This window comes from Sabethes cyaneus, chromosome 2 (assembly GCF_943734655.1).
Source record: "Sabethes cyaneus chromosome 2, idSabCyanKW18_F2, whole genome shotgun sequence".
NCBI classification, from domain to species: Eukaryota; Metazoa; Arthropoda; class Insecta; order Diptera; family Culicidae; genus Sabethes; species Sabethes cyaneus.
The window spans coordinates 24,422,779-24,494,867 of record NC_071354.1 but is presented as its reverse complement, the minus strand read 5'-3'; the positions used below and the strand labels follow the sequence as shown (position 1 = coordinate 24,494,867).

The 72,089-nt window shown below is 41.3% G+C and overlaps 3 protein-coding genes across 3 annotated transcripts; 1 reads left to right on the top strand and 2 right to left on the bottom strand.

Annotated features, from left to right (window-relative positions):
- Window positions 1-23,434: 23,434 nt before the first annotated feature.
- On the bottom strand, window positions 23,435-36,404 carry LOC128733974 (peroxisomal ATPase PEX1). Its single transcript, XM_053827904.1, has 10 exons — window positions 36,075-36,404; window positions 35,397-35,624; window positions 35,217-35,331; window positions 33,503-35,144; window positions 33,120-33,442; window positions 32,779-33,063; window positions 32,354-32,712; window positions 32,114-32,293; window positions 23,649-23,752; window positions 23,435-23,588 (listed from the first exon to the last, which is right to left on the bottom strand). Exons 1-10 carry the CDS (start codon window positions 36,165-36,167, stop codon window positions 23,519-23,521), a joined length of 3,399 nt encoding a protein of 1,132 aa, XP_053683879.1. The 5' UTR covers window positions 36,168-36,404; the 3' UTR covers window positions 23,435-23,518.
- Window positions 36,405-40,219: 3,815 nt separating this feature from the next.
- On the top strand, window positions 40,220-43,328 carry LOC128734563 (leucine-zipper-like transcriptional regulator 1 homolog). Its single transcript, XM_053828826.1, has 6 exons — window positions 40,220-40,944; window positions 41,000-41,163; window positions 41,227-41,703; window positions 41,760-41,917; window positions 41,984-42,504; window positions 42,567-43,328. Exons 1-6 carry the CDS (start codon window positions 40,363-40,365, stop codon window positions 42,990-42,992), a joined length of 2,328 nt encoding a protein of 775 aa, XP_053684801.1. The 5' UTR covers window positions 40,220-40,362; the 3' UTR covers window positions 42,993-43,328.
- A 10,424-nt stretch (window positions 43,329-53,752) lies between these two features.
- LOC128734744 (eukaryotic translation initiation factor 2-alpha kinase 1-like) lies at window positions 53,753-57,245 on the bottom strand. Its single transcript, XM_053829079.1, has 3 exons — window positions 57,069-57,245; window positions 56,269-56,999; window positions 53,753-56,209 (listed from the first exon to the last, which is right to left on the bottom strand). Exons 1-3 carry the CDS (start codon window positions 57,142-57,144, stop codon window positions 54,932-54,934), a joined length of 2,085 nt encoding a protein of 694 aa, XP_053685054.1. The 5' UTR covers window positions 57,145-57,245; the 3' UTR covers window positions 53,753-54,931.
- Between the last annotated feature and the right edge of the window lie 14,844 nt (window positions 57,246-72,089).

Here is a 72,089-nt window from a genome sequence, read left to right as displayed (position 1 = left end):
AAGCCGCATATGATACCATCGACCGGAGCTATGGAAAATCATGGACGAGAACAACTTCCCCAGGGCTTCGTCAAGGTGATGGTCTTTCATGCCTGCTGTTCAACATAGCGCTACAAGGTGTTATTAACCGAGCGGTTATCAACACGCGGGATACGATCTTTAACAAATCTAGTCAATTCGTCTGCTTTGCCGATGACCTGGATATTATCCGTAGAACATCTGTGGCGGTGGCTGAACAGTACGCCAGACTAAAGCGCGAAGCAGATAAGATTGGGTTAAAGGTAAATACGTCTAAAACAAAATACATGCTGGCCAGCGGAACCGAGGCCGAACGACGCCGCTTGGGCAGTAGTATATTGATCGACGGCGATGAGTTTGAGGTAGTCGATGAATTTGTCTACCTTGGCTCACTCTTAACGGCGGACAATGATACCAGCCGTGAGATTCGGAGGCTTATTATCAGCGGAAGTCGTGCTTACTATGGGCTTCACAAGCAATTGCACTCGAGCAGTCCCCGTACAAAGTGAGCCCTGTACAAGACGCTTATTAGACCGGTTGTTCTCTACGGGCATGAAACATGGACAATGCTCGAGGAGGACCTGCGAGTGCTTGGAGTTTTCGAACGACGAGTGCTAAGAACGATCTTCGGCGGCGTTCAGGAGAACGGAGTATGGAACGGGAGGATGAACCATGAACTCGCACAGGTCTATGGCGAACCCAGCGGCCAGAAGGTGGCTAAAGCTGGACGGATACGAAGGGTATGGCAAGTTGCAAGAATGCCGGACAACTACCCTGCAAAGATGGTGTTCGCCTCAAATCCGGTAGGAACAAGACGACCAGGAGCGCAGCAAGCAAGATAGTTAGATCAGGTGGAGCGAAATCTGGTGGAGAGTACTCGGTGTCCGAGCAATTGAAGAGCGGTAGCCCTCAACCGAGTTACATGGAGAAACTTTGTTCAACAGGCTTTATTTTAAGACGGCAAGCCACCTAAGTAAGTAAGTACATATTCAACTACATTGCGTCACAATCCTGCAATATTGCGTAATTGCTCGCGAATTGTGTTTTATATTCATTATAAAGTCGCCCGTAGTGCTTCAGTAGTAAGCTAATTATGTTACGGCATATTTGGATGAACCATTAGTAGAAGCCCAGTTAGCACCAACTCGTATATCAATGTACGAAAACTATCGTAAATATCTCCTAACAAACTCGAAATCATAACTAAAGCTGGATAAAGTGGGAACAAGTTGAATTTCTGTCGAATATAATGATAATAACTGACATACATACGATTTTCAGCACAAAATCGTACAGTAGTACGGAGCAACTCGCGCTTAATCGTTTATTATCGTATATAAATACTTATATAGTCGTAACGCTCAAAATTATTCGTAATGCCGTATATCGCCTCCAAAATAGTACGGATATGTCAATTTTGCGCATGAAATACGGTTTATTTAGCAAGTATATCTGTACGTCATGCTGATTTTTACCTTGTTTATACATATGAAAATGCTAGCTGGGAACCTTGTCTTTTGTTGCTTTTTTCAAGGCTTTAACGTTGTTGTATATTACCACACGCAATTTTCTGTTATTTTGTGCTTTTTAATCAAATTTGAATATAAGTCCCACTTACCCCGATAAATGAGGCAAGTGGGACCTATTGCCATGATTTTGAAAATCTTCCTTAGATTCATTGCATGTAAACCGATAGTCCTTTTTTGTAATTAAGCCTTCATAATGATATCACTGAAGAGTTTCTGTGCTGCAAGAATTTTAAAGTAATCAGAGGTGTAGATTACACATTCTAAAAAACCCTAACAATGCTATTTTTAGGTCCCACTTTCCCCGGGAGACCTTATATGACATAATATTTAAAACTGTTTTATTTAAAACAGATTAGTCATTCATTGTATCGCATGGCGTATAGCTAAAATTCCCGAGAATCATGTGTGTCAGATGTAAAATTTTCTCTAAATGCAATTTTTTAGAATCGTCAAAATTTCCAATAAATAGAAGATATAAATATATACTAAAACTGTGCTTGTAAAATTTTTCCAAGCTAACCTGTATGCACTAATTGACTAATTGAATCACGTATGGTACATTTGAGAAAGAATAATTTTGAACTGAGCTAATGCATCGCCAACTTGTCATAACTAGTAGTTCCCTTTTTGCATAAACAATCCGGCAGCAAGGGTAACTCAAGTGAAAATTAAATAACAAATTATTATCGCAACACTTTTCCCCTTTACAAGGAAATAAGTTCAAACTGCTGCAATCCCTCTCGTGCAACGTGAAGAAAAACTCATTGAAAGCCTTAGCACGCGAGGCCGGGGAGGAAATCCCAATGCCAGCCCAACACGGGACGGCACACAATCGAACGCGTAATCACTTCAACGAATATTGAATTGTAAGTGAGAAACAAATGAAGTGCGTAATAATAGAGCATATCTTATCGCAAGCAGTAGGTAACCCTCATGCTGGTGCACATGGAAATCAGCAGCAGTGATGATTAGGAACTAGGAACTGGAGGGGTTCGAAATACGACGGAGGCGCGCTATCTGTTGTTCCGCTTAATTTCCTGGGCAGCAATGTAATCACCTACTGTCGGAAAGTTTCATGCCACTGGTAATCTTGATGTCCGGTGAAAGTACTTAGGCGAATCATATCTTTTATTATACGAGTAAAGAAAAGATTTGTTAAAAATCAATGAAAGCCGAAATTCTTACAGCTGAAAGTATGAAGATTTTAACAAGACCATCATCGTGCCTCATTTGACGATTGTATTGCAAACGCATTCGATATGAATTTTACCGTCTAAATTTATTATTCATAACCCTTCATTGCTTTGATCCTTTTCAGTTGCAATCACGACCGGAAGCACGTCAGAGAAGCTCAAGTTTCCATTCAGCTGTTTTGCTCTGTACGTCGCACCGGTCGGTAGTCGGATGATTTTGGGATCGAAATGTTCCGAAGAAAAATACCATCCATTACGAGGGGGTACACGTTGCTGACCGGAAATAAGAAGATTCCTATCACCCCCGCTGCCGTGATGCTGCGCAGAGTATTCTCCCGAAAATTGGCATAAGCCAACAAAAGCATAAATTCATGGAAAATAATGTCCCTTTTTCCTTCATTATTTTGTCCCGCTTGCGAGAAGAAAGAAAACACCAGCCAGCCAATCCATGAAGACAGTACGGCGTTGCTCGTTTCCACCAGCGGTTCCAGACAGCGAAAAAGAAAACGCTGGACCTCGCCGGATATCGAAGGCCAAAAATTTTTTTTGAGACTCACCCCGCAAACCAAATGGCGCAATGAACATGGCATAACTTGCAAGGCAGGATCGGATTGGTGTCTGCCGACTTAACATAGCACTTTTGCCAGCAGCAGTTCAATCTCGAGCAACTCCACCTCTGAGAACAGCATTTACCGTGGCACGGCCAAGCACGGGTACACAAATCTGATTTATTGAAACCCTTATTTTCTTATCGGTTTCCTTTTTCTTTCTCAAGTCGACAACAAAATGAAATTTTCCGACAGAATCAGAAGTCCCGTTTCTTATGTTATACACACACAGTGCATCCTGCTTCTCTCACTCCTCAGTTCATCTTACCAACCGAGATAAAGACGCTGTGAAACTTTCAGACAATGCCGGCTCCGATTGAATGCGGAGCTGAAAAAGTCAAGTTCAGGCGAAAATGTCGAACTGCCAATGAACAACGGCTAGGCAAAAAAGAAAAGCGTAGAAGAAGAAAAAAATCTGTTGGATAATTAGTTTAAAAAATTGATAAACGTCTGCCAAATGAAGCGCCATTCTTTGCCCGATAGGGGCCAGAAACGCCAGTTAATTTAGAATTCTTTCCCGCAGTGTTGTACTTTGCTGAAAAGGCAGGCGAGCTCCATCAAACCGAATGCTTATTTCTTTGGCGTTTCTTTTATGGGCGAATAGAAAGACTTTTAAAAACTCTCGAGCGTAAATGGCTTCATTATCGCGCTGGTTTTGCTCTCGTCTTCGTTACCACCCCCGGGCATCCTTTGAAGGCGGCAGCGGTTCTGGGGTCGAACACAGTAGCGAAAATTAGATACAAAAGGAGCTTTATTATGACTGCTGGCTGGCGCTGGCTTGTGTCAGTGGATGTGTCAGTGTTTTCCTACAGGCACGAAAAAAAGGAAAATGTTTCGGTTAAAGGTATGTGGTCTTTGCTTGGAGCTTCGCTGCGATCTAATTGAATAGAGGTGGAAGTTTCTTTGTGACCTGGGGGATTTACAGTGAGTCGTTATTAGGATTTTGCTTTTTAATGCCATTGGGTTGATGCAGATTTCTTTTCGGCCTATTAAAATATTTTTTGTTTGCCTCTATCAATGGAGTTTCTTTCGGCTTTGCAGCCTTAAAAATCAGCAAAACGTTGTTTTTCTCTTTCACCAAAGTTTCGAATAATTTCTATTCTTTATTAAGGCTCTAAAATAATCAAAATAATCAAAGAATTTTTTAATTTGTTCTTACATAATTAATATAAAGTTTTGCCGAGAAAGGACCATTTCTTTCACATCACATATACATATTTCTTTATCATCACATACACATATTAGCCTAACAATATTTAAAAGAAAAACAATAGCAAACAAGAATAAATTTTACAATTATTAAACTATTACAAATAATCTTCAAACACACTACAAACTAAAAACTTTAACGAACAAACTAAAAACATTAACGAAAAAACAAAAGGATTGCTGTAATAAAAAGTGTTTACAAGCTATCTTGAGCACAATTTTATCGTTGCGCTCAGTTATGTCTACTGGTAGCTGTCATTTTCGCTGTCATCAATCATCATTTCCCGATGTTTTGTTTTTACTCTTACTCTGCTTTACACTTTTCAAAAATTGCAAAATTTTAATGGCGCGTTGGTTTTATCAACCCATCATATCAAAATCTATACACGGAGAATAGAAATGTAGTTTCAACCATATTTATGGTTGTTTTACGCACAAACAAAAATTTCGTTTTGTTTCAAACTGTAATGTAGGATTGAAATGAAAATATTTATTGTTGCATCAATGTTAACATCAAATTTGAAAATACTTTACTTTTTATTCAAAACTGTTATTTACTTGATTCAAACAGAATCTCATTTGGAAACAACAATATTTTCAGGTTGTTATATAAATATTTTATTGAGGCTTAAAGCAACAATCATTTTGTTTGAAACAAACTGGAGCTTTTTCGCTCCGTGTACCTATAAAAATGGACTTTTGTCTGTCTGTCCGTATGTTCATTATAGAATCGAAAACTACTCAGCCGATCGGCGTGAAAATTTGCATGTAGGGGTTTTTGGGGACAGGGAAGGTTCTTATGATGGTTAGAGACCCCTCCCTCCACTAAGAGAGGGGGCTCCCATACAAACACAAATTTCTACATAATTCGAGAACTAATCAAGCAAATAGAACAAAATTTGACATGTGGGTGTTTTTGGAGAATAGATTTTTTTCTATGGTGAATTGAGACCCTTCCCCTCTTTAGAAGGGGAGTTATGACCCCTTTCCCCTTTAAGACAAATGACCCCTTTCCCCTTTTTACAAATGAAATTTAAATTTCCTCATAACTCGAGAAGTAATCAAGCATATGGAACCAAATTTGGCATGTGAAGGTTTTTGGAGACAAGAATTTTTTCTATGGTGGATTAGAACCCCTCCCCACTACAAACGAAATACAAATATCCTCATAACTAGAGAACTAATCAAGCAAATGGAACCAAATTTGGCATGTGGGGGGTTTTGGAAGCAGGAATTTTTTTATGATGGTTTGAGACCGCTCATCCCTGTGGTAGGGGGATAAGGGCTCTCATACAAATAAAACAGAAATTTTCGTGTAACTCAAAAACTAATCGAACTCGAGAAATTTTAGACTCTTTCATAAAACATTAGTCAATAACAAGACCACCAAAAACTATCAATAGTAACATTAGATGATTCAGGGTGTGAAGGCCACAGGCCGCGAGTGTTGCCGCGACCTGCCGTCGGAAGCGTCGGTCACTGCGGGGGGCAGCCCCCCGTAAAGATCACGTCTGTCTAGGTTTATTTATTTTTCTAGATTTACTGACCTCTATTACTTTCCTTGAGTTGGGTCACCGCTGCGAAATGATACTTTCTATGAAAAGATTTTCCGTAAAATGGTACATCCCGCGTAAGGTTTTTCGCGAAATGGTGTTCTGCGAAACTTTATATTCCGCGTTATGGTCAACCGAGAATTGGTGTTCCGCAAAATGGTATTCGGCGAAATGGTTTGTAATGATGGCGAATATTTAAACGCTATCCGCTTTATTTTATCAGGCTAAGCAATGGGGGGAGTTGTTTTCTACGTTACCGTGAGGAAAATTTGTATTGCAAATTGCATTAAAAACGCGAAATGCAAAAATCTTGTAAACAGTTTGCAAGTAAAATTCCAGCGGCGAGTTGTCAAATATTTATGTCAACTATTGCGAGTGTCAATCCCAATAAATTGACATATGTAATTGACAGCTCGTTGCGGGGATTTTACTTGTAATATGTCTGCAAGTTTCTTGCATTTCGCGTTTTTGATGCAATTTGCAATATATTAAAACGCCCATGAACTCCTCAGAAACTTGCAAAACTCGAGATTGTGACAAAGGTCATCAGAGATTCACGACTTATGTACAACACAGTTTAATTTGTGGCAATAAGAAGTTTGTCGGGTCAACTAGTCTATCTTCTATGTATATAAAAGTGAGCGTATGTTTGTATGTTTGTATGTTTGTATGTTCCACCATAACTCCAGAACACCTTGACTGATCTCCACCAAACGTGGCACACATATTCCTTGATATAAGAGAATCAGCACTGGGGGGTTTACCGAGCGTCGATTACCGAGAAGACAGATTGAAAAGTAAATGGGGGACAACGTGGGAGGAACTGACAAAGGGAGTAGACATATTCAAATGAAAAAAAAACACAAGGTATACAGCCCTACTGGCTGTACGAAAGGGTGACGTAGGACTATATCAGATCATTAGATCAAAGACTAATGTAAACTGCATTTCTGGCATATGTATGTTTATAAGAATTTGAAAGTGCCATTTTTTAAGCGAATGTTTACAAGAGAAGAGCGAAATATTCAGCTTCAATTCTTCTTTCAATGCAATGGTAGCTTTGAAAATACATGCACGGGGGTTCATAAGTACAACACCTGCAACCATTGAGACATAGATATTTCTTTTAAAAATCACTTATGTGCGTCATAAAGGTTGAAATAGTAATAGGCCTTTTTGACAAGCTATCGCCCGCTTGGAGGCGCTGCATAAAAAAGTGATGAAAAGTAAAATTGCTGTCAAACTCCATACATTTTTGAAGAAAGCTAAAATAAAATACAATTTATGATGAATCTGTTCAATTGTCAGGATTTTAAATCGAAATATTAGAAGAAATTTGTTTATCTACGCTAAGGTAAGTGAAAATATTCGAATTAATTAACTTCATAGCAGAAAAATGTTAATGTTTGATTTTATTCCTGATGAAACAAAAGTACATAGAATCAGCTGTAAAGTTTACATATCCTGGATAGAGAATCACCAATTATTTTCAGTCTTCAATGTATTCCAATGTGTTTTTAAATGTTAACGGATTCATTTTCGTAATAAGCATCACCTGCGCCAAGAACCAAACACATAACCTATCACAGTTCGTAGACATAAATACACTTGCGAAGCTCTAATAATCTCCCGAATCAGAAACAATATATATCATATGAAAGGGAATGCTTTCTCTTACCTTTATTATCCATTTTCATCATTCCCACTGTTGTTTATTCAAAAAAATATTACTTTTAAAGTCGAGTGCCATATAGGTGTCAGCAAGCATTTTGGGAATTGCACTTTTTTGTAGTTCCAGTAATCACAACCAGATAGCGAACGGTTGCTCTTAGTTTTGCTCGAATTCGCCTATGAATGACTAGCCCACAGATTATTGTATTAAATATGATTATGCGCCCTACAAACATTTCTGTTAAATAACAGCGAAACAAGCGCTTGTTAACTGGTAATTAGCTGTACAACGGTTGAATAAGCTACTATTCAAGAATAATGTTTCTTGGGTGTAGCTTGACATGTTTTAATTTTCAATTCGTCGCTATGACGGCGCCGCAGTGGAGACACCTACATTAGTTTCGAGTTTGCGTGAGGCAGAATAGCGATTTGTTAAAGAGTGCAAAAGACAGAATATGTCGAAAATAATTTTCACGCATTCAGCTACGGGCAGTTCTGTAGGTGGAAAAGAGGTCGTGTGGTGCCGTCATAGCGAATAATCTTACTTCAACTTGCTTGTGGCCTTTAAAAGGGCTATTGGTTACAAATAACATTAAAGTCAAAGCACGTTAATCACAAATATGACCCATTCGAATATACTTCTCTTTTGACATGAATAAGTCTCGCCGCTAACTTATGGCTAGGCACGTAAGTTAGCGGCGTCGATTCACTGTCTTTTTTCCGAGAAGGTTTTATTAGTTTACTTTCACAGCTTGCCGCTTGTTACATAGCAGAATATATTGTATGAGAGTGCTTATCCTCCTACCACAGGGATGAGGGGACTCAAACCATCATAAAATGAATTCATGCCTTCAAAAAATCCCCACATGCCAAATTTGGTTCCATTTGCTTGATTAATTCTCGAGTTAAGATGAAATTTGTGTTTCATTTGTATAGGAGCCCCCCATGTTAAAAGACGGATGAGTTCCAGTACACCGTAGAAAATATTCCTGCCTAATAAAATATATGCCTTATATGCCAAATTTGGTTCCATTAGCTTGTTTGGTTCTAGAGTTATGAAGAAATTTGTAATTCATTTGTATAGAAGTCCCCCCCCCCCCTCTTAGAAGAGGAAGGGGTCTCAGTGTACCATAGAAAAATTCTTACCTCCGAAAACCCCCACATGCCAAATATGGTTCCTTTTGCTTGATTAGTTCTCGAGTTATGAGGAAATTTGTATATTATTTATATGGAAGCCCCCCCCCCCTCCTAAAGAGGGGAAGGGTCTCAATTCACCATAGAAAAAATACTTGTCTTCTGAAACCCCCACATGTTCCATTGGTTCCATTTGCTTGATTAGTTATAGAGTTATGAGGAAATTTGTATTTCATTTGTATGGGAGCCCCCCCTCTTCGAAGGGGAAGGAGCCTCAGTACACTATAGAAAAAAATACTGCCTAAAAACCCCACATGAGAAATTTGGTTCCATTTGCTTGATTGGTTCACGAGTTTTGTGGAAATTTGTGTTTCATTTGTATGAGAGCCCCCCCTCTCAGGCCCTCCATAAAATTGCTCTCTTACCCCCTGCATTAAATTGCTAGTCATTTTATCTATCCAACGACATATAAATTGTTCAGTTTCGTTCAGTAGTTTAGTAGTTATTACTATTTGAAATCTTTCATTCAAACGATACACTTCTATTTTCGTTTCGTGTTTTTATGATGTACTAGGTGTGGCTAACAACGTACACTAGGTCACTTGCAAAGCATATTAAAAAAAAATTTTTTTGTCACACCGTGTAATTATCATCGCTCAGGCGAGTATACGGCAGTAGTTTAGTTAGTAAAACACCAACCAAAACCGGGTACCAACCGAAAAAGCGAGGATACGAGCCCCACCTGTCATTGAACGACACAACATATGTTTGGCCTATACACCGCAATTTTTCAGCACATCCAATTTATCATTCTTCGCACCAGACACAGAATGTGAAGATCACTTACGTGTTAATATTTTTGAAACGGTAGTACTTTTACAATTGATGCTAGGACAGTAGGGGAAAGTAATGAAAAATTTTTAGAGTGAGAGGAAAGATCGGAAAGGTGAGAGGGAGGGGGGGGGTTATCAGTAGCATCTGAGATTATAACCGGATTCGAAACCACAACACCCGCCATAATCTCAGATTATGGCTTGGCATTTATATCCCTGACCGATTTTCAAGATCAAGACTAAAACACGAGGTTGGTTTACCACTAGCGTGTTTTTTCAAAATAAAAAATATCGTAACGTTAGCTGCATACAGCTAGGCTTATTAATTATGTTTGGCTAGATGTAAAACTTACGTGTTACCGAAAGCTCCCTCAATATCAAGGAAAGCACAAAGTGTCGTCTCTTGGTATTTAATCGATTTCTCAATGAACGTCACTACATAAGGCAATGCAGTTTCTGTAGATTTACTGTGTTGGTATGTATGTTGATAGCCATCCGAGGGAGAGTTCCTTAAAAACTTATTGCAAATATAGTTATCTGTAATTTTCTCCATCAACTTAAGAAGTGTTGATGTTAGATTTATTGATCTGGAAGCCCTATGCATGGTTTTCTCTTTTTTGTCTCCCTTAGATAGGACCACCACCTCTTTTTTGCGCCGAAAAAAACTTGATGAGATCGGGCATTATAAAGTCGCCCATTTTCTGTAAGAAAATGGGTCGAATATCATCCGGACCCGGAGATTTCATTGGTTCAAAAGTGCCCATTTGATCGAAACGAAGCCTTCGTAAACAATCGACGTGCAAACAGAGCTGAGTCGCATGTAACGACCCATTCCAAAGCAGCGAGACCTAATTTCATCGATTTTTCTTAAAACTTTTACACTCTGCATTTAAATTAAAGAGAAAAGGAAACATGGAAATCATGTAAATATTTCCGAACAGCAAATTGTGCTTTACCTCCACTAGAATTTTTAACATTTTTCTTCAGTCATCACTAAGCGCAAGACCCCCCGAAGTACGAGGCTCCGTGCGACCGCACGAGTTTGCCGGGCTAAACGCCGGCTCTGGAAAAGACGAAAGTTTTTCCGGCTAAATTACGTTATTTTCTACCGGCATAATTTATCCTGAAAACGTATCCAATCCAAGTAGAATTAACTATGTATATTTTATTCACGACAGATACGTATTTCGCCTACGACTGAAAACGTTCTTCTTTTCGTTCTTCATTTCTACTAAGATGCTCAACAAAGGAGCTTTATAGCAGAATAGATTCCTAGTTTCAGGTTAGGTTTTGAATTTTATTAGAATATAAAAGGCATGACAAAAGCCATATTGGTACCCGCGTTTTAAGAACATTTTGCTAGTAAAACCACAGACAACCACAGACAACCACTTGGTAAATAAGTATTCTGCTGTTTGAAACAAGAAGGCAAGCAAGACGATTAAGCAAGCATGATACGTGAAAGCGCAGCAGGCAAATGAAGCGGAAAATTATTCGCGATAATTGCGGGTGTGTGTATTGCGCCGAAAAATTGTTCAACTCAAGCGGAAAACCGCGTTCGCTTGAGTGGAAGAAAAACTTTACCAGCGAAACGTGCATCTCTCCGCGGGACTGTTCTGACGCTAAGAAGCTCTACCGGATAAGAACACACAGCAGAAGGGTTAAGCGAAGGAACTTTTCCCGGTGAAAATTTTGCTCGCACAACCACGAGCCTGGCTGGTGGAGCATGATTTACGGTCTACCGTCTCCGTTTCGACACCGAACGCGTTGTTTTATGAACTTAATAAGAGCAGTATCGCGTTCGTGTTTGAATAAATTACTGTTTGCGAAACAATTTGCGACGTCCTTCTGCGCTTTTCCCGAGCGCGAGATTTCTTATTTAGAAGTATGTAGCGCCAAAAGTTTACGCTAACAAAGTGGTTCCTGTTTCTTTTTCGGTTTCCTAATGAATGAAGTTTGTACAGATTCCAGAACCATTAGCTATAGTGGAAATGCTTCCGCCCGTTGGCGGTTGCTGTTTTATTAATTGCAAAGTAGTTTCCCTACAACTTTTTCGCCAACCCGATAAGCAATGTATCCACATTTTTAGCATACATATTTGCTCCATCATATTTTTTCAATAATAAAATGCTCCTATTTTTCATCCGATTTGTCACCTATTGAATTATTTCAGCCGAGTGCAATTATCTCCGCTTCGGAAACAATAATTCCATTATACACCAAATGAATTACCACCGCTTTGGAGCGATGTCATACACCGGCCAACAACCAGCCATTTTTTCGTGGAACATTCACCATGATGGATGGCAAGCATTCCAGCTAACGACTCAACGAAAAACCGATGATAATTGAAATAAAAAAAAACACTCTTCCATCTGTTCTATGCCATTTCAGTTTGCCGTTCGCTGGAAAACAACTGCCCTGCGGAAGCAACTGAATCCCGAGCTCCCGAAAGCGCACTCATGCTGCAAATCGTTGTTTTTCCACCCGAGCATAACCCTACACCACTAGCAGCAGCTGCTGCTGTTAGTATTCAAACGGACCCCCTCTCGGGGCCGGTACAGATTGAGTGCGAAAAGTCAAACGTGGATTTTCGTTGTTTTTTGTCCCCTTATCGTTGGATTTTCCTGCATTCGGTAGTTGTGCCGCGTCGCCATCGACGACTCGGAAGGAAAATATAGAAAAGAGGCGTGAAAATGGTTTCGAAAAATTCGATTTGAGGTAATAAAAGCGTATAAAACAATTTTCCTTCCATGCCACTGTAAGCTGGGACATAAATCGACAGAGCGAGATTTGCGTGGGTGGATAAAAAGTTACACACCGATTGAGACAATATGATTACCAACGGTAGGGCGGCCGTTCGGAAAAAAGCTCGAAGCGCTACGCAATTTTTCCTCTACCGGAAGCGTGAATTTCGGTTGATTCGATTTGTTGAAAATAATCGGAAAATGTTATACACACTTTGGCTGGGGAGTCCCCGTAGGCAGTTTGGAGCGTTTTCCGCATGGCTGTAACAGTGCGGTTGGACCATGTACCTACTACTACCGGCAGCAGTGATGGGGACCTGTTTCGCTCGGACAAAGTACGCCAACCGGAGCCATAATATCCAATCGTCTAGCCCGGGCCGCTCTGTAAAATGCAATCATGAAAAGCTAAATTAATTTTTCATTATTTTCATTATGTGCTTTGCATAAAACGCCTCTTCTGTTAGTTAAGGGCCACCAGCTGTCACCACTACTACTGGTTGGGGACACAAAACAGCAACCGTCATCGGGAGGAAGTGATCAGAAATTCCGTAAAGGTTTCTGACGTCAGTCGACTAAAGTTATGCTAAATTGTTCTCAGTGCCTATTATTGTAAAAAAAACCAAGAGACACAACCGTTCTTATTTTTTCGACAGATACCTGTTTTACCTCCGATTCCAAGGAGCTTAGGCTCTGCGGTTAGCTTAGTCGGTCGACTAATTCACATATCACACTCACACATACAAAATGTGCAAAAAATAAGATCTAAAATTCTTCACCGTCATTTTATGTAAATGGAACTGGTTAAATCAACTAGCGTTCAAAATTTAAAATATTTAAAATCCTGCATTTATTCCGTGATTTCCGTTTACTGAAACGGCTTAGAGTTTTTCTCTATTGAAGGCTAATCGGGTTTTGAAGGTGCCGTTCCTAAATCGCCACAAAAATCCAACACAGTAACAATGACAAAGGATTCACCATGGACGTCCCTCTGGTTTGTTTGTAGACTATCGGTCTAAGATTTATTGACTTTACATGACCATGCGTAGCACCATTCCAGCATAGCCTCCGCCATCAATACGCCTGGAGATCACCACACCAGACGCTCACAAATCAACAAATCGATCACGTTTTGATAGATGGTCGATGCTTTTCAGACCTTATCGACGTCAGAACCTATATACGGTACGGTACTGGTGGTTGGTATGGAATATTCTCACGCGAATGAAGCAACCAGATGTCGCCGAAACCTACGCGTTATCGGTCGAAACCACGCTGCTGGAAGAGGGTGTCCTAGCTGGAGACAATTTGAAGTATTGTAGGAATACCGTGTCGGGTTGGGATACCGGGAGTACCGGAACCGGCAATACCGGTACTACCGGTTGATTTTCCAGTACCGAAATACCGGTATTGGCACTAGAGAAAACCGGTACTTTCGGTACTGATCAATTTTGTAATTTTTCTATTTCGTTCATAAAATCGAAGATGACAATCTATATAAGAGGCTTATGTCTGTACCGAAAACCAGGTCTCTGACAGGACGTCATAAGAGGCTTATTGTTAACTAAAAACAGGTCCCTGACAGGACGTCATGCTTTCGTAGCAATGGGTTGTATTCTCAGTCACCTCACTAGTCGACTGCTGGACTGCTCGATTGCCCAACTGGTTGACTAGACTGGACTGGTCGATTAGACTGCTCGATTTTATTGCTCGACTGGACTGCTTAACTGAACTGTTCGACTGAACTGGTCGATTCGACTGCTCTACTCAACTGTTTGATTGGACAGATCGGCTTGACTGCTTGACTGAACAGCTCGATTTAACTGCTCGGGTGGACTACTTTAACAACCTCTCCCAGTCGGGATTCGAACATACGACGACTGGCTTATTAAGCCAGCGTCATACCTCGGAGCCAACTGAGAGTCACATCTTAGAGCTATATCATGTAATATAAGAACTCAAAGAACTAATACAAAGATTAAATATCTTTGCAAATACTGGCCAATGGAATGTATCCACAGTTTTCGGAATTCTGAACAGACATTTATATTTTCCGGATCGTAAGATTCAGGCTGAACTAGTTATAAAATAATTTCCAAAACTGAGCGCTATAATTTGATGAAGCAAGCGGATGAGTTAATACAAATATTTAGCACCAGCAACGAGATTGAGGACATTGTTGAGCGTTAGTTATGGGAATGAAGATGGCTAGCTGAGCATGAAGGAAATAATTAGAACGGATTTCAGATGCTTATGACAGTTAAAGCTTTAAGGAGTTCAATTAGACCTGAACACCAAAATACTTTGAAAAATGAATTTATTTACATAAAAAACTCAAGGAGCAAGTATTGTACTACAGGGTGCTCCACCTTTTATGTCGGTATGAAAACATTGAATAACTTTAATAAAAAAAACAACCGATTTCTATTAGGGTAGATGATCCATTAGTTGCGCCACTAAGCACAATTGAACTTCATTTTGCTTGTTTATTTTATTTATTTGCAGTCAATCGTGTGTAGACCGTGATACAAGCTTAACCTAATGTTATCAATCGATTACATATTCTATTTATGTTTGCTCGTTTCTGCTAGTTTTCTGTTGTTATTGGCTTGAATTACTTATTGTCCTAAAATATTGCTTCAATTTGGTTTTTTTTAATTGTGAAGTCAATAAAATTACAATGTTGGTTGTATAGCACCATCATTTGATTTATGGGCCCGAATTTAGCATAATTAGTTCGATAATGATCCGTGGCAAATAGTGTACGAACACGTAAATTTCTAGTAGGTGCGTAAAAATTTAATTTAGATAAGAGTTCGGCAGAGTCAATACATTGTGAGACTATGTCATTAACAAATGAGACCATTGCAAATTCACGACGCGCCTTTAATGTTTCGATATTTATAAGCTTGTAGCGGTCGTCATATGACGGAAGAGGAAGGCTCGTCCAATTTAAATTACGGAGTGCGTACAACAAGAATTGTTTTTGTATTGATTCTATTCTATTTATGTGTGCATTGGCAAACGGAGACCATACCACGCTACAGTACTCAAGAATTGAACGAACGTAGTAAATGTAAAGTGTTTTTAATGTATATGGGTCTTGAAAATTAAAGCTAAAGCGTTTTATGAAAGAGAGCATGTTGCTTGCTTTACAAGTAATTGTATTATAGTGATCTATAAACGTTAATTTTGAGTCTAGAATAACTCCCAAATCTCTAATTCGTTCACAATTTTCTATCATTTGATCTCCAAGGGAGATGTTGGTTATAGGTGTATTTCGTTTTCTACTGAATTTAATTAATTTACATTTGTTCACGTTCGCGTGAAGTAAGCTCTTCTTACACCAATTATAAAAAATTTGAATTTCGTTACAAAATGTGTTGACATCTGTCTCATTTTTTATTTCTAAGTATAATTTCATATCGTCGGCGTAAATAAGGATTTTTATATTCTTGAGAACGAATGAGATATCATTAACGAATAAAATAAACAATAGCGGTCCTAAATGAGACCCTTGAGGGACTCCAGAAGTGACTTGAATGGGATTAGATGTTTTTCCTTTAAATTTAACAATTTGCTGGCGGTATGTGAGATATGATTTGATCCATATTAAAAGTTCTTGATGTATACCTATTTTTTGCAATTTGAAGAGAAGCATTGGTATATCAATACGATCAAAGGCTTTACTAAAGTCGGTATATAAGGCTTCAACGTAGTTTCCATTATCCATTGCGTTAAGCGAAAAGTTAACAAACTCGAGTAAATTTGTTGTGGTTGAGCGTCCTTTGTAGAAACCATTGAGGTATATGCTTCAATTAATGCTTGTGGGATATAAATTTATCAAATACAAGGTATTTGTCACAAGGCAAGACAATTGCTTTCTTTGTACGAGAAGCTTTATAAAGAAAAAATGAATTTTCCGATTCAATTATATTGTACCAACAGTTGCGCTAATGTTTCCTTAATTAAGTTTGATGTTCCTTTAATTGTGTTATTTCATATACATTGCTAGGTTGCTAAGTGAAAAAATATCGTAGCAAAACTATAGATGAGCGCCTATAGTTGTGCGCTCCAACTGCGCGTTAGATTTTGGAAAATTGGCATTTTAGCAAATAATGCTTTAATTTTAAATGGTGTAGTCTAACTACTAATACTTCTAAAAACCTGTTTTATATAATGAATGTAATTGTTTTATATAAAATGCTACGGTGACGAAAATATGCATTAATAATGAATAGTAGCGCAACTATTGGTACTACCACAACTATTGGATCAACTACCCTAGTAATGCATTTTTATTTAGTTTGGTTCCTTAAAATTTTCTTGGTTTAGTTTTTGAAAACAATATCAATTAAGTGACCACCTTTATTAGAAATTACAAATTGACTCCTTTTTTTCGCGTTTTCCATTACCTTTTTGAGCATCTCGGGTGTCATAGCGTCGATTTCCGTACGAATATTTTCCTTGACCTCGTCAATAGTTTGTGGCTGGTTGGCGTAAACCTTGCTTTTCAGATAACCCCACCAAAAGAAGTCCGGGGGGGGGGGGGGTTAAATCAGGTGATCTGGGTGGCCAGTCAATATCGCCTCTTTTTGACACCAGACGTCCCGGAAATTTTCGTTGCAGAAATTGAATTGTTGAATTCGCAATGTGGCATGGTGCACCGTCCTGTTGAAACCAGTAGCCTTCTAGACCTTTTTCGCGCATTCGTGGACAGACATAATGAGCACAAATCCACCGATATCGATTTCCATCGACAGTTTCCTTTTCTTTGAAAAAATATGAACCAATGATGGTTTTGGCGCAAATCCCGGCCCACACAGTTATTTTCCGGTCATGCAAGGGCATTTCGTGAATCTCGTGAGGATTCTCCATTCTCCAAATGTGGCAATTTTGCTTATTAACACCGCCAGAGAGGTTGAAATTGGCCTCGTCAGTCATCAAAATTGTATTCCACAAATTAGGCTCAGCGTCTACCATTCGTGCGACTGTTTGGCCATGTTCTAAGCGACGTGGACGGTCTGTTGGTAATATTCTTTGTGTTAATTGCACTTTATAAGTAACTAAACCCAAATCATTCTTCAAACTGCGCCACATAGTGGTTTTACTGACGCGAAAATGCTGAACGCGGTGACGATACGAAACTGTTGGGTCCTGAGGTTCCGATATGCACGTTGAGTTAACACAATGGAACGACTATTTTCGATGTAAAGTGTCACTATTTCAGAGCGTATTTTCGGTGTGAAGCGATACATGGCGAAAATTGTACTGAAATGGCGTTTCCAAAAACATATCTAATGAAAGAAATCGGTTGGTAAATGTTAAAGTAATACAGCGTTTACATACCGACATAAAAGGTGGAGCACCCTGTATGCTTTTCGGTACCCTGAATACAGCTTGTCCTTCAGCGATAGATTCTGAGAAAGCATTTCAGTGTCTGGCAGCTCTTTTACTAAGATTCGTTTCCGCATGGTAATAGTACATTGAATATTCTGTGCATCTCAAAGTTGATTTTTTGCAAGCTTCTCCTCTAGCAGTATACAACCGATGGGTCGTGTTGTATCAAGAATTTTTCTTCACTGCACTCGGTCCTAGGCTACTTGTCACCAATTCATTGAGCGTCTCGACACACGCAAGCCAGTTTCAACCTGGTCTTTGGGCACCTCTATTCCTGGTGTCAAAGAGATTTCAGTGCACAGTCATCCGTCATCCTTACGACATTGCCGGCCCATCGTCCTTTCGACTTTCGTTAGATGTACTTTGGGAATCTCTCCAATTTTTGCAATCACTAACTATGTTAAGACTAAGAATATTCATTTTTACAAGGGCCCTATTCTCAGAGATCATAGATGAGAACACAATTAGCGATTCTGAAAGTCATTCGGGTGAATCCTGTTACCTGAGTGACAGTACAAATGAAATGATAACTGCAAGGTGAGGTGACTTAAGAATTGGGCCTCAAATAAATAAGTATTAGCAGATTTTTCTAAGAACAAAGACTTTCTATTTAAATACTTTGGGTAAAGGGTACTGATGCTTCCGGTACCGTAATACCGGTTCTCAAAAATACGATCGGTACTCCCAACCCTAGCCGTGTGGAACCCAATCGATGTGACGAATGGTTTGACGAGGAGTGCCAGCAGATAGTGGATGAGAAGAACGCAGCACTGCGCAATGCCACCCGTCAGAATGTGGAGCGATACAAACAGAAGCGAAGACAAAAGACCCGACTCCTCCAGGAGGAGAAAAAGTTCGAGGAACTCGAGTAGCTGTACCGTTCTTATGGTACACGGAAGTTCTTTCAAAGTTGACTATTTGAGTTGAAAATCTCACAAGGGGTTTGTGCCGTAGACCACACTGTGATCGAAAGGTCGAAGTAGCATAACGATGAACACGTGAATGATGTGCAAGCGGCAGACCATGTTGAAAAGTGAAGCCATCCAGCGACTGGAAAATGACAAAACTGCAGGAAAGGATGGAGCAGAACTTTTCGAAATGGGCCCGAACAAGTTGACCAGTTATTCACATCAATCGATTGTTAAGATTTGGGATACGGAACGACTACCGGAAGAGTGGAAAGACGGGGTTATGTGCGCTAACTATGAGAAAAGCGATAAACTGCGCTCCCTATCCTGAATGCCGCCTACAAAGTCATTCTAAGTCATCCAAGTCATTGAAGGATCGATCTACCAGCAATGGATCAAATCTTCACCCTGCGACAGTATTCGACGGAGTTATTATGGGAAATATCTATATTTCTAATACCAACTCTGGGTCCAATCGCTGGTTGGAGTGATTCTAGCACCTGATTGATCAACTCCAGAACATGCAGAAGACACACAGCGTAGTCTTGTGGGGGTTGATTGTCCAAATTGTCCATATCGGTAGATGCAGCCAACTTGAGTATTACGGGATAGGCCAGGTGACACCCTTTGGAAGACGTCCGGGTGATGACCACGTTCGTAGGGAAAATTACCATAATGGAGTAGACCCCCGATCTGCAGATCTGGGTCGGACAATTTGGCACCAAGCTGTGGTAGTAGTTGGCCTGCAAGCTTTCCGCCGAAGATGTTTCTTCGTTTCTCTGCAGATTTCGTTCGCTCGTTTTCTTAAAGTGTGTCCGATCCAGTTTCACTTACGTTCTCAAATTTTTGTTGCAATCGGCCGTTGGTTATATCGACGATGGAGTTCCTAACTGGATATCCTGTTGTCAGGCCACTAGGCACAAACGAGATTTCGCAAGTAGGCTGCAGTTTTTGCGTTGTGTCCACTGAAATACAACAAGTTTCGCAGGCATACAGCAATACGGATTTAACGTTTGAGTTGAAAATTCGGGTTTTCGTATGTAAAGTGATCTGGCTTGAGCGCCAACCGTTTCGCAGACCTGCAAAGGGACCCCTGGGCTTCCTGATCTGTATGGCTATATTGGATTGTGTACCACCATCGGGTGTTGTCCGGCTACGAAGATATTGAAAGGTTTCACCTACCCAACCTCTTGTCTAAAGCTAGTGGGATTGTCGTCAGTGTACACTACCATAGATTTAGTCTTTGCTACATTGACTAGACCTGCTACCTGGGTGCTCTCGGAGAGGTCGTCTAACTTGCTCTGCATATCGTTTCGGCATGGTGCGAGCAAGACTATATCATCGGCTAGGCTTAGGTCATTTTTCTGTTCCATCGTTAGATGATTCCAAGGCAATCCTCGATTTGGTCTATCGCCCCAACTAATGTTCATCCATAACGATGAGAAATAGCAGCGGTGATAAGATGCAGCCGTGTCTCCCACCAGCAGTAACCCTTATAGTGTCGGACAAGACACCATTGTACAGCACATTGCACGAAAACGCCTCATACTAAGCCTCGATGAGATGGACTAGCTTATCTAGAACTCACCTCCTTCAGGCCTAGAGCCTGAGTGCGTTCTAGATGTTTTCGTGGTTGAGGTCACCCGCAATGATACACTTGATATACTTTGCCCAAGGCAGATCGTAATTGAGCGGCAATTACACCCATCTATGTGTTGATCTATTAAGTCGCAGCTCGGCAGTAGGTGGCAGGTAGCGTTGCACCTCATAGCAATGCCCCCTTTCCCTTTCACTCTGTTGTTTAATTCACGGAAGTGGAAATTCTGGATCGTCAGCTTTGTGCGGCGACGTGTGGTCCTTGATCGAAGCGTCTTGCGGAGGAAAAAGTAGGCTCGATTTCCAGCTTGAATGCGTCGTTGGATCTCCTCACTCGTATTATTGTCCGCGGTGACCAGAGATCCCAAATATGAGAGCTTATCAACCAATTCCAGTTCATCGCCGTCAATAGTCACTGTCTGTGGAGGCAAACGTTGCTTTCTCTGCCCAACAAACATTTTATTTGAACAGTAGATTATTTAACCGTTATACAGCCAATGTTCGGGATTCAAGCGCTTAATAAGCAGAAATGTTTGTTGGGTGGAGCCTCTTCCTACCATATATTTGGTTATCATCGCATTAATTTGTAACCCTATCCTCCTAGCCTCTGTTTTCAATCTGGTGTCCCAAGGTTTTTAGTAATGATGCCGAGGTCGTCTGCGAAGACTAGGCATTGGCTACTCTTACTGAAGATCGTTCCTCTCGTTTCGGTGCCCGCTCACTGGATCACATCTTCAATAGCGATATTGAATAACATACAGGACAATCCATCCCCTTGCCGCAATCCTCTGCGCGGTTCGAAAGGACTAAGAGTGTCCTTGAAACGCACACTTAGCATATCAAAGGGCTCCAGGGTAGCTTTGATCAGTCACGTCAGTTTGTCCGGAAAACAACCATACCCGTGCATTATCTGCCATACCTATTCGCGTTCAACTGTATCGTATGCTGCTCTGAAATCCACGAAAATATGATGTGTGGGCACGTTGTACTCTCGAAATTTCTGGAGGATTTGTCGAAGGATTTGATCCGCAGTAGGACGGGCCCCAATAAAGCCCGCCTGATTCTACCCTAGGAATTCCCTTGCGATTAGGATGCGACGAAACAAAATCTGGGAGAGCAAAATCTAGCGTTGACCAACGTGATGTAGCGAAATTACAGCAATCTAGCCTGTCGTCCTCTTTGTAGTTTGCTTGCTGACAATGGATACTATAACTTAGCGCTACTCAGCTAGTCTTGCAAGAATGCTTGGTCTTTTATTGTGATCGAGATACAAATAGACGGCCTTATCCTAGAGAACACTAGTGTACGACAATCATCTGCGGTTACGAGGCGGTGCTAGGCAGAACGAGAGTTTGAGATTACTGAATTCGCAATAAACGATTCGTTTGTTACTGAAAGGGAGTTAAGAGTATTTAATTTTTTCGGAGTTTGAGATGATAATTCCAGCAAAAGTTGATTTTTGATGCGCGGCGTAATCGATGGACTGCCCTGCTCAGCTCGACCACAGCATAGTGGTAGGTTGCCTCGGGGAAATCGTCACAACACTCTGACTACCAGCCTGGCTATGATGAGGTAAAGTACAGTGTTTCAACGTCCCAAAATAGGTGTTACCTTCTCTCAACGGAGTATCATTCGCTGGGGCTCCGTACGATAGCACGTCAAGCATCGTGCCAACGCCATAATCTACAATGATAATTAAATTCCCTATATTGAAAATTACTATAATAGTTATTCTACTGTTTAAAAAGGTATGATAAAGGTAATTGAGCGTGGAATCGGGATAAATGAAAAATCCAACCGAGATCGTCTGATGAAAGGCGGCGAATGGGATCTGCTTACATTAGATATAGCACATGAAAGAGGTTACGGGATAACATCCTATTTTCATCGTCGCCAGGTCCAATAAAAAATCCATTATCGCTTCCATCAGTTTGTCATTAGCATGTTCTGCTATCCAAAGTCATAAGGATTGGGAGATGATGTTGTACTAGTAAGAATATCTAGCAATTTTTTCACACCATTATGAAAGCAGTTGAAAAAAGTCAATAGTAGAAACCTCATTCCACACGGTAATGAGTATGTAATATGCGATCCAATCACACAACCGGCGGAATAAATCCGTTCAAACCCTACTCATCTCATCTGTAGCTGGGTGACAACATCTTACAGAGCATTAACCGGTAGCATCAATCGCTAAATGAAATTTTAGCTTCCCAGGCAAGGATTGAAATTATTGGAAATTTCCATCACCACACGTCATTACCCAATGAGCGATCCTAATCGCATACAAACTGGAAAGGAGATTGAAATTAGGAAGATGCAATTGCGGTTGCTCAGAAAATATTCACATTTAGCGAGCTTTATCGCTTTTTTAATCGCTTCACTGATTGAATTCGGCTTCAATTTTTTTCCTAACGGAAATCCATTCACAAGGAAACAAATGTTATTCCATTCGATTGAACTCGAGCACAGAACCGCACACATAAGTGTTATTGAAACTGATTTTTCTCTTATAATCGAATTAGGCTAGGACATTGAATGGGGGAGAAGCATAGGAATGCTATTGAGCCAAATTGAAAGAAAAGATTTCCCATTGAAAGAAGATACGATTCCAAGTGGAGTTGTCTAGCAAACTCAGTAAGGATACGATTATTTTTCACCGGGTGTCACAGTACTTTTTTTGCCAGTATGCAAACAGTTTTATTTTCGCCAATCCTTTCACACCCTCTTGAATGTGATTGGTAGGGATTTGTCGTAACTGCACTTGTCGATTCTTCAGCCGGTCTTACCTACATGCTACAATGGGCGTATGGGTGATATCTTTGTGCTCTCCGCGCTCCGGTATTGTGCCTGTTTCCTTTGTGAGGGGAATTTATTCTTCCTCTTCACGCTCGTTTCGCCTATAGAGCCATTATAAGGGCTTTAGTGGGATTTACTTTTTTCCCGAGCTGTGGAAGTAACGACAACTTGATGCAATTGCGACAGAGAGTGTCATCGGTCTAGGAAACACACTTCACAAAGTTAGAAAATGTTTGTCTTTTATACCTTCTCATTCTAAACCTAAGCAACAATATCACCGCAGCTGATAAAAAACCAAACCAACTAAATAGTCCAAACCCATCTTACGCCAGCGTGGCCCGCTTCGCAACGAAATCCCTCGAGGGGGGTTCTCTGTTCGTGAATCGTGCGTAGCTGGAAATGCAAATTTTAAATCGTGAGAGCTGCTTTACTTAATCAGCGAGTAAAACTTACGTGTCCTTGTACTTTTGTACATCCTGCGGACTCAAAGAGGGCCGCGTGCTGGTGAAAGCCTCCAAAAGATGCCGCTGGTAAATGGTTATCTCCTCCGGAACATGCTGTACAGGCAGAAACAATAAAAAGTGTGTTAATTCGTTTTTGGTTAGAAATGAAATTTTTAATTTTAATTATTCATGTATACTTTCGGAATGGTCGCACTTCCTGACAGTATTCGCTTATAAGATAACTCCCTTTATGTGCTTAAGTCAATGCAAAGACTGTCGCTTATAACACATGAATTATACCTGATACAGCACACATGCAGTCACCTAATCGTCCTTCACGCGCGAAGCGCGAGAAAGACACATTCAAAAACAGTCATTATCGTTGCCCTCGAAACGGGGGAGTTCTTCATATCTATTTCATCCAGCAACTACTGGGGTTTTACACTAGAAAACAATTTAGCGTAAACGGGTGAAACGGTATTATCATCATTCTGCTCCGTTAAAGGAGATTATGATTACTCTCTACCAAAGGATAATGACGATCATCATCACCGACTCACTCGACTGGGTTTACTTTCAAACAACGCGAAGCGGAAACGCGGATCTTATCGGTAATGCGGCGGAAAACTTTTGCTATGTCAACCTTTGCAGGGTGCTAAACTTTCGTTTCCAAACGAAGTTCAACCCGGTAATTAACTGCATGACAGCTTGTGGTGTCGATTGAACCGGTGGTGATGATTTATTTCTGGCCATAAAGTGTTTCGTTCAAGCTAAGCTCTAACATCATCGCAGTTCATTTTCTTTTTTTTCTCGTTTGTAGGACCAATTGCTAAAGCTTTGTATTTTACTGTTGAAGGTCATCTGATAATAGTCCTTCATATCTAGAGCTGCTTTTTTTACAAAACCATTTTTGTTTTAAACTATGCAATTTGTTGTTTATTTGGCCACAACTGTGAAGTTATCCTCGAATCGCTTCATTTCATAATATGTAGTCACAGATTTACATAATGTTTTTTGTTTGTTTCTTTTCGAAATTTCAATTCCGCGGGCAGTTTCTTTGACCACTACTGAAAATAATTCTCCAGCTCTTTATTGCCAGAAATTGCGTTGTTTTTTTTAAAAAAAAACCCTGGAGACGCACCTAGACCAGCAGATCTTCGATTGACATTCTAGGGTGTTTAGTTCACTTGATTTGCTTGACTCTGCTATGGTAAAATTCACCCTCGGGTGCACTCTCATGCTTCCGAGGGTCGCATGATTAACTCCTATATCAAGTGCTGCTAACCTACAAACTGCCTGTCTAAAAACTAAAATTTCTGCGATAGAATCTTGCAGATTTAGTTTGACTTGAAAGTATAATCCCTATTCACACATAAACATGGTGTACTGCAAGGTAGAAACTTGAGATCATTTTTGTTTATTTCAGTTTTTAACGATGCTACAACAGATATATTGTCGTATGCTGATGATTTTAAAATCTACTTAACGATTCGATGCACCGTGGATTGTTAGCTCTACATTTCCGATTTCCACACGACAAGAGCCATCAACCGGTTAGTTTGCTCCCCAATGACAGACAGATACTCCTTAAGCCAACGCTGTCAAAAACAGTTCAAGAGCCTTTGGAATTGATCCCATGGCTCGCGAGAAGTCCCACTTTGGCGTTCCATGTTTGGTTGCTTCGTTCTATTTGAGCTTCCCGTAAAGGACCCAATATCACGTACAAATTTGGTGGCACGACATATTCAGAGTTAGGTTTGTCCGAAATGCTTGCCAGTTGTGAAAACCGCGATCGCTGTGGAAAATGGCCAGTATCGAACATGAACAAAAACTTATCATGCAACACCTCAAATTACGACAGAATTTAAAAACTAGATCAATCTAAATCAGATCAACTACCTAGTACCACGTTGCTTATATCTGGACAAATTCCGGGGATTTCCGGGAACACCCAGACGAGTGACCAGTTTCGTCCATGAACAAAAACTTATCATGCGACACCTTAAATGCCCAATAGCCTTTCGGTGTGCTGGTGGCCGACCAAAAAAAACAAAAAAAAAACAACACCTTAAATCGCACTAAAACTTTCAAAATAGATCCATGTAAGCCAAATTGAGTACCTATGGCCTACCACAATGGCTGATTCCGGATATGGTTTATACAACTTTGTATTGTTGACTTCCCTAGGAGTTCACGGAATCCTCCAAACATGTCCAGATATGACCAGCAAATTTGGCTTCCATTGATCAAGTTATTAGTAATTCTAGTGTGATTTATGGTGTCGCACAATAAGTTTTTGTTCATGGACGACACTGGCCACTTGTCTGGGTGTTCCCAGAAGTCCCCGGAACTTGTCCAGATATAATAACCAACGTGGTACTAGGTAGTTGATCTGACTTAGATTGATCCAGTTTTTAAATTCTGTCGTAATTTGAAGTGTTGCATGATAAGCTTTTGTTCATGATCGATACTGGCCATTTCCCAGAGCGATAACTTAGTCCGGAACATTTACGGTCAGTCCCAATCAGGGCCCGACAACGTCACCTTCAATTGCATATCGTCACTCAACAATAAAACCATGAAGCTTCGGTTTCAACTGAAGCAGCCCCGCTTCGCCTCCTAATTGGCTTCAGTCCGCGTCAGTGAAACGGGTTTCACTTCATCACGACCGTCGGTTTTAACTTTTCATTTGTACTTTTTCTATCTTCTATATCAACTGCAAATGAATTGAGTTTGAGTAGCACTTCCTACAATACAACGCATATTATAATTAACCTAGATAATATCGACACATCGTGCTTGACTTTTAGTCGTCGTCAATTGAAGCAGCCACCAACTTCAACTGAAGCTTGCTTGAAACGGTCTGTTCAACAAATGAAACAAGTCGCTTTATGTATGAAGCGAATATATTTGTTTCGCAGATCTGCTATTCGCTATCGTTTCATACTTATTGACTCATTGGGTGGACGCAACCTATTGCACTCATTGTTCTTGCCCGGCTCGGTAAATGTGATAGTCTATCAGATTCACGGACAGCCAATGGAAGTATGTTAAACAGTACTTGTAATTTTACATCTAACATTTGCATTTAAAAAATTGACTTTTTTCGGCAGTTACCCGGAACATTTGCCATGGCGGGCGAAACCATGCGTGTAGGCATGTTTTTGAGTTCTTTCTTCGTTTCATTTATCAATTCCTCCTCAGTTTTCGCAACAACATTGTTGGAGTAGATCTTACGCTTCAGGTTTGTCCAGAAATTCTTGATGGAACGCAGCTTAGGGACGCTGGGCGGGTTCGCTGACTTGGGTACCAGTCACTCCATATCCTCCAACGATCGTTTCGAGTAATGGGCCGACACCAGCTCCAGCCAGAACACCACGTCTTCGCCCTTATGGTAATTCTAGATGAACGATGCAACTTCCGGCAGGCACTTCGTACTATAAAATTCCGTGTTCACGGCCAGTCCGGAGCGAATGAAGAGCGGCTTAGCAGCCCTTATCGCCGACTGTCTCGATTCGCCGGAAAAATCCTCTTGACCATCTTATTCAACCGCTACCGCTGCGGCATTGCCTACACCTCCGAGATCAGTGGACGGGACATGTCGCTTCCTGATATGTATGTCCATGGTTCAGGTACTTTTTCACTGTTTGGCCGGTTGCACCGACCTCCCGGCCAAGCGCACGCAGCGATGAAGCCACTTTTCCCTCGGCCTTCCTCTTCAGCATCCTTCAGAGCTTCTTGTCGCTCAGGGTCGTCGGCCGCCCGGAACCCGGCTTTATCACTTAGTAACCCAAGTAGCACTTGTAACTAATCATAAAAATAAAAAAATACAAAAAGGTTGCACAGCAGTTACATTTAGGATACTTGTAACGAGTTAGGTTACATAAAATTAAAAATATGACAAAAATCTCAAAAAGTTACCAGGTAGTTACCAAATGACCAAATTGAAACCTTTTTTTCGAACTGTCAACAACTTGGTCGTCGCAAAACAGTCACCTATCAGTTACGAGTTACCAAATAGTTATCAAGTGACACAAATGAAACCTTTTTCCAAACTGTCATCAACTTGCTGGTCGCAAAACAGTTAATTTTCCGTTACGAGCAGTTACGAAGTCAAAAAAAGTCGGCTAGTAACATTTTCGCAACAATTTGTTCACTGTTCCTTGTAAGCACAACGGATTAAGGAAAAACTAGACCTGAAGAATATTGCTAATGGTAAAGATAAACAATTGGTACACGGGTTGTGAAATGCTCTTGTAAATGCGTTTATTTACTTAATTGATGGTACTTGGAATCTTCTCCGCCCAGACATTGGTATTAAGTAAACAAATGATGATTATTCTCAAACGTCAAAACGATCAAGTTACATCGAAACGAAACCGGCAATGAAAATAGGTTACAGTGTAACTTAGAAATGACGACATAAGAAATAAGTGACTACAACAGATTTAATATTGGTTACCGTATAACCGATACCGTAACCAGGTCGAAGGCTAAGTTTACGTACAACTAGAATGTAACTGAAATGTAACCTTCTATGATTAACACTGGTGGTAACTGTTTTATTCAAACTGAAACTATTCTTTGATATTAAATTAACACTTTCTTTTCACAACAATCACTAAAAATACCTTTTCCCGATATCTACAATGTGAACAATGAACAATGGCTGCTTAAAATCATTTCATGCAATATGCCGAAAACGATACAAAACTTCAAGGACGATGGTGTAGTAGTTAGAACCAAAGGCAAAATGGCTATGAATTTTACTGTGATAGAAGTGATAGCGAAAACAACTTGATTTTTAATGGTTTCTAGGTGAATTTCTCCACTAATTCATTATTGCTAAGAATAAATTTAAAAAATCAAAAAATTAAAATTAAAATTTTTATATTTGATTTACAAAACATCAATTTTTCAAGGAAGTAAGTAACGAAAAGCTATATTAAATAAGAGCGCGTGAATTTTTCAAAGCTAGAATCATGCATTTCACCATAAATTTGAAACTGCATTAAAATTTGTGTTGAAATAATAATTTATACACTCTTTTATATTCAACAGTTAAATTTACTGCTTGACGTTGACAGCCATAGATTGAAATAATAAACCTGCTACATTTTCGCTATGCAATAAAAGTTACAAGATAACTAATTTGCCACCAATTGAAAGTCAATTTACAGTTTATGTGTAACTTCAATAGTAACCATTTTGTAACTATACATGTTACATATTGGTTATTGAGTAACTGTTAATGCAACCAGATTTAGTTACATAAGTTGCGCTATTTCGGTTACACAACTGTTATATTTTAGGTTACTGTAACCGAAGTTTTACATTTAAATTTGTCGCATATCAGCCGCTGCGACTCAATTGTGACAACGTGTGCTACTTGGGAAGGAATCTATTCTTCGATTTACGTTCGAGTCCGCTTTGATCAGATAGCACGATGTTCGTTTCAGTCCGCTCGCTCACTTGTATTGGTTCATACAACCGTGGTTACTTCAGCAACCCCTGTGCCTACTCATACTCACTCGGATTCGATCCGTCCTGCTGGGACGATTTCTGAACGGAACTCACGTGCCTAAACCTACGGATACGGTTCGTCCTGCTGAAATGCTATACGAGGTTAGGAATTCGACAACTGCATCACACGTGCTACCATCATTCTAAATTCATGATTCGAAAAGGCGATTCATCATTCTAAATCTCGCAAAAAACACTAGCATCATCTGGTGCAGTCTTCGTGCCACGCAAAGCGGCTCGCTATAAATTTAGCTATGCTATGATTTTATTCATATTTCATCTGATAGCAGCGCTAGCGAAGGCGAACGACGTTCTCGCGCAGCGACTATTATTTGAGTCTTGGCTAGAGCGTAGATTTGAAATGATCGTATTTGTTGGTGATGAAACTATGCTGCAGTGTTACGCCTGTAAGTCTGTGCTTTAGCTCTCCTTAAAACACCCTTAAATTAGCGCCTTAAATGGCTAATGGCCTCAGCCGATATTAGCTACTAGGGATGCATGTCGTACATGGTTTTTCCAGTCGAAAGTATAATGAGTTATAACCAGGTTAAGTACATGGTGTGCGAGTAACTCTTTGTTAGATGCGATTCATTGGCGTTTCTTGATTTTCGATCATTACCTACACGTGTTTGTCTCACTGACCTTTCGTGCTGTCCCTTGATCAGCCCGACATTGGCCCCAACGTTTCGTGTCCGGCTTTAGAGAGACGTATCACCTGATTTTCTGCAGAACGAATCCCGTCAATCCATGATTTATGCGATGAAATAACGCAATTACCTTCGCTATAATGTCCTTTGTGTAGCACGTGAAGATTAAGTACGAGATGGCATGCTCTCGTTCATCCGACTGAACACTTGGAGGTTTACTGCGAGACTGAAGTCACCTTACTGTAATACCATCTGATCTGTCTTGAGCGAGCGAGTGAGCGGAAATGTGACATTGTTAAATGACAAATGTAACACGTTTGCGTTTCGTGTGATGAATCTGTAGCCATAATAATTTAGGGTGTAACCAGCTATTGTTGTCTTCGGTTTACGCTTAATTTAGATTATTGTAACAGGCTTCCGCATGCTCAACCTATTGTCCTGCTACTGTACAGTTGGTGGGATTGTCAATGTTCACTACCATATAGACTTAGTCTTTGCTACCTTGACTGGAAGACCTGCTGCTTGAGAGCTCTCAGATACGACACTTAATTTGCACTGCATATCGATTTGGAATTATGCGAGTAAGAAAAGCTACCTTATAAAGTACTTTGAGATTAATACAGAGCAACATAATTCCACGCCAGTTACCGTATTAAGTTAGGTCTCCTTTTTTAGGGACTTAGACCAATGCAATATGTCCTGCATCCAGTTCACTGCAAAAGTTGCGGTTTCCAATATATTGCTGAATAGCTGATGCTGATGCATCATCTGGACTGACAAAGATGGGCCAGCTTTGAGCATCTCGGCTGAAATACAGTCTATCCCTTGCGCTCTGTTGAATTTCATACTCTTGATGGCTGCTTCAATTTCATTCAGTGATGATGCCTCAGAATTGACGCGATTGATGCGACAAACTATTGGCGTCATATGCTGCTGGTTTTGTCCGTCTCTCAAATCTGACACCCGAAAGAGTTGTTCAAAATGTTCAGTCCATCGCTTGAGCTATTCTGTATCGTCAGTCAGTAGCTCTGTTCTCTGACGGCATCATAGTATTCATCCTAGCACCATGGCCATCTTCAGTTCGGCGAATCGTTAACGGGCTGTCTTAGCCACTCTCGTTTGCTCCCGCTCAATATCGGCTTTCGATCTTCCGAAGGTTTTATCACTGGTCGTGATGAAGTCAGTCTTGATGCCGATCCATTGTTCTTCAAGTGTTCCACCAGGCGGCAGCTCCAAGACTCGGGGTTCAAGTTATTCCTCAAATGCCATTTTCACTTCTCCAGTCGACGGACGTCGTCACGACACCGTCGTTGGACACCTGCGACGCGCAAACATATCTCAGCGATAACAAGCTGCTCCCCATTTTCGGCTGATGCAGATGTGGACGATTTGGTTGTCTGTTCTGCCGTCGCGGGAAAAACACATGATTTTATGTGCTGGTCTATAAGGAAAAAGCGATCCGCCAATGACCATGTTATTATTACCCCAAAATTCTGCAAACAGCTCCAAATTTTCGCTCATCTCTCCTTAGCCATGGCGTCCCATGACGCTTTCAAGGTCCGCGTAGCGTGAACCAATCTTTGCGTCCCACTTCGGGATTTCCTCTACCACGCTGTTCAGCTACCTGTAGAATCTCTTTTTTTGTGCGTGACAGGCAGCATCTGTTGGCGCATAGCACTGGATTGCAGTAAGTTTTCTAACTCATGTGCTGAATCTGGCAACGATTATTCTTACGTTAATCGGGTCCCACTTTATCAGAACCGCATGTGCTTCTGGGTTCAGTAGGAATCCAGCTTCTCTTTCTCGAGTAGCAATTTCACCTCGTATCAGATAAAAAATAGGACTTGCCCTGACAGTGTCTTATGTTCGCTAGTATCCGACCAACGGACCTCGCTCAACCCTAGATTAGCTTCCCTTGCAAGTTGCTTACTGGAATAAATGTAATGCTCGCCGCTCCCCCTAGAAGATTACAGAATCTTTTTCCAGCGCCGATTCGTTTTTCCGCCAAGCTGACAGTTCGATAAATTACGATACACGAACCAAACTCCGTGTCACCCTCGGATAAGTTTAAAGAACCGTGGTTCTTTTTGAAAAGCCGTTCATTTGCGCTGCTACTTGTGAACTGGTTCATTTGAACGACTCGTGAGCCGTTCGTCCATCCCTAGGTCAGAGTCGTGAAGATTACACATAACTCATTGGCCCGGTTGGTACGAAATGGACTCCTCTCACATTTGTTTTAAGGAACCAGCTACCTTATCGTATCTGTATTCAACAATCGAGTACTGAATATGGTTTTCATACATACCTCATCATCTGCAGCATTGCTTAAGCATTCTTGAACTGCCAACATGTTGGCCGTTGTTAAAATGCTTTGTATATCCGCCCCGGTGTGGCCGTTGGATTTTTTCGCAAAATAGTTCAGCTGCACATCGGCTGCCAGGTTTAAAGAACGACTGTGGTTTTTGAAAATAGCCAGACGTGATTTCTGCGAAATTAAATAAACTGTTACTTCCGTGCACTAACGAGTGTCCTCGGTTCCCATCACCTCATCTGGTATGCTACATTCAACCAATCGATCAATTCTTCCGGACCGCAGCAAAGCGGGATCGAGCAGCTCCGGACGCGAGCTAGCTCCGATTACCGTTACGCCCTGCAAACCTTCCACGCCATCAAGCTCCGTTAGCAGTTGATTTACAACGCGATCCGTAACACCTGTCGAATCGTGACCTCTCCGAGGTGCCAAACTGTCAAATTCATCAAAAAACAGCACACACGGTTTGGCACTTCGTGCCCGATCGAAAAGATTTCGCACATTCTCTTCGCTTTGACCGATATATTTTGCCAGCAGTTCGGGACCTTTTACCGAAATCATGCGCAGGTTCCAGGTTTTAGCCAATTTAGCAACTGAAAATTTTTAAATTACTCTCTACTCACTTTGTTTTAATTACAATTAATTAGAAACATGCTCACCCAAGTAAGTTTTGCCGGTTCCCGGCGGCCCAAACAGCAGTATGCCAGCTTGATTTCGAAGGGGTGAATTTTCGAAAATTTTCGGAAACTTGCTGGGCCACATCAGCACCTCTTGGAACACTTCGATGGCATTTTCCAACCCTGGAACGCGATCACCCGGAACATCGTCATCCGGTTCCACATCTTCCGATTGTTTGTGATTTTCAATCCCCTGCAGACAGTACGAATTGGTAACGTCCAGTGCGTTGTTGATCATTTTTTCCGTGATTAGTGGGAACTTGAAGTCTGTAATTCAGAAATTTTTTGAACTTATCTGATACCTAATCAGAAATTAATCTTACTATGTTTGAAAGCGTAAAACACAGCGCGATCCACCATCTGTACCAAACTACCGATGGTGTAACCTTCGGTTGCGTTGGCCAGCCGTTTCCAGTTGATTGTTCGCTCCAGCTTGCATTGCTTGGTCACGAATAGGCTTTTCAATGCACTCTCTCTGTCAGTCTTGTCTAGATTTGGCAGCCGTCGAATGTGGTGGAACAGATGAAACCCACGAGAGGAGTACAACCTCCGGTTTAGATTACTAACGCTGCCTATCGATGCGATCACGGATATGGCGTTATTGCTTGTGAATTCTTCAATTTGTTTACGAAACATATCTGAAACTCTGAGAGCAAAATATCATTGAACCAATCAATATTGTTAAATTCTTAAAAAAAACACTTACTTATTGTGGTACTCAGCATCCTGCGTGTTCTGCTCGCCGGCCTGATGCGACAGTACGTCCAGTCCTTCCAAGTATATCACAGCGGGACTGTGAAACATGCACAGATAGAAACTGTGACGCAAGTCTTTCTGGATAGCATCCGGCTTGCGGCCTTTGTGCTTAGAACAGTTAAATGTCGTTGTAAAACAATGGAACGGAGCTTCCGCCAGGCGGTTCAACACCGCTTGGCAAACGGTCTTTTTACCGCTTTGATCGGGACCAGCAATCAGTACGTTGTAACTTTTTCTGACTGAACTTCTGCCGTCCAGGCACAGATTCAGCTTCAGCTGATCGACACATTCGTCCACAATTTGCTGTAGCTTTTCAATTTTGACCGATTTCGAAGCCTTTACTGCCGAATCTACCGGCTTAACTTTCTTTTCTTCTCCTTCAGCGGAAACAAACGCTTCTAGGGGTTTCACTTCTCCAGAGCAAGTCACTTTGCTCTGTCTGAGAATGACCCCATTCACCAGGCAGTACTTCAAGTTGGCCGGCTGTAACTTGATGGTCAAATAGTACTCAGGCAGTTTAAAAACTTGACCTTGGTTTAGTAGCACTGGGTGCACTTTGGAGTTGAACAGGATGAATTCCTTGAACTTCTCCACGATATCTGCCTCGACTTTCGGTGCCACTTTGGTTGCCGGCTGTAGTTCAATCATATCAACAATATTCAGCGCATTTTGTTTCGCTTTCAGTGTCACCTTCTCGCCATGATTTATTTCCAATTGAGCCATCAGCTTATCGTTAATTTCCACCGTCGGATAGGCATTCCGTGGAAAGCGCTCTCCGTCCGACGCCATGCGAACGTTGACGTAGTACTCCCGGTCGTCATTCGTTGTTAGCAGAAAAGGCAAATTAATATCCATACCCTGCGGGATATTTTCTTTGGTAATGTAGATGTCGCAAATTTGCGAATTGTTTCGCCTATTATTCCAAACTCCTTGAATTACTCGAAATTCGTGCATTTTCGGCGCTTCACGTGTCAGTATCGCGACCAATTCATCCAGATACTGACTTTTATTCGTGCAGTTATTTTCAACATGTTTCACGTCCTCCTCAGCATTCTGCTCGCTTAGAAAATTGGCCATCGATTTGCTTGTTTGCAGTTTATTCAAGTGCCTCTCGAGATCGTTTTCAAAAAGTGAGTTCCGAACAGCTGTCTGTGCTTTGCCAGCAATTCCAGTGCCGTTGGTTGCTCCACCAGCCGTTGAGCTACGCTTCAAAACATTTTTCTCTTTTTCTTTTGGCTTAGATTTTGGCTTATTGCTGTCGTTGTGTTCCCCATTGATACCATTTTCCAGTCCAATGCCATTGCGGTGCCATGTAAGCGGTCGCTTTTTTGCAGCTGCAGGATCCGACACCGATGGCGTTATTAGTCCAGCCGAATTAACGAAACTATCATTGGATCCATTTTCAAGTTCCTTCATCTTTGCGCGCTGTTGATTCCGCTGGCGAACCAACTCGGCTATGTTCAGGTTGGTATTGCTACGTACCAGCGCCGCAGGTTGATCCGGTTCTTTTTTCGGTAGTTTCTTGTATGGTTCCACAACCAATTCGGTGTCATTCTCCAGTCGACCAAACGGCAGGGGCGGGATGGTGAATTCTGAAGTAAAAAATGATGTTTGTAAAATCTTGTAACAAATAGACAGAACCATTTTCTGAGCTTGATACTTACTTATTTTTATTTTGACCGTAATGGAATCGTTTATCCAAACAACCAGAATCTGACCCTTTGTAACGACCCTTGTTTGATCTAGTAGAATCGATTGAATACGATTACTACTGGCATTCTATAAAAACAAAAAAAAGGAATTCAATTTCATTCAAATCCCAATACAAAATCGAATCAACTTACGAGTATATTCCAATCTTGCTCCGAGACTGCCGTTACCTCCACCGTCTTCAACGAGCGAACCTCCATAATCAGGGCCACCATGATCATGTCACCCTCCCGGAGGCCCATCGAACTGGCAACCTGGGCGTTGATGCCAATCCGGTTATCCTGGTAGCCACCGCCCCCGTACGGCGACCAAGACATGTAGTGTGTGTCGATACCACGCGTTATGCTCAAACAGCCGTTTTTCTAAAAATAAACCCCAAAAAGCATTTATTAAGCGGTTGAACCACCAACCAACCATCCCCGTCACCACGGTTTGTTGTCGCACTGGCAAACAGGATGACATGTGCTTATTTTTATCATTTCTCCCAACAAACCAACATTCGATTGCGCATTGGAAAAACGGTCGAATCAGCTGAGTGCATTTACTGTGAAGCTGTGCAGTGCCAAGTTCGGCGCACTTTGGTGACATTTATTGCAATCTTAATACAAAATGACTAAAACAAACTTTGCTCCCTGAGAATAAATTTGACGTTAATCCAAGCCAGACCCCAATATTCTTTGACACAGAATGAATGAAATTCTGCAGCTGGGCAGAAAATCTCATTTTGTAAAAACAATGAATTGGCGTATTTTTAAACCAAGAAAAATTCTCGCCGATAAGACTCCGCCACCATATTCAATCAATCAACTCACATAGCTGGACAGCATCCGAAAATAATTATCAGGCAGGGTAACGTAGTTATTCCGAAGCGGTGAATAGGACACCGTCAATGTACGACGGAACATCTTTAGTGCCGAATGACGCAGTCCTCCAACTCGGTAATGTATTGATCCGCAGAAGGCGATGCAGGCCAATGAAACGGCACCAAAAACGCAACGCTGGCCTGTATAGGAGAACTTTGACCTCGAACGTTCAAAGCCAACAGAGACGAACGGATAAGATTCACAACCACTTCGCACTGCTCTGCTTTTACACTGACCAACTACTGCTGTTCATGCAACCCGTGAAATCCATTACATTCCGTGACTGTGGCACTGTGGGTGAGCAATCGTTTTCTTTGTTTTGATGTTTTGTTTCCGGAGGTGCATGCCAAACGAATGTCAAAGTAAAAGAGAATCAAACGAGAACTACACGCTGGGTTCGTTCGCTGAGTATTCAACGCCAGGACGATAGGGTAAACTAACCAATAATAAACACCTTTGGTTTTTATTTTTTTTATTATTCGCCATGACGGAACCGCACCGCACGAGGCGCGACCACTTTTCCATTCACAGAGTTGCCCGTAGCAGAATGCGTGAAAATTATTTTCGACATATTTCTATCTTTTGCACTTTTAACGCACGCAAAAAGGTGGATTACAAGGCACTGGCAACCCTATCCCTACACTCAAAATATTCTGCACATAACTAATAGTAAATTTCCATATGAAATCCCATATGATTATCATGAGCCGCATATAAACACAATCCTCCCAGAAATACACATAAAAATTATACGCGTATGAATAGTATGTGCAATTATACACATAATAATTATACGCATATGAACAGTATGTGCACATTTTTCGCTTGCACATAAATGATAACTGTTTGGCACATAAAGATCATTTACTGGGCACATTGCAAAAATCTATATGTGGGACACATAGAAACTATACGAAAAGTTTTCTCAGTGTACTCTATGTGTTTGACAGTAGCCAACATCTACTGTCGGCGTGGGTATTATTTACAAAAATCTGGCCAAGATTTGAAAATAATATCCATCTGCCTCGTTTAGATAACTTCATTGAGCGTTACAAAATAAGCAAGGATCAATATCAGTTTCATTTCTGCTACATAAAGTAACGATTTCAGCATCAGCGCCTGGAACCGAAAATACCGGTATTGCCTCATGCCGGTACCGGTATTTCGGTACTGTAAAATCGGCCGGTAGTACCGGTATTACCGGTTCCGGTACTCTCGGTATCCCAACCCTAATTCGCACGATTGTAAAAAGTATTCTGAGCCTTTACTTTCAGGAAACTATGGCCGCAAACCACTACAAAAGTTTGAATCTGTTCAGTTATGTTCCATTTCAGCTGATTTGCAATATTAAACAATGTTTACATTTTTACACACATGTGTCCATAGTAACTCCGTCAGGGCGAACTCGACGCTCCTGCAATGGATGTCAAAAGATTGTGCCCACTGTAGTTACTATAGGGCTATTTAATAATTTTCTAATTTATTCTGTTCGGTTTTCACACCTAAACATTCTTATGCTTCCTCGCTTCTTGAAATCACTCCGTGTCTGACTTCCTTCACGTTCAACTCTGCTGCTTTTTATTTCCAGGTTCCTTAGTTATATTTTGTATATTTTCAATTACAAATACAGTTAGTTCATGCCCTACACCCACTTGTGCTCAATAGCCGCCATTATCGCTCGTGGAAAGGTTGGATAGATTACAGAGGCGCCGAGACACTCACAAACTGCTAAATTTTTAACGAAAGCGGAGATTTACTACAGAGAACAGAAATCATTCAGGAACAAATTTTTCGGGAATTCTTGGATAAAATTTCAAATTAAAATCATCTAATATGCTAGCGTCACCACCACTATAGTTTCCCAACTAAATGATTCTTCTGATTTGCACACTGACAACCTTTGGCTCCTCTGGCGCTATTATATATGGACTATCCAGCTTTTTACGAGCCATAATGGCGAACGTGTTCGTAATATTTGAACGGTATTTTTGACATTTCCCTAATACATCGCACGTTTTCTTTCCGCGCGTTCACGGTAAAACTAAAAGAATGTGCGGAAAGAAAACGTGCGATGTATTAGGGAAATGTCAAAAATGCCGTTCAAATATTACGAACACGTCCGCCATTATGGCTCGTAAAAAGCTGGATAGTGATTGTTCGTCATATAGTTTCATATCATTTGCTGCCATTCGAAGTCATGGTTGTTTAACCATTGAGGTACGATATTGTATATAGTTAGTACTAAATAAATAGTAAGAACGAAATACGGACTATGATTCCTATTGTTACCATTTGTCGTATAGTATGCTAAATGCAAAAACAGCCATTTTGTTTTACAATTTTCAAGTGAGATGTTGTGCGTTGTCAACTCCTCCGATAAACAATATTAAAAATGCAGGTAAAACATAATAAATATGATCTTATTTAATTCATATCATATAGTTTTTCTTTTCTTATTACACTCAACCCCCGCTAATATGAAAAACAGCTCGTTCAGATTGGGCGAGTTCATTTTTAATCTGAATATTTGGTAACTCTATTCATTTTCACACACGCGCAAGACGCGCACCCTATGAACTTGTTGTTTTGATTTGACGAAAACAAACGTTTTGAAAACATTTCAAACATGCGTGAATTCTAAAGGTTCGGTTTGTATAAGACGGAATTGACTCGGCAGTTTCGACTAAAATGGTCTATTTTGAGTGCTGGAGAGAGGTAAGTTGCATATGAGTTATATTGCCAAAGCTCCTGAGCAAGAGGAAACGCATTAAGATTTTTTGCTTTTTTTTAATTTACCGGTCAACTTTAACGTCAATTGTGTGTGACGCTTGATCGGTTTTTAATGTGAACGCATTTATACCACCGGGGTACAGATTAAAAATGTTCAGATTAAAGAAGGTCATAATAGATTTTCTAATATTTCATAATAGAATTTCTAACAGACCCAGAGTACACATCGATACACAAAAATGTGTACACAAGAAGGGTTACTCTGGCCACGTATTCTTCTTCATGGCCTACAGCCGTCGGGGTCAGCCGTATCAGAAACTCGTCTCCACTTCACTCAGTCCTGAGCTACTCGTCGCCGACACTCATAACGGGTCGCTTCAATCTTGTCGTCGAAACATCTTTCACGTTGGGACATTATTCGTGGTTGGCAAAGTGACGCAGTTGCCGCAGTGTTGTTCGGCATCCTCACAAATTTTTTGTACAATTTATGAGAAAATAAATGAATCCTATTTCATTACAAAACAATTTTTATATCATTAAGTAGAATAAACCAACGATTTCCGGTACAATCATTTAACTATGCCAGAACCATTAGTGCAATGTTACATGCACCATTAGAGACCATATAATTATCATTGTCCCTGTCATTCAATGTGAATCGTTTTTTCCGAAATACCATAATAATACTATATATGTAGCAGTTTTAGTACAATTTCTTCGACTGTATGTCCACCATACCAAGTATGGTATCGCGAAAAATTTGTTCGCGAAAATCAGCTTTTTTGTATGGTAACCAAACCTAACGACTAGTTCGTACAATGGTTATTTCTCGGTTTACCATTTGGCACATAGTCAAAACCATTGCTGGGTATAGTCCGCATATGGTTATATGATTATACAGCAAATGGTTAGAAAACTATACGGAAAATCATTGGCGTATGGTATTTGACTATGCGGGTAATACATCGCACGTTTTCTTTCCGTGCATTCCTTTAGTTTTACCGTGAACGCGCGAAAAGAAAACGTGCGATGTATTAGGGAAATGTCAAAAATGCTGGTCAAATATTACGAACACGTCCGCCATTATGGCTCGTAAAAAGCTGGATATAAACGAGCCTCAGCTAATATCATTCTCGTTAGTGACGAAACCGCAAATTACTTCCTTATATGGCTCGTAAAGGGCTGAGTGGGGGAAAAGCAGAAGGGATTTTTTACGGGGATAAGATAAATGGAATCCGTTCACAACTTTTTACGACTACTTCCATTTCCCACCATTAGGTTCGCATGATCATCGCGAATGAAACAGCGAAGAGCAGCAAAGGACATAAAGTGTAAATAAAGTTTGAGCACAAAGCGAGTGTCGGGTCACTTTTTCAAAATTAATGTGGAAAATTGAAGTTGTTGCTGAAAAACCAGCGTTCTTTTCACTCTAAAATGACCAGAGCTACTCGCTAAAGCGATTACAGCATTTAATTGATTCTGGTGCATTTAGATAGTGCGAAAAACAATGACTAGCACAGGCCGTTTTACATCGCCCACGCCTTCGGCGGGGATAATCACTCCCAGCACCAGCGGCACAGCAGCTGCGACCCCCATGGGACCGATCCCAAGTGCGGCGAACAAATGGAAACGGATGCTGGAGTGCGATGAATTTGTTGGCGCTCGACGGTCCAAGCATACCGTGGTCGCGTACAAGGACGCAATTTACGTATTCGGTGGTGACAATGGCAAGATAATGCTTAACGATTTGATTCGTTTCGGCGTAAAGGATAAGTCCTGGGGTAGGGCATTTTCGACGGGAACGCCACCGGCGCCACGCTATCATCATTCGGCCGTAGTTCACGGCACTTCGATGTTCGTGTTCGGTGGCTATACGGGGGACATTCATTCGAACTCTAATTTGACCAACAAGAACGACCTGTTTGAGTACAACTTTCAGAACGGTCAGTGGACCGAGTGGAAATTTGTCGGCAGAACGCCGGTACCTCGCAGTGCTCATGGCGCTGCAGTTTACGAGAACAAGCTGTGGATCTACGCTGGTTACGATGGTAATGCTCGGCTGAACGATATGTGGACAATTCGATTGACGGTGGGTCCTGGTGATTAATTCGATTGGGTTTAATTTCTGATTGATTTGGTTTCAGGGCGAAACTCACCAATGGGAGGAAGTTCAACAGAAGGGCGATCGTCCTCCAACTTGTTGCAATTTTCCGGTTGCCGTTGCTCGTGGTTGTATGTACGTGTTTTCTGGCCAAAGTGGACTGCAAATCACTAACACGCTGTTCCAGTTTAATTTCAAAGATAAAACGTAAGAGGATTGATTTCGAGTAGACATTGAATGTTCCTCTAAAATAATATATTTAACTTCCAGTTGGCGCCGTATTTCTAATGAGCACATTCTACGCGGAGCACCGCCCCCACCGGCTCGGCGATATGGCCACACAATGGTTCACCATGATCGATTTTTGTACGTATTCGGAGGTGCGGCCGATTCTACCCTGCCCAACGATCTGCACTGCTATGATCTGGACTCGCAGGTTTGGTCAACGGTAATTCCCGCAACGGAATCGCAGGTTCCAAGTGGGCGACTTTTCCACGCGGCCGCCGTCATTGGCGATGCCATGTATATTTTTGGTGGAACCATTGACAATAACGTTCGCAGTGGAGACATGTATCGCTTCCAGTTCTCCAGCTATCCGAAGTGTACTCTGCAGGATGATTTCGGAAAGTTTCTCCAGAATCGGCAGTTTTGCGATGTGCAATTTGTGGTTGGCAGTGATGAGGTAAAGGTGCCAGCCCATATTGCTATGATTGTCGCAAGGTCACAGTTTTTGAGGTCGAAAATCTTGTAAGTATTTCGCTTTGGAATTAAAAAGAATGGATTTGGAGTTGATTTTTTTTCAGAGCGGCTCGCGATGCGCGAAATCTTCATTTTGAGAAACTTTTTGGAACAACAGAGGTTCCATTTGCTGAACGACCGATTCTGGAAGTTCAGTTGCCAAACGCACAACCGGAAGCTTTCGAGATGGTTCTCAATTATATTTACACTGATCGTATTGACTGTAAGTTACATTGTTGAGACAGTTGAGATTTTATTCGTTCTCATTTTTATCATTTTTTTTCTGCAGTCAAAGACCCGTTTTGTAATAAAATTGTTCTGCTAATGATGGACGTCTATCAGTTAGCCGTCCAGTTCTACATTCCCCGCCTGGAGCAACTATGCGTGCAGTACCTGGAGTTCAAAATTTCGAAAACTAATGTTTTGGATGCGCTATATAATGCGGATCGAATGACTTTAACTTTGATCAAAGATCACTGCCTCGGATTTATTACAAAGGAGGATCACTTCTACGATATTGTAATGTCACCGGAATTCGCTGCTTTGGAGAAACCACTGATTGTGGAAATTATACGTAAACGGTTGAATCCCAGTAAACATTCAACCGATATGAAGTATGACAAAACAATCGGTACTTCGTTGGAGAACGATATGGCTGTTTTTCTAAAATCCGGTGGAAAAGAATTCTGCGATATTAATCTGGTGTTGGAAGGAAAGGTTATTCCTGCTCATAAATCAATTTTAGCAGCTCGCTGTACGTACTTTCAAGCCATGTTTCGGTCCTTCATGCCAGCCGACAACACTGTTAACGTGAGTGCAACGAACGCCTATAATCTAAAAGTTAAGACTAACATTACTGCTCTACGTTTCAGATTCAAATCGGTGATATTTCACCATCCCAGGAGGCATTTAGTTCGCTTCTGCGATACATCTATTACGGTGACACGAAGATGCCCCCGGAAGACTCGCTGTATCTTTTTCAGGCCCCCTGTTTTTACGGGTTCACCAACAACCGGTTACAGGCGTTCTGCAAGCATAACCTCGAAAACAACATCACCTACGACAACGTACTGCAAATTCTGGAGGCGTCAGACAAGATGAACGTCCCGGACATCAAAAACTACGCGCTCCGCATGGTGGTGCACAACTTTTCCCAGGTCGCCCGACTGCCGAAGATGCAGGAGTTGACTCGGGAGCTACTGCTCGATGTCATCATGGCTGTAGCGGAAGCGAAGGGCGACGGCAGCAAACGGATCAGTCACGATTCCACCTTCATCAGTCTGTACAGTGACATCTGAAGGATAGCATTTCTGCAGCCGGTGCTGAGCATTCTACTGGCGTGGTTGAAAAACAATGCTGACGCGTTCCCGTAGGATGTCTTCTCAATGTAGTACGTAGATGTGATATACGTTCTGTAGTAGTGTTAAATCAAAATTGATGTTATTTATGGTCACAAAATGCTTCAGTAGTTACTAGAAATCGAAAACATAATAATGTTGGAAACTAAAAGATATTTATTTCATTCCCATGGATAGGAAAAATAATAGATTGCTGGATAATCAGAACTATCAGTGTTGCATGCCTTTGTAAACTTTATCCGATACATATTTTATTCTACATAATAAAATTCATATAATGGCTGTCGCAAAGCTATTTATTTTTTACTATAAATAATGTGTATGACTTACCATCTATTTATTGGCTTTAAGGCAGCGTATGATTCAGCTAAGCGAAATGAATTGTGGAAGACTATGCTTAAACAAAGCTGAATAGGCTGACACGTGCTATCGAATTTGTTGTTCAGCATTGGAAGCATCTTTGAAAGGCAGGCGTGCAGAGAAGCGGTAGCAACATCATGCTTTCAGAGTTCGTGGACGATATTGATGTTATCGGTGTTTATTATAGAGTAAAGTGACCAGTTTTTTTTTCGAATGAATGTGGGACGGCGGAGGGCAGACTGAAAGCGGAGTCTAGAAGGATTGGGATAAAAATTAATACGTCGAAGACTAAATGCATGAAAGTCTCAAAGGAGACAACCAGACAAATTAGCACCTTCCATGAACGGTAACTATTGACGGCAACGAAGTAGGAGTGCTAGATGAGTTAAGTTGATCTGGGATCACTAGTGACCGCGGACAACAACACTAGTAAGGAGATCCAGCGGCGTATTTAGGCGGGAAATCCGGCCTACTTTGCCCTTCGCAAAACGACAGACGAAAGTGCGATGAAAACGGTTCTCTGCAACAACCCCACCGGGCATGGCATCAGGAACAGAGGGGCCCAACGGGCAAGATGGCTCGACCAGGTCGAAAGCGACTTGCGACTTCTGAGACACATGAGATTTGAGATTTGCGGCGAGGGTTCAAGATCGAGTTGAATGGAGACGACTGCTTGAAACTAATATGTTCCTTCAAACACCGTGAGGATAAACTTAGGGAACTGTGATATACGGTACTGATAAACGTGAGGTGAACGGTTCGACAGTCAACTACAAAACTGAATCTTTATTTTACTAATCAGAACACTGCCAGCAGCTGTTCTGTCAGGGTTGTACTCGAGGGTGGTCACCACAGTTCTCCCCCTTTTTGTTAAAACATATTTACTTTACATTTGAAATTGGCCAAACTTCACTGCCAAAACTGTCGTACAATTCAGATTGCGGTTAAACTAAACTGCCACGTATTATTTATAACAAAACATTTGATAGTGGCGAAACTTCACTGCCACAAACTAAAAACACGATTTGATGTTTCATCAATAGTATATAAAATCAGAATTTTGTTTTAAACACTGTGATCTAGATGAACGTCGTAAACTCGACGGATGACGCTTTGATTTCGACGCTAAACTCGATTGCTTCGATGTATTGGAGCGACGTATTTTCCTCGGCTGTACACTGGAACTCGACGATGGATTCGATGGCTTCGACTGCGACCACTGCCGCATAGATGGGCCTTCCTGGGGATCTACTTCCTCAGGTGGTAAACTTGTTGCTACACTTCCACCTCTCGAATCACAAACCTTGGTATGATCGTCAGTTCCTCGGTAAATAAACGAATCTGCTGCGAAACCGAGAAAATCGTCAGCATCGTCGTCAACGCCTTCATCGTCATCGTCACGTGCTCGTTTTCGGTTACTACTAATCTCCTCATCCCTCGCAAAAATCAAACCGTAACTATTCTTGCGGGTGCCAAACAGCTTCAGCTGATTGCGGTGCGCCAGATAAACCCGACCTCCGACGGAAACCTGAAATGTGTTTAAAGAAGCACGTTTAAGAAATTTAGCTTCTAACCATCGTCGAATATCAGTTGGTCTAAAATTTTTATAATAAACTGGATCTCCTGGGCGCAACTTATCAATCCAGTCATACTTTGGGTGTTGTTTGGCTTTGTTACTATATACAGGTTTATTCATAGACTCTCTCTTCGTCAGATGATTTCTAAAACTATTCCTAGGATGGATCAAATCCAACAGCGTCTTGGGCTTAAAACTAAAAAGCTTTTCAGAAGGAAACGAACTGTTATCCTCCAAACATGTGTTCCTGTAACCAAACAAAAAATATGACACCATATCTTCCATACTTAGCCTTGCCATCTCTGGATCCAACAGAAACTTTTTCAAACCTTCTTTTACCACTCTTACCATGCGCTCTGCTTGTCCATTGCTGGACGGGTTATACGGCGGGCTCTTCATAACCTTGATACCATGTGTCTGAAAAAAATCAATCAGTTCTTTAGAGCTAAACGGTGGTCCTCCGTCCATAACAACTACGTCCGGTAACCCAAATCTAGCAAAAACGCTGATAAACTTCGACTTTACACTCCTGGCATCAGTACTAAACTTCATGTACTCAACTTCAAGCCATTTGGAGAAACTGTCAACAATGACCAGGAAAACTTTCTTGTCGAAATAAAAGAAGTCCGCATGAATGCGGGCAAACGGTTTTGTGGTAGGAATCCAGTTAGAATGCGGAACTTGCTTTGGAATTGCATTCATCTGGCAGCACACTCTACAAGTTTTTACGAAATCTTCGATGTCAACACTCATGCCATGCCAGTAAACTGTCCTTCTGGCCATCTGCTTTATTTTGGTTATTCCTGAGTGATTTTTATGCAATAAACGCAGTACTTGCTTTTGTAAACTAGCAGGAATAACGACACGATCTTGGTACAATAAACAACCTTCAACTTCTTCCAGGTCTTGGTGTTGCGCATAAACATTGGCTAAACTGCGATCTAAATTCTGCGGCCAACCATACTTCATGTAGTTAAAAATTTGCTGCAAAAACGAATCTTTTCGTGATTCACTTGCAATCAACGCATGATCTAGCGGAAACTCATTGGATACAATTAAACTTTTTATAAATTCATTTTGCAAAGCAACGGGTACGTTTTCTGGAAGAGGGAATCTTGAGCAAAAATCAGCATTGCCCATTTTTGCTGACGGTCTGTAAACAATGTCAAAATCGTAGATACTCAGTTCCATTACATATCTCTGCAGACGCGTCACAAACAACGTATTTTTTCCTTCCTTTCCAAAAATACCAATCAACGGTTTATGATCTGTATACACAGTAAACTTCTTGCCAAAGAGAAACTTGTGAAACTTTTTTATGGTGCTAACAACTGCCAACGCTTCTAAATGTAAAATTGGGTAGGATTTTTGTGCATTTGTTAAACTGAAGGAAGCAAAACTAATAGGCCTCTCTTCATTCTTGATCTGATGAGCAATCACTCCACCTAACCCGTAGCTACATGCGTCTGTTACAACGACAACAGGTTTACTCGGATCATAAAACTCTAACAGTTTTGAACTCAACAATGCTTGTTTACATTCCTCAAACACTCGGCTACATTCCGAGCTCCAGACAAACTTAACGTCTTTCTTTAGTAAACGATACAGACAGCTAAGGCGTGAGGACAAGTTGGGTATGAACTTCCCGTAGTAATTTACCAAACCCAAAAATGCCTTTAGCTCAGAAACATTGTTCGGAACTTTCGCTTTCCGAATCGTCTCGACCTTTTCCGGGCACGGCAACAAACCTCCGTCGCACAAAATGTGACCCAAGAATGGCAAACTTGAGACAAACCATTTGCACTTTTGCATATTAACTTTAATATTGGCATTAGAAAGACGCTCTAACACCAAATTAAGCTTTCGTACACAGTCTGAGTTGCCCTTGCCTGCTATCAAAACATCATCTAAGTAACAGTAAACTCCATCGATACCTTTCAAAACCTGATCCATGATCCGTTGAAATATAGCTGCACTTGAAGAAGCACCCTGTGGCAAACGATTATACGTAAACAAACCTTTGATCGTATTTATCACCATAATTTTCTTTGACCTGTTTGACAATAACAATTGTGTATACGCACCAGCCAGATCTAGAGAACAGAAAACCTTCGCGCCAGCCAAAGAGGCGAACAGATCTTGTGTGAGTGGTAGCGGATAAACATTAGGAACCAAAACTTTATTAATAGAAACTTTACAATCAATAACCATCCTAATGCTACCATCTTTTTTAACAACTTGAATTACCGGAGATGCCCATTCACTTGCATCTACTGGTGTTATGACGCCATCTTTTTCTAAGCTTTCGAGATGCTGTAAAACCTTATCTCGCAACCTGTATGGAACGTCATAAGCACGCTTAAACACCGGTTTATAATCTTTCAGAACAAGATCTGCCTCAAACCCTTTAATTGGCGTTGATAGAGATTTATCAAAAACATTGGCAAACTTACTCTGTAACTCAGAAACAATCTGGTCCGGGCAAACTACCAGTTGATTGATGCTGTTTCCAAACGCTCTCCTCCAGTCAGGAATAAACAAATCCAACCAATCTCGTCCAAGCAAAGGAGTGAAGTCACTACCGCTCCTCAAAACAACTAGCTCAACAGTTTTCCTCTGTCCGTTAAACTCAACACGGACTGTAATTTGTCCTTCCACCTTCAAACGACTACCGTTAATCACTGCCAATTTCTTGTCGCAAGTTTCCAAAGGAATATGGTCAAATTCTCCCTCGTACATCTCCAAACTGATGACGGAAACTGCAGCACCACAATCGACCTCCATTCTTAACCGCAAGCCGTCAACGTAAACGTTACGGAAACACGGTTCGTTGATTTTATTGACTGACGAAATCATCATACAGTCCATATCTTCATCATCCGAGACGGAACGATTCAATCGACGCCTCAAACTCTTCTGGTAATCGGTCAACTTGGGTTTAGCTGCTGGAGAATCGACAAACTTAACTGTCTTCCTCTTGCTTTTCAAATCGTAGCAAAAACGCCTTGTATGGCCACTCCTACGACAGAAATTGCAAAACAAATTACGATGCCTTGAAGTGGAACGATTTTTCCTGTCAAACGATACTGAGCGACTCCTACTTCTTCTTCTGCTAGGCTGACGACTCCGTCCACGTGAGCGATCTCGAACATTAACACGACTGTCCCGATCTCCAAGTCGGTTCAACACGCTCGTACGTCGCGAACTGGAATCTTTCGAGATTATCTTCACTATCTCTTCCGCTGATTCGGCGTTAGTAATTATTGTCTCCGTTTTTGCTAAGGTTAGATTGTCCTCGTCAAACAATCTTTTCTGCAGATCCTCATCGCTAATTCCGCAAACCAATTTATCGCGGATCGCCATATCCTTAAACGCTCCGAATTCACACAATTCTGCCTGGAGCTTGACAGCTAGTATAAAATCCACAGCTTTTTCATTCGGTTCTTGGTTGCGTTTGTAGAACTTAAAACGCTGGATCAGATCACTTTCCGTTTTGTCATACCGCTTCCGCAGAACATCAGTAATTTCTTTAAACGACAAAAGCTTCAAATCCTTGCCAGGGAAAAGAAGTTTTATATCACTATAAACTTCCCTACTGCATGAAGCCAAAAACGATACTTTTTGCTCAACCGGATCCGTCACCTTGTGGTGCGCGTACACCCACTCTAGTTGCTCCAGAAACTGCGCGAACGGAATTGTGCCGGGAACGTATGGCTCAATCTGATTTATTAGCGGCATACTTGACAAAATGTGAAAAACAAAAACAATAATAAAATAAAATAAATTCACAAAAATATTTAATTTTTTATTCGCGAAACTACAATGCTATTTTTATCAGTGCAAAACTAGAGATCAAATCAAAACCAACCGAACTTGATCTCCACGCACAACTCAAAGCAAGCGCGATAAACAATAAATCTTTTCGTATTCCGTTTTGTGCGGGAACGATCAACAAAGCAAACGGTGAAATTGTTGGTATGTAGTGCAAATTGCAAACGAATGAATGAAAACTTTACCGTCGCTGAATGGTATCAATGTTGCATTAACCGAAACTTGTCAGCGAAACGAAAATGCTGCGGTTTGATTATGTTAGTGCAACTTTTGGCAAATACAAAATGGTTCTTTTGCCAAACCAATCACGGTAGAAACAAAAAGAAGCGTCTTCTCTGTGTGCTAAACAAAAGAAAAGGCTTACAAACGCACTTTATAGCATGCAAACTAAAACAAATTCTAAACTCAACAGAATTAAAACCATGCAAAAACTTACGTGACCGTTGACTCAAACCTGTGTATTGGCAAACCAAACAAACCAAACCAACTCAACGGCAAAACACTGCACTTGCGGAAAAACTAAAAAGACCGCTTTTTTTTCTTTTCAAACAGCACTCCGCACAAACTAACGGCGGGGCAAACAGATTTACTTTTTTTTTAATCTTGCTTTTCACTTTACCAGAAAACACCTCCAGCAAACCAAAACGCTGGGAAACACTTCACTGCAAACCAAGCTGCAAACTCAATTTACCGGCAAACTTAGCGCACGGCGCAAACAGCAGAACACTGGAAAATCTTCCAGGAAAAACACTAGGTACTGTCGAAAAAAACTATTCACACGCGATTTTTCCAAAATTTTACACTCGTCGCCACTAATATGTTCCTTCAAACACCGTGAGGATAAACTTAGGGAACTGTGATATACGGTACTGATAAACGTGAGGTGAACGGTTCGACAGTCAACTACAAAACTGAATCTTTATTTTACTAATCAGAACACTGCCAGCAGCTGTTCTGTCAGGGTTGTACTCGAGGGTGGTCACCACAGAAACTGCTTGAGCCAGCCCGGCTCTATGCAGACAATTAAGTTTTTGTAACAATAGTTTTTTTTCTCAATTAAAGGAGGGAACTGTACATAGAACTGCAGAAGAAAGTAGTAAAACACACAGTCGATCGGATCCAACAGATTGAGATCAGGCGTGAAGGGGACAGAGCGGAATATTAGGGGTAAGGCAGGGTCATATGAAGCAACGCTTAAGAAGTTGTGTATCGCCATCTTTTATCCAAGCTGAGAGATTCCCAACAAACATTTTTATTGTATAATAGCTTATCAAGCGCTTGTTTGCTGGATATTGGCTGTATAATGGTTGAATAAACTGCTCTTCAAATAAAATGTTTGTTGGGTTCCATGGATCCCTTACCCCTTACTATCGTTACTTACTTTACTTTTTCGGCGACAATCCGCTTATCGAATCCATGCCGAATTCAGGAGCCGTCTCCATATTACACGGTCAAGGGCTGCCACTCTCCAGTCGCCCCTAACACCCGCTGTTCTAGTATCCGCGTCAACAGCGCTCATCCAAGGGGTACGGGGTTTGCCTCGAACTCGTCGGCATCTATCGGGTTCTCTGCAAAATATTATTTTCGCTGGTCTCTCATTCGGCCAGCCCACTGTAGTCTGGCGTATTTTAGTCGCTTCACAATATCCGCATCTATGAAAACTTGATATATTTCATGATTCATGCGCCTGCGCCAGACTCCTTCGTCTAATATGCCGCCAAGGAGAGTAATACCTCGATAATTGCTGCATTCGAGTCGATGGACTTTTTGTAAATTGGGCATTTGAGACCTTCCAACCAGTCCGTATGTAATTCCTTCTCAGTCCATACCTTTAATATAACCTGATGGATTGCACAATACATCCGTTCGCTCCCGACTTTCAAAAGTTCGGCGAGGATGCCGTCCTTTCCAGCTGCTTTGCGGTTTTCCAGCTCTCTCGCTGCTTTCCTAACCTCGTCTAAAGTTAGTGTATCCACAGCTTGTCCATCATCCTCAATCGTTATCCTGTTTCTGTTGGCCGTTCCATCTTGTTCACTATTCAACAATGCATCGAAATATTGTTTCCAACGCCTAACCACCTTCGATTTTTTGGTAATCAGGTTTCCGTCCTTGTCGTTGCACAGAACAGGAGTTGGCACGGTCCGGCTTCTGATTCCGTTGATCCTATTAAAGAAGCTTCTCGTATCGTGCCTCTCGAAGCAATTCTCCGCCTCCGCAAGAACGCGATCCCATTGCTGACGTTTCTTACTACGGTGAAGTCTCTTTTCGGTAGCTCTAGCATCTCGGTATCTCTCTTTGCTCTGGCGTTGCAGCCAAAATGTGACTTCTTGCTCGATTCTTCTCATCAGTCACTCGCTGGCACTCTGCGTCAAACCACTCACTGGAAATGGCTGCAGCTGTAGTACCCAACACTTCCCGCGCTGTAGTACTGATCGCGTCGTGGATGTATCTCCACTGTTCGTTCAGGTTCTCTCCGAGATGTTCACCGATCCGCTCATCAGTCTTCCGAGAGCACTCTGCAGCAACTCCGTCCGCTGATAACCGCCGGATGTTCCGTCGTATCCTCCTCGTTGGCTTCGATTTGAATACGTTGGACAACCGGGCGCGGGCGCTTGCTTACTACGAGATAGTGGTCCGAGTCAACGTTTGGTCCCAGGAAGGATCGCACGTCTGCGACATCAGAAAAGTGACGGCTATCAACCAGAACGTGGTTGATCTGAGAGCAGGCCTCTCCATTGGGGTGTTTCCGAATGTTCCATCGTGCAAAATGGGTACTACAGATAGCCATTCCTCTGACTGAAGCGAAGTTGATTAGCCTCAGGCCATTGTCGTCTGTGGTAGGATGGAGACTTTCTCACCAATAACGGGACGAAAGAACTCTCTACGTCCGACCTGTGCATTTGCATCCTCGATGGCTATCTTTGTGTCATGTCTTGGGCACTCTCCATATGTCCTGTCGAGAAGATCATAGAACGCCTCTTTTACGTCATCGGGTTTGTTGTTCGTCGGTGCGTACACATTTATCAGACTGTAGTTAAAACTTGAATGTCGTGCCCGCAATAGGATCTACTGCGCGGAATTCACGTTCTCCCGTCTTCGGCCACCGCACTTCCTGGATGGCTGCAACCTCGACCTTCATCTTCTGCAGCTCTCTTGCCAGGATACCCGCGTCTGCCGGTTCAAGTAGAGTCCTAACATTCCAAGCACCACGTTTCCAATAATCATTGTCCTTTTTCTTTTACCTGGATCCATGCCGATTATCCGGTTGCAGTTCCTTTCCTGAATTTCTCCTAGCGCAAGTTGTTCAAGCATACTGCCTTGCTAGGGCTGCGATGCCTAGTCTCGCGGACAGGGCTGCTGTCTTGGGTATAGCTGGCGAGACACAGCGTTCCATAAGTCAGCCGTCCGCTCCAGGAACCTTACATCCTAACCTGGGATACAGCCGCATACCTGGCACGGAAATGGCGATTCACCGTGCAGTGGAATCACCGTCGCGAGCCGCCCTTAACCTGGAGTCAGACGAGCACGACTGGTAAGGCTGTTCCTTTTGCCAACTCTCAGCATGATGCCTCCTTCCCTGTCGGTATACGACCTTCCACCGGGGTTGGTTACCCGATCTCCACCAAGGTTGCTCGTATTCTGGCTGGCACCACGAGGAGTTGCTGAATAAGAGGCAAATGACCACTGTGGGGTCTATTTTATAACTTCAGGTACGCGTAGTACCGATGTTACGCATTACCCAGCCATTTACCCCAGCCTCTTTCTACAGTTACAAAAACTTAATTATATGCTTGACCTCATTTCAAGGTCAAGACAAAAATCTCCAGGTTGATCTACGCAGACGACGACTAGCTTCAGCCACGGTCGTCGTTCTCGCTCGTTATTGCAACCCGTAAGTTGATACCGTTCGCTCACAAGGGCCCGCACTCTTACCCGCATGTGAAAGTGGAGGCAAAAGAAGAAAAAGTAAAGGAAAATCTGTATCCATATAGCCTACTGTGCCGGTGGCACTCACGAGTCGTTCGCAATGGCTTTCGTCGCGAGTGGGCTGTGCAGAAAGACGCTACGAGCATGAGCGCTCGCGAGTATGTAGGTAGCAGAATGTATGTACACGGTACCAGTGGTCGTTTTTCGAACGCTTGCTCGTGTAGGACTGGGTGTCGTTTGCCTCTCGTTAGATTTGCAACTTTGTAATGGCTGAGGTACGTTGGCAGGGTTGGTGGTCTTCGGGTATTACGTTTATCGTCAGCCGGTCCGCTCAGAAAACCACATCATTCTGAGCGTGAGACTTTTTGATAAGATGGCAACTTCGTGGGGTATACCATCCCAGTAAGCGCAGGTTGCGAAGGCAAGAACAGCGGATTCGGACATTTCCTTTTTTTTTGATCGTCAGCATAGAAAGAACTTCTTCGGTAGCTTTGGCCGAAACTTAAACACCTCGTCTAAAATTCGTTTTCCTAGGTTTACTGAACTCTAGTTACAATCCTTTAGCCATACCCCTCGCAATAATTGCAATAATTTACAGTTCGAAATTATTCTGGGCGACGTCACTCAACGGACTTACCCATTTTAACTTCATCTAATCCCACCTACGTTAGCAGCAGGTCCCGACGGACATTTCAGAATTGCAAGACCATTACTAAGTAGGGTTGAATCGGATTTTTATGAACAATAAAACCGAATTTATGATTAGCTACTTCTTATTCTGACTTGCTGCAAAGAGGAAAGCTAGCCGCTTGAAGCTTGCTACAAAGAGTGATCAAATTAAGAAAACGGAACAAAATTTCAGCAGGTTTCTAAATTCAGCCTATTTGCCTTTTCTTTCGTCAATAAAAATACTTTGCCGACATACAATTTTAATATTTGTTTATTTGTTTATAAGACTAATCCGACAATAAGAATGTCTTAATGAATATTCTTAATTACTACCACTAATGTCTAACATTAAGTAAACGGTCACGAAAAATATGTATTGGTACATTAAAGTCGAACATTTCTAACACCTCGTTAAAACGAAGACACATAATTCGAACAGGTTCAAGAGATGCATATAAATGACTCCGTGGTTCCAAATAGAATAAGTTTCTCTGGCGTAACGGTCGTTCGGGAGCATATAGGGCTAGTTGTTCTAAAAACGACGGGCGGTCGATGCGATCCGTCAGTAGTTAAGCAGCAAAAACCGCCTGTGCAATTCGTCGTCTGAGTTCCAGTGGCTGAATGCCAAGAAGTCGGCAGCGGTTTTCATACGACGGTAGGTTCAGTGGATCGCGCCACGGAAGATGACGAAGGGCATAGCGGACGAATTTCTTCTGTACCATCTCGATTCTGCGCGACCAATTTGCGTAAAATGGACACCAAATGACAGAATTTGTCTCGAGAATTGACCGAACCGAAGTGAACAGTAAAGCGATTTAAGGCATAGTGGGTCTCGGAACTCATCCGCAATCTGGAGTTGAGCATGAATCCAAGTTGACGGTTAGCCTTGGAGATAATACTGTTGTAGTGGCTCTTGAATGTTAATCCATTATCCAACAGCACTCCCAAATCTTTAATACACTGTTCGCGGAGGATGTGGTGGCCGGAAACAGTATAGTAATATTCAATAGGCGCACGTTTTCTATGAAACGAAATCACGTTACACTTCTCTATACTTAGAGAATCGTTTTGGTGTGCCACAAGGGAGTATACCATAGTCTTGGGTCATTTTTTACTGTTCTTTACGATGTATGCGTTTTTATACCAGACATGTCTAAAAACTTTTTGCCATTATATATTCTGACATTTTTCCGGTAACTGTCTGCATCAAACTACGGTCTCTATTTTTCCAATCAATTCACCGCACCTTACAGGCCCCATTTGATTTGCACGACCATCCAGGCGACTTTCAGAATCCAAAATTGCGCTTTCACGGTGAGAATCTCACCTCAATTTCTAGATTACGAAAAGTACAAGTGAACGATTCTTACGGTAGAGTTAAACAAAGAACACAAAATTCGAAAAAGAATCGGTTTATTCTAAATCACTCGTCACTGTAGAATAATAAACCATGTCTTACTATACGAATTGCATTTTAATCGTAGCACTATTACGTCACAAATCATAAAACTCCACTCTATTCGTTGTTCCTATCGGACGACCCACTATCTTTCTCCTGGTAGGTCTTCAGCAGTTTTCTGAGACGGTCGATTTCTGCATCTTTAGAACGAATTTCCTGCTCTTTGGATCGCAGCTGTTGAGTTTTGCTTTCGATTTCCATCGTTTTGAAAATCAATTCCTGCTCCTTCACCACCAGCGTCTCGCAGGTTCTTTCCTCCAGTTGGGTCATCTCGTCCAACGAATCTTGCCGTTGCCGATTCTGTTGATCGATTTGTCTTTTCAGTGTTTGAATTTCCTCCTCCTGTTCCGATAGGCTCTGGCGTAGCTTCGAAATTACTCTATCACGGTTCAGTTTCATGCAATTGACCGATTCGGTAAGGGCAAAAGTATCTGGCCGTTTGCCCGGTCTCGTGTTAAGCATACTTTTCAACAGATCGCGATACTCTACGTCCAGATCTGCTGGAAACACACCCCTTCGGGCCTGTTTAATCATATCAGCACGCTCCATGTCGGTATCGAACGCTATAAGCAGCTCGAGCAGAATAATGCCCATACTGTAAATGTCTGACTTTGGGTCGCATTTGCCTTCTAGTTGCTCTGGAGCAGCGTACAAAGGCGTACCGAACCCGGCACCCGTATGAGAACTTTGCAGTGGACATGCCAATCCGAAGTCACCCAACTGAATAGAAATGGATCTATCGTAATCACTAACGCTTACGAATATATTGCTTGGTTTGATGTCGTGGTGGACAATTCCACGTGAGTGAATGTAGGTTAACCCGTTAAGCAACTGATTAAGCACATCGGTCACAACGTCCAAGTGCTGAGGGGAATTATTAATTTCCTGCGTGGTAGGACTAGGACGATTAGAACTTGTTGGCCCCGGTGGTTCGGCCACAGTACTGTTACTGTTTCTGGACGATGTTTGGCGACAAAAGGAGTTTCTTGGAATGGCACTAGTAGGGCGATCCCGTAGAGGCCGACGTATGAATCCCGCATAGAACTGCTCGAAACAATCGAACCGATTGCGATCGTCCAGCCATTCGCGCAACGTAAGATGGCATAGCGTCATCTGGATGTAGAGTGTTGCCCACTTCAGCTTGACATGTGGCTGTGATTCCTCAATACTGAAAACGCTACCTCGTGCTTCCTCAAGCTCAGCCAGCTGGCGCTGGTTGTCCGATGGTGCGGAACCATCCTCCTGGCTGTCTTCGAAGTGAATGCTGAAATCGTCCGTGTCGTCCTGACGTTTGAGCGAGTCGTCCAGGGAGGACTTTCGACGATGAGATTTCGACTGTAAGAGGAAAAGCTTGTGTTACTGCCTGGTTTAATCGAAAAAATATTTTGACAAACCTGCAAACCTGAAATATAACTAAACAATAGACCGTTTGAAGACTCCTCGATCTCCTCTTCTTCTTCTTCCTCCATCGAACTCATATCTTGCCCGGTTTCCTTTCCCGAGCTTTCTCCGTCTAGTTCAGCTCCGGATGCCAGCAGTGGCTCCAACCAGGCTGCTTTATAGGGTACAATATTGATATGGTTCAAACTAGCAAGCGTCTTCACCTCGGCTAAATGCACTAGTACATTCTTAATTGTGGTTGCCTGAATGGTAATCTTTTTGACAGCATAAACAATTCCGTCCAGATTATTTTTTGCTCGGTAAACTTTCCCAAAACCACCCCCGGCAATAAAATCCAGCTCGCTGAATTCCCGATGATAGCGAGACCAATCGAGACCCACCGATGGATTCAGTGGCCAAATATTCTCCAACACGGCAACGGGCAAATTTTCCCCGCGAGCAATACTAACAAGCTGGTAGAGAGCCTTCTGATACTGGCTACGCATCATCTCGAACTCTCCCATGGCGTACGTTTCGTCGATCAGATTAATAGCATGCAGCCGCTGGCAAATTTTCTCATACAAATCTTGCGACCGTTGAGGATCTGTTTCCAGAAGGGCGCACAATTGCTGCACCAAACTTTCCACCAGCAGCGAGACCGGTGTGCTTGTCTTCGCTGCCACTCTACTCTGTAGTCCATTAGTGACAAGCTCAGTCGAAGCAGGATTCAAGTTTTGCGATCGCACTAAAATAGAACGTATCAAAACTGTTGAGAACGTTCCAGAATCTACCAGAATTTGTTTCGAACACTTACCACCATCGAACTTTGTTATGGTCTCCAGATTATCCCAATTCTCGCCGAAATCGTCATCGCTATCATCGGAGTCCATGGCTTTCTACCAACCGGTTTTATTACTACGCATTAGATAGAGTATTAAACACATAAGATAAGGTTTTAGTTAGCAATGATGAAAATAATCACGATGTTACACGCATCGACTTGAAAAACGTATTAAGAAACTGACTAGCAAAATAAAAAGCAAAAATGCCCGGTCTATGACAGTTCCCACTTTCTCAGCTGTTTCTGATATTTTTCTTTTATACGTTTTCTTTCTTTCTTTTCTTCAAGCAAGCTTTCAAAAGCTATCAGTTTGTTGGTTACAGCTGTGAACGTGCTCCTGGTATCGTTTTGTGCAGTGTTGCAGGAATTACTGAATAGGGTATGTTGCTGCTTCGTCGTAATTGCCTATTCCCGTCCTATCCAACACAAATTATTAAAAGTATCAGCATTTTTATGACACGCAATCCATGCAAAACTAATTATTGCGCTCTTCACACTCAATTGGACTGCACAGTTATTAAGTGCAACCTTCAAAACTGTGATGAAAAGTGTGCTACTGATAATATCGCTAGTAATCTTATATCGATAATACCATCAAACTAAATCGTCATGGAAGAATATCGAAAATTGGAGGGTTTAAAGTGAAATCTTCTTCTTGATTTGTTATTATTTTAACATTTTTGCTCTATTTCTTACGTATTTTTGCTTATATTGCCATATTATCGTTATTAATTATTAACGATAACAAAACTTTATCAATAATCGTTATAGATTTTGATCGACATTTCCCATCATTACAACTCTCCCATCTGAGCTTACATTTGATTTAGCAGTGGCGCCAGTACCAGTTGTAGGGAAAGCAAATAGTATTTAATTTTTCATTTATTTCATATATGCTGCATATTTATTCAAGTTATGAATTATGCGTGGAATTATGTATTTAGAAACTATTTTTATATTATTCTTTGCGTCGATAACAACTCTACGTAAGCATTAGAATTTAAATAGAAATCAACCAAGATTCATGGTTTTTTCCCACGAAATTTTGGCAACTTTTCTCACCTACAAAATGTGTGACTGGACAAGTCAGCTAACTGGCACCTTTATCTCACTTGCTTTGCGTTGACGAGAGCTAACATCAGGCGGGCTCAGGAGTCGTGGGCCCCACTGACAGCTGAAGAGCTAACTTGTGTGAAGAGTGGCGAATATATGATTTCTCGTTTACGCTAACGCTAACATGTTGGCATCGAAAACATGGCTGCCTGCCAGCTACTTGGGACAAGTGTGTTCAAAATCCAACTTTCAATAAACCTTTGCACGGTGCCTAACCTCAACTCTGGATTGACGTTTTTGTGTGTTTTGTTTTGATTCTTTTCGTAACCTAATTTTATTGCTAGTGGGTTTATTACTTGTAATTCGTACCACTTGTTTGCGGAAACCGGAAATGCCCGACTTTTCCGAAGCAGGATCATTTGATAGCAGTTCTGTACAACATATATTTTTGTCATATTTGCAGTTTTTTGCTTCTGGGTCTTGCGAATAAGTAATCAAAACAAACCCCACAACACTGTCAAACCTGGGACAAAATAAACGCGCTGACATCTGCGTGCAATGCTTTATGCAAAGAGCAATATTCCCTAATATTTCATTTTGTTGTATATCATTCACGATCAACCAAACTGAGCTGTGATATATTTAAATGCTTTTACTTGGCTTTTTATCATTAAAGAAGTCCTACCAGCTAAATTTCCTACGTTTTTCGTGCGACGAAGAAGAAAATATCGACTAATCGTTTTAATTCCCCTCATTCATAAATGAAAATAACTCATGCAAGGCATTGCCGTTATTCTACAGCCAGGAAAACTTGCCTGACCTGCAGAAATTCTGCAAAATAACATTTGTCATGCCGTCCTACACAAATACATGCGCGTTAGCTTCGTAAACATTGTTGTGATTTTTAGTTCGGACCATGAAAAATTTTCATGGACGGATTTTAAAACGGTACGACGAATTCAAGAAATAATGTCAGTTGCGTAATTTCAATAATATGCTTCAATAATCGCTTAAGCTAAGACTAAGCCCCCCCCCCCCCCCTAGGAGAGATTTAGCCCCCCCCTAGAAAAATGGACTTGGTCGACCAAATAGAATGGTCGAAAAAATGCCGGGGGCAATAGCCCCCCTACAAATGAGCGCTAGTTCCGCCAATGCTTTCTGTGGTCCGATTATTACAAAATTAGTATCAAAATAAGCGGAATAGTGTGTAGAATCCAAATATGAAATATAAAAAGTATTTTTTCAAAGTCAAAAATAGCCGTTTATGTCCCCTTAAACGGAAGTTTTAGGCAAATGCCAATAGGTGCTGCAAACCTGATTTCAATTAAAAATAGTCGAAACAAAAATGGCTCTTTTTCTAGCGTTTTAAGCAGAAAGTGCTCAGAAACATTTCAATCGTAATTTTCTTCTCTTACTGTTACCCGCAATCGGAAATGATTGTGGCACTGCTTTCGCAGTATTTCTTTCATTCCAGCTCGGTTTTTGAATTATTGATTCACTACATATATTCATTCTGGAGTCTAGTAATTGTATTGATGCTATTGTATCTATTGTATTGATGCTCGCAGTAAATTGAAGTTTACAAAATATGGCTAACTGAATTACAGATACATATTCAGATACTAAGAAACAAAAAAAAAAAGATCTAGTAGAAAGGCCGGATCACGCCGCTAGGTGGATTAATTCGGGTTTTTTTATTAACTGCTTGCGAAGCGTTTCGTCAAAAAGGTTTAAAAATTTAAGTTTTGCAAACAAAAATCGATGGAATGAAATAAGAATGTCATGTTAAAAATGCTGGGCTTTTGTTTCATTTAGTTAATTTAACGTATCGTCATATCATCAGTTGGGGGTTATTGTGAACCCTTTATAAGGCAGTGGCAACTATATTGCCACCAACAAAAACTTTTTATTTTGCTTCTATAATTATATTGATGTCATTATAGACGCAAAACAAAGATTTTTCGTAGGTGGCAATTTAATTGCCACGGCCTTATAAAGGGTTAATCAGTTTTCAATCATAAATGGAGTTTTATAAAAAAAATTCTAGTTTAATTTTACATTTTAAATAAATAAAGAAAAGAAGAAAGGAAAAAAGTGAAAAAAGTTTTTTTACCATCTGCAAGACTTACTGTTGCTTAGTCAACTGACAACCTGGAAAGATCCTTGCGAAGCACTCAAGTCATCACAACTTCTTTTTTAGCGAATTGATATAGTACCTCACTAAAACCGTACTGAAGGCACGCGTTTTCGGCATTTCCCGCAGAACATTTCAAATACACACCCCGCTGCTTTCTTATCTCCGCCCATTACGGCCCTGCTGGCCAGAAAAAGATTGTCAAGCTTCGATAAGTCGCCTTCTGGTGCTTCTGTTGTATTTCTTGTTCGAGCCTCCGCATTTGTGCTCTCACATTGACCTCTAGACGGACAAAGACCCTTTTTCGTGTGTGTTTTCTTTCTCTTTTCTCATCACGCAGATCCTTAGGAATTTATTGTAGGGTGTCTAACCCTCGCAGTTCGCTCGATCAACTACTCTATTCCGAAGAGGGCCGCGGCGTGTGTTTGGCACATGTGACGCCGGATTTACGCCCTTGTTTATGCGATTCCTGCTGGAGGACCTCTCCGGGGCTGATTTTGACTTTAAAAGAAGAGTGCGGAAAAAGACTCGTTCCTTACTTCGTACATGTTTATGAGGTTCATCCTTAAAACGTTAACGATTTTAGGTTCAATGATTTCGAATTCGGTCGACCGTGTGGCGCAGCATAGGGACAGGGAGAAACTTCGTTCGAAGGAACATACGGTTGATGGCCGACAATTTTGATCGAACGAGGGGGTGAATCAAGTTTTACCTGCACCCGCATTCGATTGAAATCTGTCGGTGCGATAAATAACAGCAGCCAATAAAACTATCAATATCCAGTGTTTTCAAACGATTGTGAATTAGGGCGCAAAAAATAAGAGAAAAATAAAGTCAGATCTTGACGGCCGTTGATGCCAATCGGCATCTCAATTCAATGTACAGCATTCTCGAGGCGAACCGTCATGCCCGGCCGGTAATTGTACCTGACTATAGCTCACCTTTGAACTTCCATCGGAGGAGGGATGAAGCATAGGTAGGTATTCTCGTTATTATGCTGCCAAAATGGGCCACAGCATTTGCGGGGTTCAACGCCAAAGCAGAAAAGGGAAGCTCGTGCCCACGATTTATCTTTTTTTTCTGTTCGTTTTTGTTATACTTGTTTCATCCCAAGTCCATGGTATGGTAGTCAATGGATCTTGTGGCACACAGGAAGTGCATTATTTTGCGGAAATGCACCGCAGTTGTTGGATGTGTGTTGCCAGTGAGTGTACAACAAAATAGGTAACGCGTGCCGGCTGTCACGATGCCCGTCTGGCTTGATGAAGCAGAATGATTCGGCAGTAATTTTGGTTACCATTGTGTGCACGATCTAGTTGGGATGTTAATTAATTGTGGAGGTTGTCGAGATGGGATTGATATCTTCTTGATTGGAATTAGTTAAATATATCATGTTAAACTTGTACAGGAGATATACGTAAGTAGAAGCTGTAGAGAGAAGTAGATTGCTATGAAATATGCATTTTATATGTAGTATATTCATATTAAATATGCTTATACTCCAAAACTGGAAAAATAGTTTTACACATCAAGAGAAGCTGCAGGATCAATAATGGTAATAGTTTAAAAAATCCACTCGACTGTACAATATCTACAAATTTTAAACGTCCAGATTCAGGCTGAGTCTTTGAAAAAAATGAAGAAACATTTATACAATTGCTTGCAGTGCAGTATCTTTACCAACATGACATTGCAATTCTTGAAACGGCCAATTTAAAAATCCAGAAGATCCTTGACCGTCAGACTTGGATCGGTAACCACACCGCGAGCAGGAATGTACATGCGTTACTCCCATCACGGGCGTGCACGGGTCCCACCTTCTGTATGTATGTTTTATTTTCAAATAAAAAACCACTCGACGGGTGTAAAATTCGAATCCCAAGTTCGGTTTGAAGCAAAATGTGAAATTTTATTTTAAGTCTGATTTCATGTCTAATTCCAACTTTTACTTCAAGTTCAATGACAAGACCCATTTTTTAGGTTCAAATTCGGTTTCCAGTCCAACTTCTATTTCGGCTGTAACTAATTGCGGAGCATTTGGCCACGCTGATGCTGTGCCGGTTGCATACACACCATTCTAACGCATGATTTGGTTACGTCCAGCGTCGCACGAATCGGCGTAACTAGTTTCGTCAGAAAACCATGTTCTAGCATTATCTGCCACAGCTCATTTCGTTCGACTGAATCGTTCGCCGCTTTAAAATCCAGATGGTGTGTCTGCAAGTTGTACTCTCGGAACTTGTCTAGCAACTGACGCAGGGTAAATATCTGATCCGTCGTGGAGCGACCCTCACGAAAATTAGCTTGGTACTCGCCGATGAAGGACTCCGCTAACGGTTTCAGTCTGCAGAACAGGATACGGGAAAGCACCTTGTAGGCAGAATTGAGAAATGTGATTCCTCGATAGTTTTTATATTCCAGTCGATGTCCCTTTCTGAAAATTGGGCAAATGAGGCCATCCAACCACTCCTCCGGCATTTGTTTTTCCTCCCAGATCCTGACAATGATCCGCTGGATTGCTTCGTACAGACGCTCGCTCCCCGCTTTTAGAAGTTCAGCCGGGATACCGTCCTTCCCAGCAGCCTTACCGGTTTTCACCTCCCTGATTGCCTTCTTAACCTCCTCCTGTGTTGGTGGATCCACAGCTTGACCATCGCTTACAATTCCTACCCTGTCCTTGCTGATCTCCGCGTTTACCTCTCCATTCCACAGTGTCTGGAAGTGCTCCTTCCACCTGGCTGCTACCGCCGTTTTGTTGGTAAGCAGGTTACCAGCACTATCATTGCACATAACAGGCATGGCAAAATTCCTGCATCACACCGTTTTATAGAAACTCCGTGTGTCGTAGCTGGCGTATCGCTCCTCTGCGCCGGCAAGCACGTGCTCTTCGTACTCGCGTTTCTTTAGATGATGGATTCTTCTTTCCGCAGCTCTAGTCTCTCTGCACCTCTCTCTGTTTTGAAGCATTGCCGCAGTGAGCATGCGACTCCTGTCCTGGTACTTTTCATCTGTCACTCTCTGGCATTTGGTATCAAACCAGCTGTTACGCTGTCTTCCACGCATCGTGCCTACTACCTCTCTCGCAGCTGTTTCGATGGCACCATGGATGTTCCTCCACAGCCCATTTATATCTTCTCCTTCTCCTGTTCTGCGATTCGTTGGTCAAGCTTCCTGGCGTACTCCACTGTTACGCCGTCTGCCGTTAACCGCTGGATGTTGAAACGCAGTGTCCTCTCAGTGCGAGCATTCACCGTGTTTGACAGCCTTGCGCGAATCTTACTCACTACGAGATAGTGGTCAGAGTCGATATTTGGTCCCCGAAAAGACTGTACATCGATAACATCCCAAAAGTGTCGACCGTCGATCAAGACATGATCGATCTGAGAGGTAGAGCCTCCATTTGGATGCCTCCAGGTGTGTTTCCGAATATTCAAACGTGGAAAGTAGGTGCTGCAGATTCCATTCCTCTGGCCGCGGCAAAATTTATGAGCCTCTGACGGTTATCATTGGTCGACAGATGAAGGCTATGTCTTCCAATTACTGGACGGAAGAATTCCTCCCTCCCGATCGGCGCATTTGCATCTCCAATGATGATTTTCACATCGTGTTTTGGGCACTCTCCATAGGTCCTCTCAAGCCTATCGTAAAACTCGTTCTTAGCATCATCGGATTTATTATTTGTCGGTGCGTATAAGTTGATTAGGCTGCAGTTGAAGAATTTGCCCTTAATCCTCACCACGTATATACGGTTATCTACGGGCCTCCACCGGATAACTCGTTGCTTTTGTTTTCCCAACACTACGAAACCGACTACATGTTCTGCTTTCTTACCGCCACTGTAGTAGATGCGGTACTTGAAAGAAGTGAAAGAAGTGAAAGAAGTGAAAGAAGAAAGAATAGGGTCTACTGCACGGAACTCCCTTTCTCCGGAATTTGGCCACCGAACTTTCTGAATAGCAGTGATCTCCACTCCGAGTTGATGCAGCTCTCGAGCAAGCAAGCCAGCTCGTGCCGGGACATGGAGAGTTCGGATATTCCAGGTACCAAGTTTACAATCATTATCCCTTAATCGTTTCCTTGTCCCTTGCCGTGTCCTATACCGATTGTTCCGTCCTGAATTTCTTTCTTCGTTACTCGTGGTAATTGAGTTTTTCGGTATACTACCTCACCGGGGTCGCGATACCTACATCCCGCTGATGGGTCTGGCATCTTAGGTATAGCTTGCGGGATACAGCATTTCATATTCAGCCGCCCGTTCTGAGACAGACGCTGTGTGAGCTGCCCCTCACCTGAAGAACAGGCGCTCTGGTTCGCATTTCCTAGTTTAGCTGCTCCAGTAAGTACATGAAGCATTTCCGGGTATGGTCATCGACCCTCATCATTTGACATAGATCTGCGTGAAGACGCTAGGTGGGAGCTTGAGAGAGCCATAGTTATATTGGACGCTCCTTCCAGGTAACTCTCTCTATTTCATACCCAGACATCGTTATAATACAGCGAAAATAGCAAAGGTCCGACGTTGCTGCCCTGAGGAACGCCTGAAGTACTTCAAAGGTCGCAAGAGTTCCCCAGTTTCACAGAAAAACAGCGGTTTTCAAGAAAGGATTCCAACCACCGGTCATAAGCAGCAGAGGTACCAAGATGCTTTATTTAGGCTAGTACAGCAAAGTTTCGTTAATTGGTGGTTCGTTAATTGGGCGGTTCGTTAATTGGGTGTTCGCTAAATGGGCTATGTGACAACTTGAATGTCAAAATTGTATGGAATTTTCGAGTTCAGAAATTTCTAACAACTGTCAGTCGGCTCAATTAGCGAAACAGCTGGAGTGCAGTCGTGGCCCAATTAACGAATTCAGGCTATAGTATGGTATGGTCAACGCAATCGAACGCAGCTTTGATGTCGGTATACACCGGTATATACCTATTTCAAGTTCAATTTCATATCGTTTTCACGGCATATTTTATGTCTAATTTTATGTTCAGTTTTAGGTTCAAATTGAAGTCCAATTTTAAGACTAGTTTAAAGCCAAAAATGCCCAACCGGGCACGCCAGTGCTCCCGCGTAAAACGCTGCACTTTGGGAATCTCGGCAACGCAACGGTTGAACCCCAAGAAATTAGCCAATTCCCTAGAAGTTTATACAGCATTCAATTGTCTAATATTAGGCTGGAAAAACATATACCACGATCTAGTCCATCTTTCTGGGTAGAGCTTGACTCGAGGGACTGGCTATATTGTCTTCTGACTTATTTTTTCTCGGCACTTTCACGAAAGTCCGAGTACTATTCAGCAGAGAAGTAAGTTGAGAGACGTTCCGATCCGCCGGAAAGACGCTATTGATCCATACTGAAGTACTGGGAGTTTCGACAAACAATAACATCGGTCCGGCTCCTGATCTCGAAGAGATTCGGCAAAAAATCGGACAGCTGATGACTAATAGAACCGCCGAAACGAGACGGACTACTCACTGGGAGTCATCCCAGTAGAACACAACAAAACTGGTAACGAACCACTACTCGAGCATAAGCGAAGAGCAAAATGATATAAAAACAATATCAAACTGTGTTATAATGCTATATTTTGTTATTGAATAGATATGGAGATACAATGATAACACATTTTTAATTTATTTATTTATTTACAAGTCTTCGACTAATTCGTACAGACTGTCGCTACGTATTACTTATTCTATGTTTAAAGGTTATTTTACTAATATTAAAATCATAGCACTCTGAGATATTGTCAAATTCTCTACAGCAAACATTAAACGGATTATTTTGGGTATATTGAGTACGATACACAGGAAGCCGAAGGAAATGAGGCTGGCGAGTAGGCCTTGGAGGCACGTTGATTGGAACACGGCTCAGCAAGTCGGGGCAGTCGATATTATTGCCAAGAAGGTCGAAAACAAAAAGCCGTTGCAGCAGCGTCCTTCTAGATGTCAGTGTCGGTAGATGGATAAGCGCGCATCTGTTTTCGTAATGCGGTAGACGAACTGGTTCGCGCCAGGGCAGGAGTCGTAGAGCATATCGAACAAAATGGCAAAGTTCACATAGTAGAATTAAATTGGATAAGTTTTCTTCTTTTTTATTTTTAGGTTTCGTATTCTACTAAGACGCTCCAAAAACTTCAGTCAAAGTGGCGTTGGTTTCTTTCGATTTTGTTATTGAGTAAATATTTTAAACAGTGGATGTAAGATGAGTTTAATAACTGATTTTGTTATCATATCTTATTTTGACCTTAAAATGACATTCGATATATTTCATAAAAAAAAATTTATTGATTAAAAGATTTTAGATTATAAATATTTTATAAAATGATTTTTTAATACCTCATATGTTACTGAATTTATTATTCAATACCTTAATAATACTAAAATATGTTATTCTAAACTCTGAATACAGTCATGTTATTGCTTTGTTATTCAAATAACAGAAATAGCTATTCTTTTGGCCTTAAAGGAGCAAAATTTTGATATTATTTTTTGTTATTTTACCAACTATGTCAGCCAAAACAAGACCAAATTTTGATACGAGTTATTCGATTCCCATAGCACATTTTGATATCATTTTGCTCTTCGCTCCTGCTCGGGTAGTAACGACATCTTACTGGATAATTTTAAGCGTTTAGAAGGACCGGAGGAGTAGTTTGTCCCTTCTACAAACAGCGGATGGGCTCGACTGCTGTAATTATCGCCGAGTATAAGGTGCTCTCCCAGATCTTGTTACGTTGTGTATCCCCAATAGCAAGAGATTTCAAAAGGGAAAACCGCCAAGCTGTCTCTATGGTTAGAGTTCAAAACCTGACCAGTTTTCAAGATAGATTTTTTTGCAGTGACTTCTTATACCAGTCTTCTTCCTGAAAGACGTAGTTCTACGTCAAAACGTGTGTTGATTTTATCAACGAAGGGAAACGAGAGAATTTCCTTAATTTTAATCGCAATTTATTGTTGAAGCACTATGCCACAAGTGCACGATAAAATTAACCTAGAAATAATGTTGGTTGCATATAACCTAAGATGACAATTTTAACGAATGATCTTACGTTTAGTATCTCTCGTAGCTTGTTACTTTGTTTTTAACTGCTCTACGCACAATCTTTTAGTAACTATAAATATATTTTATATCAATTAACAAAACACTAATATTATCAAGGCTTTTGATTCTCACCAAAGCGTAAATGTAGGCTTTTTCGCTACCTTTATATGTAGAATCCGTACCAAATTGGAATAACTCACTGCTAAATATTTCTAAATATAATTTTATAAGCTTATTATAATTTTAAGAAATCAATTAATCACCTTAATCTGTTAAATAATCTTCTGCCACGAAATAAATAACCATTCGGACATAATCAACTGCTAACGGAAATTGCACTTTTTTTATCTCTATTATCAACCTTTTTATCTGCTTAAGTTTATCTGACATTCAGTCATCTCGACCAGGGTCCTGACTTAAAGGCCTATTGCTTGACGTGGCGCAAATGACAACGTGGAAGAATGGCAAAGAAAATGGGACATGAAAAGATAAAAAAACGTGGAGAAGAAGAAAACAGAAGAAAAAAAGAGGGAACACTAGGCAAAAAACAGGAGGCAAGAAAGAAAAAATGAAAGGACGAAAGAGAAACGATAGAAAAGACGAAGAAACGAGGAAAATATGAAAGAAAATGAGGACAAAGTGGACAGAAATAAAGAAAAAGCGGGATAGAAAAGGAGGAAAAGAAAAGGAGAAAATATTGGAGTAGGAAAATTGAGAAACGAGAACAGAAAAGAGGGACGGGAACAGAACAGAAATAATGGAGAAAAAAATGGAAGCAGAAGAAAACAGGGTCAAAAATGGAAAAGAAAAATAGAATGTGACAAAAAATGAGGAAAAGTACTAAATAATGAGAGGAAGAACGGAACAGACGAAGATGAAAAACGATAAAAAAAGAGTTAAAAGGAGAGAAAGACGAGTAAACGCAACCAAAAAAAGACCAACACGAATGAGAAAAGAGGAAAACCAGGCCTGAAAACGAGGAATACGAGAAAACCGGAACAGAAAAGAGTAAAATAAAAGGAAAATCAAGACTGAAAAGGGTGAAAGGTGGGATGGGAAGAATGGAACAGAGAGAGGGAAATAGAGGGCAGAAAAAAAATTAAAACGAGAGGGAAAGGCAGGGAAAACAGGCAAATAGAAAAAAGGCAGAACAGATAGTTAGAGAGATCAAAAAGTAATAGAAGAATAGCGTAGAGGAAAATGAGGAAAAGGAGAGAAAGAGTTCAAACGAGATATAACAAGAGAAAGATGGAGCACGAAGCGGGAAAATGGGATAGAAAGAGAAGAAAACATAAACAGGGAAACGGACTAAAGAAGAAGGTAAACCAGGAGAGAAAAACGCGAAAATGGGTGATAAAAATGAAAATAGGAAGAGCTAAGGGAAAAAACGGAGCCAAAAACAGAATAAACGTGACAGAAAAGAAGAAAAAATGACCATAAGTGGTGAATGACCGTGTTAAAACCACTCAAAAAAAAAAAAAAAAAAAAAAGAAAAAATGAGGCATCAAGAAGAGGGAAAATGGAACAGATGTAGACAAAAAACCAGAGGGGTTGTGTACAAGACACGACCGCATATATAGGTGACGCAGGACTGCGTAAGTCTCTTTGTAATGATAGTGGCATGTATTCATGCTTGTAATCATTCGATTCTTTATGTATACATGCTATATGCAACATATATACATGCTACATGCGTTGTATGTAACATTTATCAAAGTAGTAACATTGCATACGTTCAATTCTCAAAAGATTGTGCATTTGAAAACAATTTAACAAAATCAAGAACACAAACTATTGCTTTTCTGCTACCTTACTAAAATTAAAGATTGTTTTTATTATCCATGGTTTCCCACGTTGAAGGGATTTTACCAATTCAATCCTATTGTATCAACAGCACATCTTTCCACTACACTTCTAATGAAACGGCAAGCATGCGTATTCATACAGAGTTGTATTATAACCGAACACTACAGCTGTAGCACATTTTTCCAACACAGATATCAAATTTGCTGAGGTTTAATCGTCTCGCAGTAAAGAATTTGCGATCTGTTGGGACAACGAGCTTGTGTCATTTTTTCTGGCACACTTCCCTAACACAGACATAAAATTGGACTAGGTTTAATCGCGTTCGTAAGAAATCTGTTGGCACGAGGGGGCTTTGTTACTCTCTCTGGCGTACTTTCCAAGCAAGGACATCAAAATGGTCTAGGTTGAACCGCAGTGTTAAGAAATCTTGTTGAAATGAGGGAACTGTCACTTGTTTTGGCTTACTTCCCAAGCACAGATATCAAACTGGTATAGGTTTAGATCATCGTAAAGAATCTTCCAACCAATCACGAAGCGAGAATTCTGGTAAAACATAGGTTCATTATTTTCAATTTTTCAATAGTTCAACATCAAGAATCCATACTTTTCTTCATTTAGGTCAATTCTTAGAAGATTTTCCGACCGATTGGTGTAAGAATATTGAAAATCGATCGGAAAACCGCTGAGCTATTAGCGCTCAAAACCTTTCATTTTTCGTGACGCTCGCATTTTTCGATTTTTTGGAATGACACCCTATCTCAAAACTTGCCGTAAGACGTAGTCCTACGTCAAAACGAAAGAAAATACCAGTGGAAAGACACGACTAAAAATAAATAAACATTTGGACAGGAAAAGAAGAAAAGGGGAACAATAAAACGGGAAACAAGGGACAGAATAAAAGGAATACCGATAGAAAAACAGAAAAACGGAGCAAAAAATAATAAAAGTGTGCGCGAAATCCAAGAAAAGGGTCCAGAAAAGCAGAAAAACGTTGCAAAAAGTGGAAAAGCGAGACTGGAAAAAAAGAAAAACGAAACATAAAAGAGGCATAATGAGCTAGGGAGTTAGACGAAAAACGTCAATCCTAATCTTAAGTAAAACATTGTGTCTAATTTCGTGTCTATGTCCGCTTTGAAGCAAAACCTCAACTTCAAATCAGTTCAAATTTAATTCCAATTTAATGTCCAATTTTGGAAAGGAAGGAATGTCTCATGCGATGAATGATTAATTGAGTGAACTGTAAACTTTCGATATAGACCAAAAATGTATCGGGTCGTGCATTGTCAGGTGGGTTTCGCACCCACGATCATTCGATTGGTACTCGACTGTTTTACTAACTAAACTACCGGGACCTGTTATGCGGGATGATAGAATCGAGAGAATAGTAACAAAATTCGACATTAGACTATATCAAGTATAAAACGGGTACCGGTAGTTTAGTTAGTAAAACAGTTGCGTACCGATCGAAGATCGTGGATGCAAACTCCACCTGGCATTGCACAACTCTTCGCATACTTCGCATCAGACCTTCATCCCTTTCCAAAATAGAGTGTACGTTCAAAATTGGTACTGCATTTATTCCGATAATCAAGATGACTGCGTCTCTATTTTGGGTTGATGCTGAAGTCGTCCATCTGATTTTTAGTATATCTATCACGGGTGAATACGGTGGCATTCAGTTGACAGTAAATGTTCCTGTAGGCAACATTAGTTGAAGATTAGGGAAAGATTTTGAAATTTGATAGTAGTTTATACAATTTCGATGGAATTAGATTAATCACAGACATTACATAAGCGATTCAATCATTCTGTGTTATGCTGAATAAGGGTCGAATGAACTGTGACTTGCGTCGTTTTCGTAAAATTGATTACTTTTTAGCAGGTGAATTCATTTTTTAGCAGGGTGAATTCTTATCTCCTAATAGGGAAATGGCTCTGTGAGATTTCTTGACACTGGTCAGCATACGCTTATATTTGAAAATTTTCCACTAGATTGTTCACACCTGGAGTTCTTCAACATTGTTTTAATATTTGGTACGTTTATGGATTAACTCAACTGAAAGTTGCATAATCATTTCAGTTAAAGCGGAAGATGTGACCGATATAAAACACAAATGTATTCACTGGCAATAGGTTTTGAATCAATTGTAAGATAACTGTAACGATAGCTGGTCTCTCATGGCCACCATTACGTATTTTAGATCAACTCTAAAGTTTGGTACAAGAATTGTCTACAGTTTAACAAATTTATCTATCATAGAATCATGGTTAACCCATGGGTTAACCGAAGCAAACGCAATTAAACAACAATAAACGACAGAATGGTTCGTAATAAAATGTGTTAACAGCTCTTTACAAGTGACACCTTTTAGTATATACAACAATTACAATATCCGCATAAGGATTCTGACCTAACCCTTACCAGCGAGCGGCACCCTTGTCTGCAGCCAGCTTCAAAAACTGTAAACTTCGCCCCAATATAACTTATTATAAAAATAAATTTTAATAACAAAGAAAAAGGCCAACCATCCGATCGGATCACCACCGGCTCTCAATCGTCCCGGAACCCAGTTCAGGTGAAATTACAAATCCTTGAAACAGCGTGGCGACGAAGAACGGGCGAGAAGGAGAGCCTGGGTATGAGGCTGGTGCGCGCAGGGCAACGACTGGTAATAAGATCACGCAAGATCCGAGGAAGCCAAAGTGAGATGGCACGTGGACGAGCACGCGTCGAACGGAGAAACAGTTGGAAGACAGGTGGATTTTTCAGTTGATACCTGATGACCGTTTTATGTTTGTACGTTCTTCTCCCGTTTCGTGCTTGCTTTCCCCGGTTTTCTACCTTCCGAGCGCAGGTCTTCGGTATGTGGTTTTATTTTCTTCGCTTCTCGCAGTTTATTACTGCGACCTTCCCGATCAAAAAAGCATCCTTAATCCACAAATGGGGCGCAATCATGGAGAGGAAAT

Bases quoted from the DNA above. Each gene is read 5' to 3' on its own strand.
- LOC128733974 (XM_053827904.1), bottom strand. From the start codon at position 36,167: ATGTTCCGTCGTACATTGACGGTGTCCTATTCACCGCTTCGGAATAAC. The intron at 35,332-35,396 runs GTAAGTTGATTC...TTGTTTTTATAG, and splicing joins AGCAAGATTGGAATATACTC to AATGCCAGTAGTAATCGTAT. The intron at 35,145-35,216 runs GTAAGTATCAAG...TTTTTACTTCAG, and splicing joins TACGGTCAAAATAAAAATAA to AATTCACCATCCCGCCCCTG.
- LOC128734563 (XM_053828826.1), top strand. From the start codon at position 40,363: ATGACTAGCACAGGCCGTTTTACATCGCCCACGCCTTCGGCGGGGATA. The intron at 40,945-40,999 runs GTGGGTCCTGGT...ATTTGGTTTCAG, and splicing joins TGTGGACAATTCGATTGACG to GGCGAAACTCACCAATGGGA. The intron at 41,704-41,759 runs GTAAGTATTTCG...ATTTTTTTTCAG, and splicing joins TTTTTGAGGTCGAAAATCTT to AGCGGCTCGCGATGCGCGAA.
- LOC128734744 (XM_053829079.1), bottom strand. From the start codon at position 57,144: ATGGACTCCGATGATAGCGATGACGATTTCGGCGAGAATTGGGATAAT. The intron at 57,000-57,068 runs GTAAGTGTTCGA...GTTCTATTTTAG, and splicing joins CATAACAAAGTTCGATGGTG to TGCGATCGCAAAACTTGAAT. The intron at 56,210-56,268 runs GTTTGTCAAAAT...TTCCTCTTACAG, and splicing joins GTTATATTTCAGGTTTGCAG to TCGAAATCTCATCGTCGAAA.